The sequence below is a fragment of the Eretmochelys imbricata genome, chromosome 6 (genome assembly GCF_965152235.1).
Source record: "Eretmochelys imbricata isolate rEreImb1 chromosome 6, rEreImb1.hap1, whole genome shotgun sequence".
In the NCBI taxonomy this organism is placed as follows: domain Eukaryota; kingdom Metazoa; phylum Chordata; order Testudines; family Cheloniidae; genus Eretmochelys; species Eretmochelys imbricata.
The window spans coordinates 69,724,662-69,785,476 of record NC_135577.1 but is presented as its reverse complement, the minus strand read 5'-3'; the positions used below and the strand labels follow the sequence as shown (position 1 = coordinate 69,785,476).

Here is a 60,815-nt window from a genome sequence, read left to right as displayed (position 1 = left end):
TGGTACAACAGAGGCAACACGTAGGGGCGGTATGGCGGGTCAAGTGCCCTCCCAGATTGGCCTGCGGAGGCAGGGGGAGAGAGGGGCTCTGTACTTCTCTCCTTGCACCTCCCCGCTGACACGTTCACCCCCCTCCCTAGCAGCCAGGTGGGGAGAGAGACAGAGCTACTTCTGCCTGAGCGTGCCTGGCTGGGAGGCAGCAGTGGCCTGTTCCCTGCCTGGGTTTGGCTGCCAGGGACAAGGGCTGAGCAGCATGCTAAGGGGAGACAGGGCTCTCCAGATCGCTCTGCCCCTGTCCTCAGCAGCAGGGCCTGAGTGGGGGGCATCCCACTACCACCCCAGCTGCTGGAGACAGGGCCCAAGTGAACCAGAAACATGTCTGGAGGGTGGAGGGGAGAAGAGGCAGCTCCAGTCATCTGTGTGGTACAATAAGCTGCACTCACAGTTAAACCATCAATAAAATGAGAACAGTAATACCTATTTACTTCTTCGGGGTGTTTTGAGGAAAAGTTTGTTTATGACTTTAAAGGACTTTGAGATCATTGGACTGAAAATGCTAGAGAAGGGGCAGGACACTGTTTTTGTTCCCCATTGTTTTCCACTGCTCGAAGCAGACCTTGTGCACAACTTTTGATACTTTAAGAACTGATCTTTACACTAGGATTAAAACCACCTTATAGTAAATTCTGCAAGCAGGGCAGAATCATAAGGGAGAATACTGCATGGCACACCAGGGTTGACACACTTGTCCTACACATTTTATACCTGCTCATCATAAGTAAAAGGTTCATGTGGTTTCCATGTAGTGCCCATTTGTACATAGGATAAAACCATCACAGTTCAGCACATCAGACATTACTGGCACTCTGCTTCCATCTACACGAGCAAGTGTTGCAGGTTAGACGTGAAGAGGAGCATTTTTCTTTCATCGTAGCTTATCACCACCTCCCAAATTCAGAAGGACATGTTCCAAAGCAACACCCTTGCAACAAGTTGTAATTTGGTGTTATTTAAAGAAGGATGGTATATCTGTCAGTATAAATGTGATGTATTGATGGACTACAAGAGAAATTTTTCCACACAAATCTAGCAAAAGGAAGAAGGATAATGCTTGGGAAAATTAGTAGATGAGATTTACGAACTGAAAGGAGGAAAAAATGGACCCAAATGAGAATACCAGACAGGAATCCCCCAATTTTGGACCCACTTCCATAGCTGAATTTTGTGACTGAGGCTCACCTCTACCAACTACAGCAGCACAAGTTTTGTCAACAGAGATCATTTAAGCACAGACAAGTGTTTTAGCTCTCCTTCAACCAGGAATTCGGATATCAAAATGTATGCTAAATTGTTTCCTTTTGCTGGGAATAATGCAAAAGTTTACTTCACAGGGCATCAAGGGGCCTAGAAGAGAGACTGGAACTTGAAGTGGGGGTGGGAGATCGAGGTCAGATGAGGAATCCACAAGTGAGACCGGAACAAGGAGAGTGAGGATGGAAGATGGATTCGATGAGAAGCCTAGGGAGGGTGGAGGTGGCTGGCTGGACAAGAAATCCAGGGAGGGAATCTGGGATAAAGAGCCAGGGTGGAGAGAAGACTGGGACTCCAATAGAGAGCCCTGAATGGGATATTAGGACTGGCTGGTCAAGGGAGACCAGGATGAGGGGCTTGGGGTGAGAGACTGGAACCATCTACGTGAAGAGATTGGGATGAGCCAACATTGGGCACGGAAAGTGACAGACACAGGCTGGAATGAATGGGGCAGGAGGGTCTATGACCTTAGATACACTCCCCACAGAACTTGGACTATAACCCAAAATTCCTGACTTTCACCATTCGCCTGCTGTCAGCAAGTATCTGTGAAACCCACTGGCAAAGTGTGTGTCTCTTCCCCCTCTAATGCTGGTCTCCACACAGAGGATGACTATCTACTATTGCTATCAGTTACTTGGTTTGCCCAGTGGGAGAGAGCTGTGCAGTGGATGTGAAGGTTTCAGCCCTGTTGATGACCCATGCTGGAGGACAATCTGCACATTTTGCAGTTTGGTTTTAAAACCTATGAAATTACACACAAACATCTACATTGAAATAACATTCCAGTTGCAAAGCCAATCACTCAGAAGTTAGGAAATACCAGAATGTCCAGACTGTGCTATCTTAATTCACACCCCTTGCGCATATGCATTATGCACGTTCTTTAACTACATCATCACATACTATTTTTTCTACAGACGTCTGTCTCATTCAGTGTACAGGCTGGATAGTGCTCTGGGGATAAATCAAGGTTGTACAGTAAAGCAGTGGTTCTCAACCAGGGCTCCAGGGCCCACTGTGGGGGCCATGAGCAGGTTTCAGGGGGTCCACCAAGCAGGGCCAGCATTAGACTTGCTGGGGCCCAGGGCAGAAAGCCAAAACCCCACCTCCTGGAGCTGAAGCCTGTGCAACTTAGCTTCACAGGGCCACCTGTGGCGTGGGGCCTCAGGCAATTGCCCAGCTTGCTACCCCCTTATGCTGGCACTGGCTTCTACATGCAGTAAAACAGTTGTTGTGGCACAGATGAGCTGTGGAATTTTTATAGCATGTTGGAGGGGCCTCCAAAAGAAAAAGTTTGAGAACCCCTGCAATAAAGGATGCTATTTCCCCCAGGACCCCTGCCTCATTTGTTGCAGAAATAGGACCATGTGTACAATTTGCTGATCTGGGACAGGCAAGTCTAAGGCCATCCAAAACTAAAGGTTTGCCCCCTTAGCTAAGAGGGAGGAACCACTAAGCCCAGGCCACAAGTGAGAACATGGGACAACAAATGAAAAAACAGGAACAGGAGTGAGGTCAAAGGTTGAAAATCAGAGGACCCTGGACAGCATCCAGTGCCCTTCAAAGGTGTCTTAGGAGTCAGTGGACGCTGCCCAGAGGAACTCTGCCAGGAAACTTGATTGAACCAGGGAATGAAAACAGACCCAACACTCACAAAGCATCTCCACATCATGCTTCCTCCTCCTGGTGTGATGGACAGCCATCTTAGCAAGTGTAACCCTTCTGCCCGTCGGAGTTGGCAGCAACAAGGGCCGGGTTCAATATCTAGGGGATCCATTCCAATAACACAATGCAAACTGGCTCGAGCCCCCACCCAGTGATCTGGGACAAATATATACCACCCCCGCTGGGCGCCTCCAAGAGGCAATACTTCCCCTCTCGCAAGCACATAGTCTGAGTGTAGCAAAAAGCCTTTTAATAACAGAGAGAAACAATGTGGCATTATGTTGGGGAAACACCAACAGGATTCATAACACAATCCATGAGCAAAAAAATCCACCCCAAGCAAATTGGGGCATGCCCTTTCCCTTTGGTTCTTGAGTCCAGCAACCCCAAATCACCCAAAGTCCCAAAAGTCCAATGACCCAAAAGTCTCCGTCCCTGGTCAGGGCAGCCCCAGAGTTCGAAAGTTTATCTGCAGAGCTTTACCTCCCAACCTGGGTGGAGATGGGGGCAGGGATAAGAGGCACCTTACATGATCTGAAGCTGACTGCCCCACAGCTCCATAGGCCTTCGCTCCGCTCCGCCAGCCGCCCCACGAACTCCGTCACTCGGCCCCGCTCCACGGCCCACAAGCAGCTCCCGCCGTCCCACGAACTGCTCCACCAGCCGGTCCACAAGGCACTCCAGCCGTCCCGCAAACTGCTCCACAATATATCTTCAGGCTCCCCCACTACTTAACACAATGCTCAGTGATTTCAGCTCTTAGTCAGTTCAGCTCTTTGGTGAATTCAGCTTGTAGTAGGGGAGCCTCAGTGCTGGTGCACTATTAGCCCAAAGTGAGCTCAGCAGCCTGTAACTAGACTTCTAATGAAATCAAAATTAGCTCTGATATTCCACAGTGGAGAGAGGAGGAAGTGCAATTAGCATGTAAGGCCCTCACCAAGGGGCCCATACCACCAAGTATTAATACTTGTCCCCAGCCTCTCTCAATTCACAGAGTTTTGGAACCCATGACCCTTGCCTAGCAAGTGCTACTTAGTTGATGGTTAGTCCCTCCATCATAACAAAAGGCCAAGTACAGTTCCAAGCACAGTTCCCATAATCAGGGTAATAACAATTTATTCTTTCTGCCCCAATAACAGAGACACTGGGGATCCCACAGCAGCCAAAGTGACCATTTGGGCAGCTATGGCCTCATTCTAGGCGGGGTGGGTGTGCCTATGCAAATGAGATCGGCCCCTGAAGTTCTTTTCCACAACTTGCCACACCTCACCACCAGATGTCAGGGTGGAGCTCATCCTGACACTGCTTACACAAGTGCCAGGAGGAGGTCCCACAGCTTTGTGAGGCCATGGACTGAATGTGCCTAAATCAGGAGGTGCAGGGAAAAGTGCAGCTAGAATCTCAGTAAGAGGTTCTGGAGGAACCAGAAGACGAGCTTCAACCTGACACATCCTACATATACGTATGCTAGCATCTCCCTCTTGCCACAAAAGGGACAGGTGTCAGGGGAATTCATGAACCGCACCAAGTATATGCCTGTGCTCTTGGTCACATGGAGGAACTGCCAACTAATATCCCTGGTGGGCCCTGGGACGAGAGCAGCGTAGACTGGCGCACCAGAGTCCCTCACCTTCCTCAGGTGGCAGCAGGTCCCACCACATGGTGTCAGGATGGGATACAAGTTTTAGCATAAAGCCTGTTTGTTAGCCTGGGATAGAATTTTGGGTTTGACTTTTTGATACTCTTATATCTTATACTAATATGTGTGAACAAAGGGATTCTTACTAAAGACAAAGACACTGTAAATGTTGCTTTTGCCTAAACCAGATGGGTTTGTTAGCATAATGGAAATAGAGAAGAGCAGTTAAAGTGTTACTGGGCATGGTGGGAATGTAATATATGAGCACACATTTAAAGACTGCCTCAACTCCTTATCTCAAGGCAAGGTCAAGCAACCAGTTAGGAGGGGCAAGGGGAGTTGCTGGGGGGAGGAGAGGGAGGCATAAGAAACACTAAAAGCTGAAGAAAGGCCTGGCCTTGGCCACAGCACAACTTCATTCCTTATCCCTCCCATGGGGTACAAAATGGGTGGGACGAAGTCCCCAGCTCACGACCCTCCGAAATGGAAAAGGACCATAAATTGTAAGGGGTGTGACTAGGGGCGTGCACTGAAGGTATATTTGGGCCTGCTAAGGAGGAGGAGGGGGAAAACAGGGAATGGGGAATTGGGAATGGGAGGTGGGAAGGGGGACATGGAATAAAGGCTTTGTGGTGTCAGAGCTGGGAACAGAACACTGAGAAACAGCCTCTGCCGGTGTGTAGAGCTATGGATACATTTGCTTAGAACTAACGTCAAACATGGAATTGCCTACACTTCGGACCTCTGGTCTTCTGCTTTCTGTCTGTGTGACAAGAACCAGGGGAGAGGGTGAAGGAAAAGCCCCCTAACAACAACGGCAAGGAAGTGGATGGTATGAAGCAAGATCACAGTTCAAAGGCAGACCAGCTGGATGTTGGGCAGCTGGCTTAAGTGGCCTGTTGAGGGTGGCCAGAGAAGCTGGCAGGGCAGAGGCCCAATGGTGAGTTCTAGAATGGTGGGCAGGGAGCAGCCACTCACAGGACCTGCTCAAACAAAGCAAGAGGCAAGGCTGCCCTCACCTCCTGGAGCACACTACAGGGGACATGCAAGGTGGGCAGCCCTATGCACTGACCGAGAGCCGCAGGGCCCACCCTGTTGCTTAGTTCAATGCTGGCTTAGATCATTGGATTCTATCCCTGCTTCAGTCACAGAATTCTGATGCTGGGCAAGTCACTTCAACCAAACTATGCACAGGTGGTCACAAATTGTTTCTCTCCTCTCCTGGATGCCTGACTTGAAACCCCAGGGTCTGATTTGCAGAAGTGCTGAACACTCACAGCCGCAACTGTAGTCAATGGGGGCTGTCCTTTGAACATTAGATAGATAGATAGATATAGATAGGTATATATAGTGCTAAGTTCTCTAAAAAATCAGGTCCCTAGGCATCTCAAATGAGGCACCCAATTTAGTGGACACTTTTGATTTTAATCTCTGTGTCTCAGCTCCCCACCTGTAAAATGAGGATAACAGTAGCCTTCACCTGACAGAGGTGTTATGAAGATAAATCAAATAATGTTTTTGAAGCACTCTGATTCTTCAGTGACAACCACCATAAAAAAAGCCCATGAGGAAATTCATTCTGTCTTCACAACAGGGTTTGAATATTGTGCAGTAAATAAGATCGGATGTCACTCATTGAATAACGAGAAAAGAAAATATTGAATAGCAGCTCATTAAATGAGCACCATCCATCCAATGCACTGAATGAAGCAGGGGTCCTGTGAGAAAAAAATGGAATGAGATCATGTAATTAAAGACTATTATAATGCATACCTACAAGGGGGCCAAATTAAGATTTCACAGGCAACCTTAATTCAGTCATTTCTTAACTTTTGAGCGCTTGTCTTTACAACCTTAGTATTCCTTTAACTTATTCATAGATATTAAGGTCAGAAGGCACCATTATGATCATCTAGTCTGACCTCCTGCACAACGCAGGCCACAGAATCTCACCCACCCACTCCTGTGAAAAACCTCTCACCTATGTCTGACCTATTGAAGTCCTCAAATCGTGGTTTAAAGACTTCAAGGAGCAGAGAACCATCCAGCAAGTGACCCGTGCCCCATGCTACAGAGGAAGGCAAAAAACCTCCAGGGCCGCTTCCAATCTGCGCTGGAGGAAAATTCCTTCCCGACCCCAAATATGGCGATCAGCTAAACCCTGAGCATATGGGCAAGATTCACCAGCCAGATACTACAGAAAATTCTTTTCTGGGTAACTCAGATCCCGCCCCATCCAACATCCCATCACAGGCCATTGGGCCTATTTACCATGAATATTTAAAGATCAATTAATTGCCAAAATCATCTTATCCCATCATACCATCTCCTCCATAAACTTATCGAGTCTAATCTTAAAGCCAGATAGGTCTTTTGCCCTCACTGCTTCCCTTGGAAGGGTATTCCAAAACCTCACTCCTCTATTGTGTATGTGTGTATACATATACACAAATAGTCTGAAATAATCAAAAAAATCAATACAATATATTAAAACAGTTGTTGCTGTGAGTTTGATGAAACAAACACGCAACAAAGGATCCCATCCCAACAACTTTGTTCTAATTAGCAAGGACCAGTAGTGACAGATTAAGGGCCCATCAACAAATGAGTGCCCAAATAAAATGGCTTTCCATCCCCTGCTTCCTACAGTCTGATTTCCTACCTTGGTCCCTAGATCTACCAAAGCTGTTTATCTTCCACTGCTGTAAAGAAGGTAAAGTGCATACAGAAAGGGAAAGGGATAGTGTTGCTAGCTCAAAGCCATTCCCAGACAGTTAAAAAAAATGGGATTTTCCACATCTGTGTCACTTCCTATATGCATGTGAGAATATTAATATGGGGTGACAGTTCCCCTGCCTTATGAATGCCAACCAGTGCTGCTTTTTCTGAGGTCTTGTTTTCATCGAGGAATGGGCGATCATGCAATAAGCACAGTAGCTGAATTAGTCTCCAGAATGAATGAGGGGAGAGAGGTAACAATGCTGATATCCAAACTGTCACATGGAGATTCCACAGCAAGTTCTGCAGCTTTAGGATCATAGAGTAAACAGATCTCTGCCTATGGGATTTACCAGGATACAGATCTAGTACTGCAATTTCTACTTCCTAAGGCAGCCTGAGTGCTATCGGCATTTTGCCAGTATCTAACATTGAACAGCAGTGTTTTATAACATCCCTTCCTCAAATTCCTGGGAGCAATATAAGGAAAGGCAAATCAGGATGCCCAAACTAGCTGTTTGTAACATACAGACGCAGACATAAGGTAACTGCAGCGTATTGGCCTTTACAGAATCATAGAAATGCAGAGCAGGAAGGGACCCAGACCCAGACCATCCCTGACAGGTGTTTGTCCAACTTGTTTTTAAATATCACCAGTGATGTGGATTTCACAACCTCCATTGGAAGCCTGTTCCAGAGCTTAACTACCCTTCCAGTTAAAAAGTTTTGCTTAATATCTACCCGAAATCTCTCTTGCTGCAGATTAAGCCATTGCTTCTTGTCCTACCTTCAGTGGGCATGGAGAACAATTGATCCCTGTCCTCTTTATAACAGCCCGTCACATATTTAAGATTTATCAGGTCCCCCCCATCTTCTTTTCTCAAGACTAAACAGGCCCAGGTTTTTTAACCCTTTCATCATTTTTGGTGCTCTCCTCTTGAGTGTCTCTAATTTGTCCCCATCTTTCCTAAAGTGTGGAGCCCAGAATCAGACACTGTACTCCAGCTGAGGCCTCACCAGTTCTGAGTATAGCAGGACAATTATCTTCAATATCTTCTATACAATACTCCTGTTAACACACCCAAGAATGATATTAGCCTTTTTTGCAGCTGCATCACATTGTTGACTCACATTCAAATTTGTGATCCACTATAACACCCAGATCCTTTTCAGCAATGCTATTGCCTAGCCAGTTATTCCCCACTTTGTAGCTGTTCATTTGCTTTTTCCTTCCTAAGTATAGTAATTTGCACTTGGCTCCATTGAATTTCAGCATGTTGAATTCAGACCAATTCTCCAAATTGCCATGGTCCTGACAACTTCTAATGCTGTCCCCTCCAAAGTGCTTGCTACCTCTTCTGGCTTGGTGTCATCTGCAAATTTTATAAGCATACTCTCCACTCCATTATTCAAGTCATTAATGAAAATATTTATTAGTGATGGACCCAGGACTGACCCCGCGGGACCCTTCTAGATACATCCTCCCAGTTTGAGAGCAAACCATTGATAGCTACTCTTTAAGTATACTCTTTCAACCAGTTGTGCACCCACATTATAGTAATTTCATCTAAACCACATTTTCCTAGTTTTTCTTACAAGGATGTCATGGGGGACTACATCAAAAGCCTTACTAAAATAAAGTAATCTTTTAGGGATAGTGAGAACCATCAAGGACTGCAGGTTTGTTATGGTTATGGGGGGGGTGTCATCAGGTGACACTATTACAGTCTTTCAGGTTCTCTTACTTAGCATGTGAGCAAATATTTGGTATTGGCTGTACATTTAGTCTGGGTTATGCAAGGTTCTGGGTAGAGGGAGCCGTGTGAGCAGCAGCGTTTGCTCTCTTAGGACGGAAGAATCCAATGCACCGCTACAGACTAGGGACCGAATGGCTAGGCAGCAGTTCTGCGGAAAAGGACCTAGGGGTGACAGTGGACGAGAAGCTGGATATGAGTCAGCAGTGTGCCCTTGTTGCCAAGAAGGCCAATGGCATTTTGGGATGTATAAGTAGGGGCATAGCGAGCAGATCGAGGGACGTGATCGTCCCCCTCTATTCGACATTGGTGAGGCCTCATCTGGAGTACTGTGTCCAGTTTTGGGCCCCACACTACAAGAAGGATGTGGATAAATTGGAGAGAGTCCAGCGAAGGGCAACAAAAATGATTAGGGGTCTAGAACACATGACTTATGAGGAGAGGCTGAGGGAGCTGGGATTGTTTAGCCTGCAGAAGAGAAGAATGAGGGGGGATTTGATAGCTGCTTTCAACTACCTGAAAGGGGGTTCCAAAGAGGATGGCTCTAGACTGTTCTCAATGGTAGCAGATGACAGAACGAGGAGTAATGGCCTCAAGTTGCAGTGGGGGAGGTTTAGATTGGATATTAGGAAAAACTTTTTCACTAAGAGGGTGGTGAAACACTGCAATGCGTTGCCTAGGGAGGTGGTGGAATCTCCTTCCTTGGAAGTTTTTAAGGTCAGGCTTGACAAAGCCCTGGCTGGGATGATTTAACTGGGAATTGGTCCTGCTTCGAGCAGGGGGTTGGACTAGATGACCTTCAGGGGTCCCTTCCAACCCTGATATTCTATGATTCTATGATTCTTCCTTTCTGTATAGTCAATTCTTCTAGCATAATTGCTCTCTGGGAACTGAGCTGGGATTCCTGAGAGAAGAGATTGCTTGCATGCTCTTTGTGACTGACTTCACCTGCTGGAACTGAGATGCTGGTGTAAGTAAAAGTTACACTTAGAACATACCCAGACACTGCATCACTGATTTCTCGTCCCCCAGAGACAACCTACCAAGACCGAAAATTGTATACAGTACAGCTAGCCCTTTAAAATCTCTCCTGCCCTGCAGAGTGAATTCTACTGAATAACCAAGTTCCAGGGTCGCTCTTCCTGTAGAACAGAAAGCCTTTTAAAGAGACAAGACAGCATATCAGTGTATGTTGCATCGTGGGTCTGCAGAGAAGGATTTATCTTCCTACAAAAATATGATGAAGTGGAGTCCTCCATGAAGTGCTTATGTGCTAATTTACTGATCAACGGGAGCATAAAGGACCCTTACTTCAGACATGAAGCCCTGCTGCTCTGGGAGAGCTTAAGGAGCAGAAAGTGGGTGTGTGAAGTTTTAGGAAGCCTGGGGAGACCTAGCTTTGAGGAGAGTACTCGTTGCCTTCCCATTTACATCAGTCTAGGGTTATATATATCCCCCTCACCATGGTACCTGAGCACCTTCTGGGAGAAAGGGAAAACTGCAAGAAACAGACACTGGTTTATTAACATTCACAAAAGAAGAAAAGTCCAGTTTGGAGAGGGAAGTATCCTGCCTCCCCTGTGCCAAACATCACAAGGCCTAACCTGGATGTAAGGCTGTCTCAGAGCCCAGTCAAGAATATTTATAAACGTATGTAGAAAACAATAATAAAATTAATCTTCTGAAGTTATTGGTGATAGAAAAGGTGACAGACTTCCCAATCCTGCAAAGAAAACAGCCAGTCTGCATTGAAAATAATGAAAACAGGTAGCATTGAATTGGTGATTCTCATCATGCCTCAGCTGGAGAAAAGGACATAAGAGTTGAGGATGTAGCCTGGTAGGAAGGAAGTTTAACAGCTCAGAACTGCAATTATTTAGTACACTGAATTCTAAAAAGCAAGACCCCAGGAGTGAAGATTGATTATATTTTTATAATTATATTATATTTGAGCAGCATTCCCTAGTGGATAGAGCACTGGACTGAGACTCAGGAGACCCGGCTTCTAGTCTTCATTCTGTTACTGGCCTTCTGGATGATTTTGGGCAAGTCACTTCTCCTTTGTGCCTCCATTTCCCTATCTGTAGAATGGGGATAATGATACTGACCCTTCTTCGTAAAGGGCTTTGAGATCTACGGACGAAAAGAGCTAGGTCTTATTCTATTTACTGTTACTACTTACCTTTGACCAGAAGGCACTTAAACTGGAGGAGAAAGAACTATCCTTAAGGTGAACAAGCATCTATCAATAAAGGAAAAACCCTCCACTTTAGCCTTGTGGCCTAAAAAGCAGCATGTTAGCAAAATTCTTTTTGTTTAATTAAAAGGAAATATGGAAAATATCCTTTTCTTTATAGAAATGAAGTAGCAAACCATTCTTGAAAATTTACTACTACGCTAGGGTCTGCTTTGAACGGGGACATCAAACTTCTGTCATGACAGTTCAAATACACAATCAATACATTCAGTTCAAAGTAAACACCATACATGTGAATAGTTGTTATTCCCCAAAAACTTAGTTTTGATTAGATGTGCCCTGAAGATTAGTTTCCTATTCTTAAAAACCCTCTCTGTAAAGTGAGGTAATTCCACCCCACAATATAACAGCACCACTTCACATTCATTTTATTTGTTCACATTTAGTCGTTGCACCTATCTCAAGCACTAGCTGCATTACACTATTCCTCTAATGCACACACTAACAAAATAAAACCCTAAACAAGGCCTTGACCCAAATATCTTAAAACAAAATAGACCTCCCTAAATCTACCCACATTCATAGAAAAATAGCCTCCCTTCCTCCTTCCCAGAAAAAGTCTGAGGAAAACAAACAGATGAGTTCTTGCGGTATCTGAAGATCACCAATTCCAGCCTCTGGTGAGCCAAGTTGCAGCAGCAGAAGGAAGTAATTTCCATAGTCAAAGATCCTTTCCTGAGAACTCCCAGTGCCTTCCCAGTTACATTAGAAAGGAGTTTGAGCTCTTGGTCTGGTATCACACAAGGAGAGAGACCATCTTGAAGTTGCTAGGACTAAGCCATCTAGGGTTTTATTGGTCAAAATCAACACTTGAAGTATTACATTAGCAGATTTTAAAAGGAACTCCGGCAACCCTTCCCCCATTCCCAAGTGTCTCTGTACCCCCAAACTCAGCCACCTCCCTCCCCACTGTGGCCCTGCACCTGTACGCCCATTCACCCTCTGCCCCAGTCTGTCCTTCCCCACTAGCCCTTACAAGCCCCTGTCTGACCCCTAGCAGCCCCACGCTGTCTATCTCCCCATAGCCCCGTTTCCTGACCTGGCCCGACAGGTGCTGTGAAGAAGGTTCTGCAGGCGCTCTCTCTTTCCTAGGTGACCGGGAGCTGCTGCTGTGTCCTATCACCACAGCACTCTTGGTGAGCAAAAGGCAGAACTGCAGCAACTTTCTGGCAGAAGCTTTTTTCTGGGCAAAAAAATTAAAAATGTGTGGCTTATTAATTATGCATGCACAGTGGTACAGAATTCCCCCAGGAGTTCTACTTGAACCATATGCCTTTGGTGCATTGCAGTCCATCCATGTCCTATGCCAAGAAGGTTCTCATTGCCCATTGCCCTTCTTCAGCTTCCTCCTGCTCAGAGCCAAATTTAGGGCCTTTAGGAGTATGTCCTTGTTGTTCAGAACGTTGTAGCAGTTCACTTCCACCAGCCTGTCAAAGTCATAGGGCTCAAAGCTGAAATTTAGCGTGCGGTAAGGAGAGTCTTTTCCATCAATGACAAAGTCACCAAAGGATTTCTCGTCTTCTGACTCACGTTCTACTCCTACAACCAGAGAAAAATAAACTGTAAAAGTCTTACTAGAATCCTTTAATTGAATCATCAATGAAGGTCACAGATCAACTAAGCAGGTGTTGTTGACTTTTGGTCACTCTCCTGGTCAGAAATTGCATGAGAAGAGATTTCAGCACCGCAGAACAGGGTCACAATACTTTAGCTTTCAAACTTTGAGCCAAAATACCGTCTCCACTTCATACTTCCACCACCCTCCAAAAACACAGATTAAAGAGAAAAAAATTGTTTCGTTGCAATAGATCACAGCATGGCACACTACAGGATTAAGCTATAATTCTGAGGTGAGAAATACTAACCTGACTCCAAGGTAACAAAGTTAATTCTTCCTGGAAGGGGCCGCCCACATTAGGATAACAGGTGTGTTTTTAAAATGTGTTTTTAACATCCTAATGTAGACAGGGCCACTTGGGCTTTAACATGTTACCATAATATAGAAAAGGCCCCCACACCTATTGCAACTAAACTTGATTTTAAAATGGGGTTCTATGAGTAAAAAGGTGTTTCAGGTTCTGAGGTGGAAAAATGGCTAGGAATTCATAAATCATAATGCTTGAGGCAATGCTGACTGACTGATTTCAGACCTCTTTATAATACAAATACAGTGACCATCACATCCTCAGGATAAACCCTCAGAAATATTAGTTCACATCTACATCTAGCCATTATATGTGGCAGAACTACTTGGTAAGGAAGGGGTTCATAAAGGAGTAAATCAATTGTCGATTTAGATTCCCCTACACTTTAAATAGCTTTTGGGACAGCCCTGTTACTGCCCTCACCAAAATGAAACATTTCTGTTGCGCTTTCTGTACAAAAAAGTAATAGAGCTCAATAGCTTACAGGGAAACTAGGTGAGGGAAAGCTGTGATATTTTATGGTTAGAGAAACAAGGTGGGTGAGGTAGTATCTCTTATTGGTCATATTTTTTCATCTTTTATTCTTCAGGTCAGGTCCCAGACCTGAGGAAGAGCTCTGTGATAAACTCAAAAGCTTGCCTCTCACCAACAGAAATGGGTCCAATAAAAGATATTCCCTCACCCACTTTGTTTCTCTCATATCCTAGGATCAGCACAGCTATAACTGTATACATTTTATGGTTAGGAAAGTTCAGCCAGTCCCGCATTCTATCTGGCTAATCAGACCTGAATACCTTAATCATAGGATCTTAATGCACATTCCCTTACCTGGTGCTTTGTATTTTCGGAACGTATCATTCACCAGTGGGAAGTGAAGCACGATGGGAGCTTTTGGGTTCTCATCATCCACAAACATGTAACATTCTTTTGGCTTCTTCTCATCTTCCTCACTCAAGATGATTTGTGGAAAGGGGATTTCCTGTTCTTCACAGTATTTCTGAGTCAACTGTAAAACCTGTGGTCACAGAACAAAAGTCAAACGTTCAGTCCTGTTTTACCCAGTGAAAACAGAAAAATAGAGAATATTTTCCTTTTAACGATTACATTTATGGCACTACTATAAACTATTCAATGTTCATAATTAATGTATGTTATGTAGCAAATATTTTATAAAGTAAAGGCAGCATGTTCTAAATCACAACTTTTCCATTGGCTTCCTCTCTGACCTTGAGCACGTCATTTAACCTCTCTGCTTCGGTTTCCTCATCTGTAAAATGGGGATAAGTTACCCCACAGATTTCAGAGTAACAGCCGTGTTAGTCTGTATTCGCAAAAAGAAAAGGAGTACTTGTGGCACCTTAGAGACTAACCAATTTATTTGAGCATGAGCTTTCGTGAGCTACAGCTCACTTCATCGGATGCATACTGTGGAAACTGCAGAAGACATTATATACACAGAGACCATGAAACAATACCTCCTCCCACCCCACTCTCCTGCTGGTAATAGCTTATCTAAAGCGACCACTCTCCCCACAATGTGCACGATAATCAAGGTGGGCCATTTCCAGCACAAATCCAGGTCTTCTCACCCCCTCCCCCCCCACACACACACAAACTCACTCTCTTGCTGGTAATAGCTCATCCAAACTGACCACTCTCCTTACAATGTGTATGATAATCAAGGTGGGCCATTTCCTGGTTAAACTTGGATTTATGCTGAAAGTCTGGGGGGGGGGGGAGGGTAGGAAAAAACAAGGGGAAATAGGCTACCTTGCATAATGACTTAGCCACTCCCAGTCTCTATTTAAGCCTAAATTAATAGTATCCAATTTGCAAATGAATTCCAATTCAGCAGTTTCTCGCTGGAGTCTGGATTTGAAGTTTTTTTGTTGTAAGATAGCGACCTTCATGTCTGTAATTGCGTGACCAGAGAGACTGAAGTGTTCTCCGACTGGTTTATGAATGTTATAATTCTTGACATCTGATTTGTGTCCATTTATTCTTTTACGTAGAGACTGTCCAGTTTAACCAATGTACATGGCAGAGGGGCATTGCTGGCACATGATGGCATATATCACATTGGTGGATGTGCAGGTGAATGAGGCTCTGATAGTGTGGCTGATGTTATTAGGCCCTGTGATGGTGTCCCCTGAATAGATATGTGGGCACAGTTGGCAACGGGCTTTGTTGCAAGGATAGGTTCCTGGGTTAGTGGTTCTGTTGTGTGGTATGTGGTTGCTGGTGAGTATTTACTTCAGGTTGGGGGGCTGTCTGTAGGCAAGGACTGGCCTGTCTCCCAAGATTTGTGAGAGTGTTGGGTCATCCTTCAGGATAGGTTGTAGATCCTTAATAATGCGTTGGAGGGGTTTTAGTTGGGGGCTGAAGGTGACGGCTAGTGGCGTTCTGTTATTTTCTTTGTTAGGCCTGTCCTGTAGTAGGTGACTTCTGGGAACTCTTCTGGCTCTATCAATCTGTTTCTTCACTTCCGCAGGTGGGTATTGTAGTTGTAAGAATGCTTGATAGAGATCTTGTAGGTGTTTGTCTCTGTCTGAGGGGTTAGAGCAAATGCGGTTGTATCGCAGAGCTTGGCTGTAGACGATGGATCGTGTGGTGTGGTCAGGGTGAAAGCTGGAGGCATGTAGGTAGGAACAGCGGTCAGTAAGTTTCCGGTATAGGGTGGTGTTTATGTGACCATCGTTTATTAGCACTGTAGTGTCCAGGAAGTGGATCTCTTGTGTGGACTGGACCAGGCTGAGGTTGATGGTGGGATGGAAATTGTTGAAATCATGGTGGAATTCCTCAAGGGATTCTTTTCCATGGGTCCAGATGATGAAGATGTCATCAATACAGCGCAAGTAGAGTAGGGGCGTTAGGGGACGAGAGCTGAGGAAGCGTTGTTCTAAATCAGCCATAAAAATGTTGGCATACTGTGGGGCCATGCAGGTACCCATAGCAGTGCCACTGAAGGTATACATTGTCCCCAAATGTAAAATAGTTATGGGTAAGGACAAAGTCACAAAGTTCAGCCACCAGGTTAGCCGTGACATTATCGGGGATAGTGTTCTTGATGGCTTGTAGTCCATCTTTGTGTGGAATGTTGGTGTAGAGGGCTTCTACATCCATTGTGGCCAGGATGGTGTTATCAGGAAGATCACCGATGGATTGAAGTTTCCTCAGGAAGTCGGTGGTGTCTCGAAGGTAGCTGGGAGTGCTGGTAGCGTAGGGCCTGAGGAAGGAGTCTACATAGCCAGACAATCCTGCTGTCAGGGTGCCAATGCCTGAGATGATGGGGTGCCCAGGATTTCCAGGTTTATGGATCTTGGGTAGTAGATAGAATATCCCAGGTCGGGGTTCCAGGGGTGTGTCTGTGCGGATTTGATCTTGTGCTTTTTCAGGAAGTTTCTTGAGCAAATGCTGTAGTTGCTTTTGGTAACTCTCAGTGGGATCATAGGGTAATGGCTTGTAGAAAATGGTGTTGGAGAGCTGCCGAGCAGCCTCTTGTTCATATTCCGACCTATTCATGATGACAACAGCACCTCCTTTGTCAGCCTTTTTGATTATGATGTCAGAGTTGTTTGTGAGGCTGTGGATGGCATTGTGTTCCGCATGGCTGAGGTTATGGGGCAAGTGATGCTGCTTTTCCACAATTTCAGCCCGTGCACTTCGGCGGAAGCACTCTATGTAGAAGTCCAGTCTGCTGTTTCGACCTTCAGGAGGAGTCCACCTAGAATCCTTCTTTTTGTAATGTTGGTAGGGAGGCCTCTGTGGATTAATATGTTGTTCAGAGGTATTTTGGAAATATTCCTTGAGTCAGAGACGTCGAAAATAGGATTCTAGGTCACCACAGAACTGTATCATGTTCGTGGGGGTGGAGGGGCAGAAGGAAAGGCCCCAAGATAGGACAGCTGCTTCTGCTGGGCTGAGAGTATAGTTTGTGCGTGGGGAGGGGGAGGGGGGGGAGAAGACTTGGATTTGTGCTGGAAATGGCCCACCTTGATTATCATGCACATTGTAAGGAGAGTGGTCAGTTTGGATGAGCTATTACCAGCAGGAGAGTGAGTTTGGGGGGGGAGGGTGAAAAGACCTGGATTTGTGCTGGAAATGGCCCACCTTGATTATCGTGCACATTGTGGGGAGAGTGGTCGCTTTGGATGGGCTGTTACCAGCAGGAGAGTGAGTTTGTGTGTGTATGGGGGCGGGGGGTGAGAAGACCTGGATTTGTGCTGGAAATGGCCCATCTTGTTTATCATACAAATTGTTAAGAGAGTGGTCACTTTGGATGGGCTATTACCAGCAGGACAGTGAGTTTGTGTGTGGGGGGGGGCAGAGGGTGAGAAGACCTGGATTTGTGCTGGAAATGGCCCACCTTGTTTATCATACAAATTGTTAAGAGAGTGATCACTTTGGATGGGCTGTTACCAGCAGGAGAGTGAGTTTGTGTGTGTATGGGGGTGCGGGGGGGTGAGAAGACCTGGATTTGTGCTGGAAATGGCCCACCTTGATTATCATGCACATTGTAGGGAGAGTGATCACTTTAGATAAGCTATTACCAGCAGGAGAGTGGGGTGGGAGGAGGTATTGTTTCATGGTCTCTGTGTATATAATGTCTTCTGCAGTTTCCACAGTATGCATCCGATGAAGTGAGCTGTAGCTCACGAAAGCTTATGCTCAAATAAATTGGTTATTCTCTAAGGTGCCACAAGTGCTCCTTTTCTTTTTACCTCACAGGGGTATTGTGAAAAATCAGAAAATATTTTTAAACTGCTGTAAATGTGTAGACAACCTAAGTATTATTACGTTCAGCAAATTTTTAAAAAACTACTTTTGTAATATATTTCAATCAGAAAAATTAGTCAGTCACTATCATTTTACATAGCCAAACCTATAGTTAAGCTTGGAAAAATTGGACTCAGATTTCTCACTTTGCTAAAAACAAATAAAATGCTTTCATAATTAAAAATCAACAATTACAACGAAGAAACATTAACAGTATATCCTATGATGGTCTCATAGGCAAGTAATACACTGTGTTGCTGTCACCTTTTTCTGGCAATAAAATAAGGAGGTGTTGACTATATAATAAGGTTTGTCTAATATTAGGATTTTATTACTGAATCTGATGGATCTGTTTCTGTAGACATTTTGAACAGCAACTAGACTTGATGGTGCTACAGAAAATATTAAAATCAATAAAAATAAAAATACTTGGAAATAAATTATATCCCTTAAAATACACTACAAATTAAAATTGAATACTTTCAAGATTATACATATTGAATTTGACTATCTGTATGTAATATTTTGTGAACATACATTTGTATACAGCACAAATAGCACAAAAAAATCACTGCCACCTTCATCTTCCCACCTAACAATGCCTTCTGCTAGATGGAATAAGAATGTGCAATGGTGTGCCACACGTCTTAGACTGCTAACGGAGATTCACCTTTAGGTAAAGTGATAGGGGCCTATGCTTTTTAAACAGAAAGACTGGCATTTTACCACCACCGTCACATGAAGTTCCACGTATGAAGTTCATGTTGTGACATGAAGTTAACAGTGAATTGCATGGTCTGACAACTGAAGTCTTGAGTGGCCTTAGATTTATTACAATGTGTCCTACTTCAGGAGAGACTCTGTTCAAACATCTTGGACTGATCCATGTTATCATGAAAAATGTATGTTTCCATGCTTCTTTCCCAGTCTAATGCTGCTCACCTCAAATGGAGCATCCCAAGAGTAGTTAAATGACAAGATGACATCTACATCTCTCTCTGGCTGGAGCACCAAGGGAAAGGGAGAGTTGATAGAAAAACCACCATCCACCAAGTACAGGCTGTCTTCCATGGGAGTCAGCTGGTTGGGAAAGGCATCCAGGTGTGTACCTAACAGACACCCCCCACACACACAAAAATCACCTTAGTTGCCAAAAAGATGGGGAAAACTTTGGAAATGAGGAAATGAAGCAACCACTGAGACTTAAAGGAGAAACCTCTATTACATGTTCTATACTCCCACACCAAAATCAGACCTCCACTCTGGATATTCCAGAAGCAAAGTAGAAAACAGGTCTGTACCACCAGCTGGGTGATATTATTTCATAGCCAACAAGTTCTCCAATTGTATCAAATTCTCTGCTGCTGGTGTAAATTGGCAGCACTCCACTGATTTCAATTGAGCTGTTCCAAACTTACGCTAGCAAAGAATTTGGCCCAAAATGCTAACGTTATACATAATTTTAAAATATTAACAGAATATCCGAAACAGAGTGATTTCAAAATGGCTACCTTTCCAGGCTAAAAAATTCCTGTTGTTGACATAATCCCTGTGAAGGTACAAGCCTTGCATGAAGTTGAAGGTTTCCCCGGAGGTGACACGGGACTTGAAGAAATCCTGGCAAATTTGTAATAAGGGTCCCCCTGGTATAACCAGACGAGTCTTTAATCGAGTGGGGTCCCGAAAATGGAATCTTTGGCAATCATCTATAACAGAAGCCATGATAAAGATCAGAATATATTTAAAAGCATGCTCATTCAAGCCTAGCATTTCAAGATACTAATCTAGTCACAAATGAAAGTTCAATCTATTGTCATACGACTGTTTTTTTCCCCCCTACATATGTGGGCACTGTAAAAATGTATTAGATTGAGGTCCAAATTAACTGAGTCTATACTGAAGTTTCACCATTTAGGGTGTCTTTCAAATCTCACTCATGAGTCATGTAACCATTCCAAACTGTTGCCAATGAAAACTGTCACCATATGACATGATGTATATGCTCTCATACGGGGACAACAGTTACTAGAAATCCTCAACATTCACTACAGTATTTCTTATAGTTACAAATGGGAAATAGTGTAGTGAAACCTAACACTGTGGTATGACAAATGCCGACCGAGAGGAAGGATGGTCTTTCTACCTACCTATTGAAGGTACTTATAGACCTCTCTCCATCACCATAATACCTACACTCTTCAGAGTCTTTAATGTATTTATCCTCACAGCACCCCTTTGAGGTTGGGAAGAGCTATTATCTCCCTTACACAGATGTAGAACTGAAGCCCAGAGTGACTTGCCCAACATTACAGAGAAAATCTACGGCCAAGAAGGGAATTGAACTCAGGTCTCAAGTCCCCAGTTAACACACTAACCACTGGATCTTCCTTCTTTGTAGTTTGGACACAGGACTGGGACTCAAGAGACATGGGTTCAATTCCCAGATCTTCCATCAGCTTCCTATATGACCTTGGACAAGTCACTTAACCTCTCTGCACTTCTGTGCCACAGTTCCCTATCTGTAAAACAGGAGTAACAACACTTTCCTACCGCCCAGGGATGTTGCAAAATATCGTAGTCATGGGAACCAGGAATGGTGGAGGATGGGAGGTGAGAGGGACAAGTTAATGGTGACCATTATTATTTAATTTACTGTGTAAATATAGGCCATATTGTTGAGAGAAACTACATGACAGAGGGGAGTGGAATACAGCTTTAGAGAAACTGTTAACTATCCAGCCCAGCTGAGCCTTGTCTGTGCTTGGAAATTCCACAGGACTTCTTAAATTTTGGACTTCCATTAATGTGTTGTGTGATCGTTCTGAAAAGAAACCTCTAGAAAACCCAGTTTTTAAACAAAAACTGAGTATTTTACAGGGTACGGAACACCCTTACCTATGACTCTGATTACATCTTTCAGAGAATCTAGAAAGCCCAGTCCTGAACCAACCACCTTCAGACAGACATCATCCAGACTTGCGGCAAAGGCACTTCCCCACATTCCTATAGGCAGAGGAAAGGGTAGTGGAAACAGAAATAAAGAAGGATTTAACACCCTCGTAGGCTTCTTAAACCCAATGCAGTCAATAGAGGCTCTACCATCGGGTCACTGCCTGTTACCAAGTGGGCTGGCCCTGTAAGAGGAGTTGAGCCCTATGCCTAATAATCCCTTTCCCAAGTGATGGGTTTGGGCTTCAGGCAGTGGTTGGGTCATGTGAGCAGGCATCAGGTAATGGTAGCCCAGGGCCAGGGCATCCTGTACGAGGGAGCCTACTCTGTCAGAGAGGAAGACTAGGGAAGACCTAAAGGAGACATCTCTACAGACAGGCCCAGTCTGGGGTACTCCCAGAAGAGAGATCTGCGATATATTGTGTTAATTTTGATGGAATATATGGGCCCAAAGAGTCAAAGGTGTTAACATGTCCCTGAAACTGTCCAACAATAAAGAGTTTTAAACAAGGTTCAGAGTCTGGTATAGAGTGACCTCAGCCTGCTTAGCACCATGGAAAACACACCATGAAACAGCCTTTCAACCTTTTATTAAAGATATAGAAAAGAAGGAAAAACAGGTAAAGCATTTGAAATGTAAAGTATTAACTAAAGCTTTTATTTTAACCATCACTCTTATCCCCTTTTCCTTTAGGTATAGAGAGATTTTATAAGGAAACCCCTTTGTTTGACAGTCTTTTAAGATATTAAGATATTAAGATAGTAATAACTGTCCCTTTTGGGGAAAAGAGAAGATGTTAATTGAGATAGGCTTGAACTGTTACTGAAGTTCAGTCCTGTATGCTAAAAACAAAACAAGACAAACACACATAAAAGGGGAGAGAAAAGAATAGCAGAGATGCAAAATGCAAATTCTGTCTCTGATGTTGCATCCATTTGCAACCTTCAGCGCATACCCCCCTCCCACACCCCAACACCCTACCCCAGTCTGGTGGGAGTGAGAGAGAGAGTAGGGGGGAGCAAACAATGGAGGGAAGGGGATGGAGCAAGTGGGGGCAGGGCAGGGGTGTTGAGTTTTGTGCAATTAGAAAGTTTGCAACACTTATCACGAGCAATATCCCAACAAGAGTATTGGGAACCCCTTGGGGCATAATGGACTACTAAGCCTTGAGGAAAAGGCTGAGAGATTCTACTTTTGTGTTAAACTGTTATTTTATATAAATAAGTCAGATCCCAAGAAGGGGTGAGTACTTAAGAGCACCCGTTATGGTGGTTTGTTTAACTGAGCAAGGAGGAAACTGAGGCATGAGCAGGTTCTGACACTAGATGAAGCTTTCCTATTTCCCCTTCAAAACCAGCAGCATTAGCATATACCCTGCAGATAGCAGATCCTGGGCTCAGGATGTTTCCGGATCAGCCGCCCCATGAAGAACTCACTGTCAAAGTCTTCTGTTCGGACAAAGGCTCCATACTTGCGAAATCCAACCTCATAGGGAGTGAACTCACACCACTCTGAGACAAAGACAGCAGATCAACAGTTATCTCAGGAATACTCTGAAGTGTACAGTCTCATTAGCCTATTCTTATAGGAGTGGTTAAAGAAGAGTCTCTGCTTCTTCCAGCATCACCTATCAGCAATTCCTTCCCCCGTAAAACCCCATATATAGTAGAACTAGTGTGGCTGTCTTGGGGGAACAGATAGTTGGATCTTCCAGACAGGCTCTGTAGGAACTCCCTGTGCAGCAAGGTTTGGAGACTAATTAAACCACTAGCATACAGATCCACCAGCCACTGTCCCTTGCAGAGTAGGGGCACAAGAGCAGCAGGAACAATTGCTGTCTCAGGACTGCAGCAGCCACCAAAGAGCACCTCCACTTCCTCCAAGAATAGTCCCTGCACCAAGCTCAGCTATTCAGGTTTCGCACACATTTGGGTATGGAGGGGAAGAGAAAAAGGATTTAACATCTAGAACTGGGGAGGGGTAACCCTCTCGGATGAGAGCTCCTTAGCTATACCACAACTGAGAATTTCTCACTATCTCTCACAATTATGACAATGAGAGCAACTTGACTGTCTAGATGTTTGTCACAGAATGGGCTCCCTCACCCTGGATTTCTCTTTGCAAGCAGCCCTCACACACACTTACGTAAGTTCACCACAGTGTACTTTATTTACAACATCTTAGACAGCTTCATGTCCCATCACCATAAGGGACAGCTTCAAAGCACCCCTGTGGCACAGGAAATGAAAGTGAAGGGGGAAGAAGTCTCACCTCAGATCCTGAGCTTCTTTGCCCATCCTTCCAGCCTTCCCCTCCTGTCTCCCATTTAACAGTTCCCAGCTAACATTCTGAATCCCCTTGTTAACTGGTTAACCACCCAGTCCCAATCAATTATCTCCCAATTTGGTCCATGACAGAAACCTTACAACATGGTGAGCCAGCGATACGCTACTCCCACTGTGTTACATTGTTCAACGATGAAAACATTAGTTGAAGCTCACCAGCAATTCCATATTTTTGAGATTCATTTTTCTGAGCAGCAATTTTTAAATATTTCTTTTTGGTGTCATTAAGTTGTGAAATAATATATGGCCATTTAAAAACAATAGCACAGAGCGTTATTAAGCCATACCAGAACTTAACAGTGGTATCTGCCTAAAATATTATTGAAAATGACACCTATGACAGAGTTCAAACCATAAATACATATTTATATTTCCAAAGCTTACCCCTTCTGAGATCTATTTGGGCCAGTTATCCAACCCTCATTGCTATTTCATCACTAAAATCCTTCATTTAACCCATTATTAACATTAACAAATATACCTGGCTCTTCAACACCTTTCATCAGTAGAACTTGTTGTGCCTATTTTACATCTGAGGAAACCAAAGCATAAAGAGGTGAGGTACCTGCCCAAAGTCACCCAGCAATCTAGTGGTGGAGATGGGAAAAGAGCCCAGGTTTCCTGAGTCCCAGTCAAGAGATCCACTTGGCCACATTATTTCCCAAGTAAAACAAGTAAGTTTACAGGAGCAATCTTGTCAAGATAGTTCAGAACAGTGCAATGAGTATTGCTCATTGCAGAAATATTGCTCTCTAGATTCCCACATCTAGACTGTGTTTAACTCTTGCCAATTCTGTCTGCATAACATCTCTACAACACAGCCTTTCCTATCCACCATCAACTAAAACTCTCCTCCAGGTGCTCATCACCCTACATGTCAAATACCACATCATCCTTTCCTCTGGCCTTCACAAATCCCATCTTGCTCCATTCATGTCAATTCAGAATGCTGCTGCAAAGATCATTTCCCTAGCCCATTGCTTTGACCATGTCACTCCTCTCTTTGCATCTCTCAACCCCATTCACATAAACGACTCATCTTCGCACTCAAGGCCCTTCTCAACATACCTGCCTACTTCCTGTCAACTCTCATACAGTATCAAGATGATGCCTGCCTCCCCACTCAGCCAATACCAGCCTTCATAGCCCACGTGTTCAAGTTTCGAACAAGCACTTTTGTGCTTTATCCCATGCTGCCCCCCCAAACAGAGGCAAGGTATGCAGGGCCGGCTCTAGGTTTTTTTGCCACCCGAAGAAAAAAAAAATAAAAGGGTGGCTGGAATGCCACCCCTGGAATTGTGCCACCCCCAAGCACGTGCTTGCTTTGCTGGTGCCTAGAGCCGGTCCTAGAGGCATGGGGGGTGGGGGGAGGGAAGCACACAGGGTCGTGCCAGTGCCTCCCCCTCATTTCTGCAAATGCAAAGCTGCTCAGCTCGGAGGCTGCGCTCAGGCTCCACTGACTCCGCAGCCGTACGCAGCCTCCTGGGTCCTAGTACCAGTCATGCTCCCCTTCTGTGTGCTGGGAGCCTTCCTGTTTTCTGTGCAACAATGAGTGCTCGTGGTGGGGCTGGGTAAGGGGGTGGGGGAAATGAGAGAAGGGGCAGTGGGGAAGGAAGGGGGTGGAATAGGGCAGGCGGAAGGGAATGTGGGAGTGAGGGGAGGGGGGATGGAGAAGAAAAGGGGATAGGGGAATCATGGGGGGGAAGCTGTAGCCCGACATGCCGCATACCCTCGGCAGCAGCTGGGGCTCCCCCATTAAGCAGGCTGATCAAACCCTCACCCTGACAAGGCCTACCTCCTACACCTGGACCCCTCTGACAAGCCAGACCCCTACCCAACTGAGCCCCAAACAGCTGCACCTGGACACCCACCCCGTCAAGCCCCAGTCCCCCAGCACCCGAACCCCCCCACTGAGCCCCGACACCCAGACCCCTCTCCCCCTGCTGAGCCTAACCATCACCACGTGGATCCCCTGCCGAGTCCCATTGCCCCTGCACCCGGAACCCCCCAACGAGCCCCTGTGCATCCAGATCTCCCACTGAGTTGCCCACGCCCAGACTGCCCCATAGAGAAACCTCTCACCCCATACCTGGATCCCCCCACACTAAGCCCCTCCACACTTGGATCCTGCTGGGCTGAGCCTGCCTACCCAGACCTGGTGGGCACAGAGGGGCAGGGCCCCAGGATATTTCTGGGGCAGGCCCAGCTCTTGCACTGTGTCAGGGTCAGGTGCAGTCTCATTGCTGAGTCCCTGTACTGGGGAACTGGGGTCTTCAGGATGATCTCCCACCTCAATGCAGCCAGTGGCCTGAACTCCCCACTGCCATGCTGGAGCCACATTTATTTGACAAATAAAATTTGCAGAATTTTAAAATATTGTGCACATAATTTTTTTTTTTTTTGGTGCCGAATTTCCTCAGTAGATCTTCAGTGATATAGCTATGAGGAGAACATAGGTGAAGGTGAACTTTGCCAAGCAGTGTCCAATTTGACATATTAGCTTTGGGCTCCCAAATACTGGCTAATCAGCACCTCATGTCTCATACTCATTATCCAATGGGGAAAGGTGGAGATGCAAAGGGAATTAAGTCTCGGGGGGGAGGGGGGGGTATTTACAGATTTTAAAATAGAAAAATAAACCTGTCTCATTTATACCTGCAAAGTCATCATCGCTAATATTGGGCCTCACATTGATTGCTGCATAGATGGGATAGGGGTTCTGTGCCCTCTTCACTGCTTCCTGCTGGTCAGACAGCTTAGACAAGTCTTCCTGGTTATAACAGGGAAAGAAAAAAAAGCTTAACATTGTTTGTGCTATGCTAGATCCATCTAGCCCCACACTCCAGTATTCTGGAGCTCTCTCACTTTCCAATCTCAACTATAACCGTATCACAGGCTCTGAAGCTCCTCTCTCCCCAGTGTAGGGCTCATTATATTTTACTAGAATAGTTATATGGCCTAGATATTTTGAATTTTACAGGCATTCTTCACTAGTTAATTGCTGTTTTAATCAGATTCCAATTTGTGATTTCACCTAACTGTATCACTTTACATTCTGTTTTTGAAAAACCATATTGCTAGACATATGTCACCATATTTTCTGAGCCTTATCATTCCAAATGGCTGTCAAATGAATGGTTTTTAAAGTAATTTCAAATAAATAGATTAATAGATCCATAGATATTTAGGTCAGAAGGGACCATTATGATCATCTATTCTGACCTCCTGCACAACGCAGGCCACAGAATTTCACCCACCACTCCTGCAAAAAACCTCACACCTATATCTGTGCTATTGAAGTCCTCAAATCATAGTTTTAAGACTTCAAGGAGCAGAGAATCCTCCAGCAAGTGACCAGTGCCCCATGCAACAGAGGAAGGCAAAAAACCTCCAGGGCCTCTTCCAATCTGCCGTGGAGGAAAATTCCTTCCCAACCCCAAATATGGCAATCAGCTAAACCCTGAGCATATGGGCAAGATTCATCAGCCAGATACTACAGAAAATTCTTTCCTGGGTAACTTGGATCCCGCCCCATCTAATATCCCATCACAGGCCATTGGGCCTATTTACCATGAATATTTAAATTACCAAAACCATGTTATCCCATCATACCATCTCCTCCATAAACTTACCGAGTTTAATCTTAAAGCCAGATAGATCTTTTGCCCCCACTGCTTCCCTTGGAAGGGTATTCCAAAACTTCACTCCTCTGATGGTTAGAAACCTTCGTCTAATTTCTAGCCTAAATTTCCTGGTGGCCAGTTTATATCCATTTGTTCTTGTGTCCAAATTGGTACTGAGCTTAAATAATTCCTCTCCCTCTCCAGTATTTATCCCTCTGATATATTTATAAAGAGCAATCATATCTCCCCTCAACCTAGCTCTTACATAGCATTTTTCATCTATAGATCTCAAAGTGCTTTATACATTAGGTAAATATCATTATCCCCATTTTATAGATAGGAAAACTCAGGCAAAAAACTCCCATGTTTCTCCCAAGACTCCTCTAATCCCCAGAACAATTCTATACAATTTAAGCATACACAAAGAGAAATCATTTTCCAGAGCACAAAAAGGTGGATATGTTGAGCTCCTAATTTGAAGGCAAACAGCAATACACTTCAGAGTCTAGAATTCTTTACCTTCCGATGTAGAAAATACTCTATAATAAGGCCCCACAAATCTGTGAAAGAGACTTTCCGTCCATCATTCTCCATGGAGTTCAGCTGCTGGAAGTAATATTTCAGTCGTTCTGAGGAAAATGCCCCTGCTTTGCTACTAGATACATTATCCCTGGCATTGCTAATTGCACCTTGGAGGTCCTTACAGGACCAGTCTGTGTCTTGATACAGTTCAGACAAACACCTGAAAAACATTTAGATCAAGATCAGTGAATGATATTAAACATCAAATTCCAGCTAAGTATTGTTACTATTGCAGTGTTGAACTGAGAACTGTAGAACTCTGACAACCTAGAAGATTAAATACTAAAGATAACAAGCATTATGAGATGGAGTTTTAAGTTCTAAAATACGCTGGGGAACCTGAGACCAACCGCATTGTTATCACTCTCCCAGCTCACCTACCACTCAGGGTTGTTCTGAAGAGCAGATTAGCTAATGCTGATTAGTTTACAAACATGAGCTAACTCATCCTCACAACAGCCCTGAGAGCTAGGTATGGGGTTCCAAACAGAACCAGGGTAACTGGCTTCCTCCTCTGCACAGCAGAGAATCTGGCTTTGCAAACCCCACTACGCAAAGTATAAGCTAGAGTTTTAGATGAGGAGCAGTACATATTTATTTACATTAAGTTATTTTCCATAACTTTTCCACAAAGGGGGTGAATTTTAAAGCTACAGATGGGAGTTAAGCATCCAACCCTCACAAAACCTCAATGGGAGCATCTACTTCCTCTTTGTGCTTTTGAAAATCTCCCCCAAAGTGTTATCTTTCTGTAATGCAATTATATAGCTTCTACAAGACCCACTGCTGTAGGTATTAAAAATAGTAATGAAACTCTCTTTTTAACCACCCAGAACATAAGGACTGTCAACGTCCGATAGACGATAGCAATATACTGGACCTACTATTTTTTAAAGATTATGTGCATTAAATCTAGCATCTCCCTTGGAGCTACACAAACCCTATCCAGCTAGAAGTTTCAGGGACCGTCATTGCATATTACGCACCAAGTAGAACCTGAAATTCCACACAGATACGTTGTGCTGTCCAAAAGGCTGAGCTGCTGAAGCCCTGACAGGCTGCCATAGAATGACGTCAGTGCTCTAGTCCCACCACCAGATCCCAAAACTGCAACCACTGGGACCTGCAGAGAGGCGAGAAACCAGGGAAGGACACATTCCTAGTTAATTTTTGATCTGCTGTTTAATTTTATATTTACTCTCTACTATGTAAGGATGAGACCCCTAAAACACAGGAATAGTTATATTCCTGTTAATATGCTGATTAAATTCCAGTATAAAGTTAATCACGCCTGATATTTTAGTGATATAGATCATGTATTATAAAGATCGTAGTATTGTCTAGAGAGTCATCCATTTGCTGAAAAGAGGTGTGATGTATATTATGTTCCCCAAATGCTAGTCATTTAATCACACGCCTTGCGATAGCACATGAAACCGACACTGTTATAAGCAAAAAATACATCAATCATTTCTGTAGCACTAGTACCTAAGACCCCAAGCAGAGATCAGGACTATTGTACCAGGCACTGTACACACTGACATTCCTTCTGCCCTTTCCTACAGTCCGAAGTCCTTCAAAATGGGGGTCAGGTTACAACCATGAGCTTTGCTGGGTCCAAAGGCTGGCTTTCTTTTAACATCTCAGAACTATCCTGACAGCACATGATGCAGTAGCTCTAGAGGAGAGAATCCAAAGAAATTCTGGAACCTCAAACCCCAGAAATTTTCATCAACATTCTTGGAAAAATTGTTGGGTTTTTGTTAAAATTACTTTTTGTTCCATAAAAGGAACACCTACAAAAAACCAAAAAAGTCTGAAAAAGATACCAAAATCTAGCACTCAAAATTCTAGGTTTCTAAAGAGAAACTCACCATGGGCTATGCTGTGAATGTTCCGTGAATGGAGGAAAGTCCTGTTTACCTGCAAAGAGCCCTAAATGTTTAAATGATTACCAGTCATAGTAGCTCTACAGCCATCTCTAAACACTGTGCTTCATACCTCATCTTTCCCAGGGGCTTCTCTTAACTTAAGTGTCTTCACTAGTGCCTGAGAAACTATTTTCTTCCTCTTGTCCAAAAATTCTCTCTCTTCTTCACAGAGGTCAAAACCAAGGCGTACATCAAGATCCCAAGTACTGATTATAGAAACGGGTTAAGAAGAAATTAGGAGTTTTCATAAATCTAAAGGGTTGAAACCCCTTGAAAAAGGGTGCATGATAATCTTCTTTAAGCAAATATTCTAGGCTCACAGTCAAATCACTGTATCAAACACGAAACATGACAACCATTATTCAGTTAAAAAAACAGAAGAGCATTTTTTGGTTAAAAGTGAACTTCACTCATCCTTACTATTTTGGTTTGTAGTAAATTCAATCTTACAGTGTCCAAAGACCAGGATTTAATAGTTTCATACAAACAAAATTAAAGTTATGATTGGTTTAAAGAAACAGATAACTGGGCAGGGGTTGGGGATGTCGCCTTCCTCTGTAGCATGGGGCACGGGTCACTTGCTGGAGGATTCTCTGCTCCTTGAAGTCTTTAAACTACGATTTGAGGACTTCAATAGCACAGATATAGGTGTGAGGTTTTTTGCAGGAGTGGTGGGTGAAATTCTGTGGCCTGCGTTGTGCAGGAGGTCAGACTAGATGATCATAATGATCCCTTCTGACTTAAATATCTATGAATCTATGTCTTTAGCAGAGGGGTAGAGTCTCAGAGGGAGGATGCAGGTTGAAAGGCTGGGTTCACTGTGAGAAGTCCAGTGAAGGAAGGTGTCAGGATTAAGATGATAGTTTTAATAGGATTTTAGTTGGTTTAAGAGAAGAAAACATCTTACTGTGGGTTTGTAGATGAGGGCTGGATCAGAAACAAATAAGGTTATGTTAAGAGGCAATTAGGGATAACTTATAATTTAAAAAAATATAATAGAACTAACAAAACATGAATCTAACTAACCCTTATCCTGATCTGTTTTGATTCTATGCACTAATCCTTTCCTCAACTTTTTTTTTATTTTAAGATTGTAAAGCTCTTTGTGCCAGGGGCTGTCTCTTCCTCTTTGTCTATACAGCTCCCAGCACATTTTGGGTACATTAGCAGTAGTTAAAATACAAAACAGCCACTTTATGTTTGCACATTTAGCTGCTCATTTCTGAGGCCTAATCCCAAGGAATTTATGAAAAATTTATTCAGATTTCAGGCCTTATCCTGAGACCAGTGCAACAAAGAATAATTTCACAGTGAAAATCAAAATAGAATTTGGTTAGCAGAAGAAAAATATCCAACAAGATTTCATTTTTTCATTCAACCCAAGAAAGTCTCTAGTAAAATGAATGTACTTCAGGAGCAGTTAACACAGTCACCCAGATCATTTACCATGAGTGTAAAATATTTCCTCATCATAGGATCTGCAACGAACATACAAGGCTCTAACTCACCTCTTTTCAGCCTTTACACTCAGATCCAAACTTTGTCCCTGGAAAAATACAATAAATCCCTGAACCAAAAGGTAGTTTCACAGATGAGCCTACTAACAGGGCATGGAGAATGCCTTCACCATTATCATCAAATATTATGCAAGATAAGCACTTCCACCAACAAAAGCAAATACACAGCACACCTGATTTTTTCCCTGTGACTGTTTTAGTGCAAATAGACTTTTCTTAAAAGCTGTTACACTAGAGTAATATAAAGCTGGAGGACAGGGGAAGATTGCAAGCATTATTCCTCTTGTGAACTTTTGGCTTTTCCTTCCTCTCTTTCACAATCTATTTAATTTTTCCCTTCCTTCTGCAAGCTGATGGGCTTTGACGCTTATTTTGCAGGAATCAGCCCTGAAAATAGCACTTCTGAGAAAGACTGTTGAACAGTCTGCAGTGATCAACATAATTCCAAGACATGCTGTCTTCTTGAGATGTTAACTTTAAAAATGACAGCAAACCTTGGTAGCTGTCAAGAGTTCAATTAAGTCTTCAGTTATGGCAACACAGGCTTTTAGTCCCAAACTTCAAAAATGCCTACTTCTAAATGTTGGAACCTTTATCCCAAGAGTATTAAAATACACACAAAAATATTAGTGGATTACCTCTCCTAAAGGAATAGCCTTGTCTACTTTCTGTCCAACAGGAAGTGATTTAACTGGTATAGTCCCCTGTCCCAGAACTGTGGTGTGCTTTTCCAGATCAGAGCTTATTTCATCCTAGTAACAAACAAAAAAAAAAAAAAAAAAAAGGAGTAATTCTACAGTCATGGAAAAATAGTTTTCATTAAAATAGTAATTTCACCTGTGAAAATATAGAACCAGAACTGTCACAAAGTGGAGTTATTCACATACTGCAACTCACTACAACTCTTCAGAAGGTCTTATGATATCATGTACTTTTGACCACCTTACAGGCTCTCTGTCCACCAAGCCTTCTTTCTTGGGGCTATTTCCATCATTTCAAACCTCTAAATAACTTCAAAAATCTAACTGCTCTCTTTTCAAAATCAACCTGCCACAAAAATGTTTCTCTTGCCCCCAAATGGGGAGTTTTCCTCCAAAAGAGTTGCCCTGGTCTGAAGCCAGTAATGGGCAATATGCAGTGCTGTATTCCTAACAGGTTTAAAGTCCAGTATATTGTGACCTGTTTCAAACAGCACTTCATTCTAGCCCTGGAAGGTCCATTGATATCAGATTCTAGAGTCATGACATTTTGTCTAGAAAAGCTATTTTACTTCTTTTTGGGAGATTCATTTTTTACATAGCCAGTAAAGCAAAGCTCCTTCAATTCCTACAGAATTTGATTCATGCTAACTGAAGCACCTTGTACAAGGGAGGGATGCAAAAAACCAATCCCAATAGAAAAATATTTATGTTTAAAAATTGTAAAAATAGTTTTTCTGTAGCATGTATCACACACCCAATATATGCTAGCATAGCATAAAGGTTTGATCTTTATTTATTTGCACAACTAAATTCATGCTGATAAAGCTTTTTTTCTATACCACACTCGTGTGGGTGGGTGGGGTTGGGGGTGCGTACGCACAGCACAGTGTGACAAGAACTTTATTAAGGTTGGAAATTCAAGCACTTAAAAGTTAAGGACATCCATACAAGTTTAATTCAGCCCCCTTCTGCCTGTGACGCAGTCTTTAATAATTACACAGTCACATACTGGTTTTTTTTTTCTCATTCACACCCACTCTTTTCTTCACAATTCCAGGCCCAGTCTCACCAGACTCGTTGTTCCAGTCTAGTCCTTTCCCACCCCACTTCCACACTGCTCCAACTTTTATCCTCTCTGCATTCAGATCAGATGGCTTCCTCCTCCACATTGCCAGGGTGCCAGCAGGGAAGGAGTCACTGAGAGCATAAGGAAGAGAGGCTTCCTTGCTCTCAGTTTCAGTGCCCAGCCTCACTGAAGGCAGCCATTACACACCGGATAAGTCCATTTTTGCCCCTATAGTCCTGGGCTGTAGGGAGTATGCTCAGTCACACGGTAGGGATGATGCATGTGCAATCTGGTCAGCACTAGTAGCTGTGAGAGGCTCAACAACGCTCAGTGAGGATGGAATCTCTGGAGATTTTAGCAGTTTAATATCAAAAAAGTCTCCGAGCATGTGCAAACTGTGATTTCTATAACTTGGCCAAATTTAGGCGGATTTTCACAGCGATGGCAAAAGGCACATCCTGAGACAAAGACCATTCAGTGCCAAATTTAATGTCCCTTGTGAAAAGCACGGGAGCACTACAGCTGTTCAAAGAAAAGGTCTCCAGATTTTTTATTTATTTTTTTTAACGTGGTCAAAAACATGTTTTTCCCCTTACCTTGATCTCAGAAACAGCTGAACTGCTTAGTCTGAAATTTTCTAAAAGAATCCAGCCTAAGGCTGATACCCAACATGGAAAATTTCAGACTGAACAATTAAAGTCTGACAAAGTTATAGGCCACTGAAAAGAGGATCTTATAATGGGAAGTGTCAGGGAATCTTCATAATAGGTAGCACTACCATCACCATCTGTAACTGCCAGTACTCCATGAGAAAATTGCTTTCAACACCAGTATCTATTTGACTGCTATACAATAGAAGAAACCAATTTTTGGTTTGCCAAAGAAATTACTGGCATGATTATCATAACCATAAGTCAGTGCAAATTACTCCTCAGTCTATTTCATGGACCAGGACGCACCTTGTTTCGGAATGGATATGTTCCAAAAGCGGTTGGTAGGCTACGTAGATGTCAACACATATGCTCACCTGCAAGACAGTTATTGTTTGCTCCAGTTCCACTTCCAGGTCTGGACATATTTCTTTGTCTACATGGAAGACAAATGGGGTCCCAAAATCTTGATCATTGTCCAGCCTGCAGGGAATGCACAGCTGTTTCTCATAGGCCCCCAGCATTGATAGCTTGATCTGACAGCTCCCTGACAGTAGGAATGAGAGGTTTAGGTCAGAAGAGTCACTGAAACACACATCGAAAACTAGAGAATGCTATTAGAAGTAACAGCCAGACCACAGAGACAAAAACTGAAGTCCCCAAGTTCTCTTTCATATGGCACTTGATGGAAAAGATGCAATATCATTAAATTTTTATTTTTTTTAACAGATTTATTAAAAAGCCACTTCTTGAAAGAAAGTAGTAGACAACAGTATGTTACATGGACAGTGAAGCAAAGCTCCTTAGAATTGGATGGCAAGAGGCAAAATTCAGGTGAGGATCCAAACTTCCTCCAGGATAGAATGGATGTGCTAATGAGCAAGCAACAGAGAGTAGCTCTTCCTTGAAATACACAAGCAGACCTACCCTTTTCACTCTGCTTTGACTTCTCATCTTGGTTGATTACACCTTGGAGACACAGGCAGGGATGAGCCTACTTGGAAAAACACAGCTCTGGTTATGAGGTTTGCTTCATTTCCCCACTGAAGCATAATCCAGTGACAATAGGAAGTGGTTTAGAGTATTGATCCTGTAGCAAAACAAGAAGGATAGATTTGTTCCTTCAAATGGACAGGGTTTGTAGGGCAAGGATTGTTGTTTTTTAACTGAAAATCACTTCCCTACACCATAACTTCCTCACAACCTATTCTACACAGCTACAGACTGTCAGGATACACCTCCATTTTTCTATTTTTTTATTTAAACTTACTAAGAATGTGCTTTGTGTTCAGATCCATATATACATACACACACACGGATATGAACACAAATGGATACGTGTGTGTGTGTGTGTGTGTGTGTGTGTGTGTGTGTGTGTATTACACTTCAATCTCTTTCCTCCCCAAAATTTGGGGAAACTAAACGCTGGCTTGATTTGTATTTAGATCCAAATCAGAATGGAACTCAAATACAAGCTGAGCAAACAGCCAGCTTTGCACAGAAGGGAAAAATAGCTTGCCACCCATCCCACAATTCACAGAAACTGCACCATCTCTGCCTATGCAAACACCTCTTACACTGTAATCTCAAAACTCTGCCTTCTAGTGACCATTTGGAGAGAAAGGAAGTCAGTTTCCCACTCCATTCAGTCCTTGGCTTCTCTGATGAGACTGTAGACAAGGGACTACACTGAAGTTAACTGTGCTCATTAAATTTTATTAAATCATCTACATTCCTCCACAACTCTACTGGTCTCCACAGAGAGGATACATGTCTACCTTTGAGCTGAAAGGTGTGATTCCCAGCTCATGCAGAAGTATCCACTCTAGTTCTGCTCAAAACAACACTAGGAACAGCAGCATAGCCAGGGTAGCACAGGTGAATACATACCAGCCCAGACCACCTGGGTACAGACTGAAATGGCTAGGCCAAGCCACCACTCATGCTACCCAGGCTACACTGCCATTGTTAGCATGCTAGCTTGAGCACATCGAGTGCAGGTACGTCTATGTGAGTTGGGAATCACACTTCCTTAATACATTGAACCAAGCAGTTGCTTAAATGGAAGACTGACATGCTGGGAAGTGTAGGTCCATGCTCTTATGAATCGGCCTATAGAATGAAAAGATTTGAGAATGACTGCACTAGGAAATTAATTGATCCCCACCCATTCAGTTCACGTACAGGCTATTAGGCAGCCTCAAGTTATTTTCAGTCACGATTTACCTAGGCTGAATTACAGTCAGTGACCTAGAAGCAAAATGCTCCATATTAGAGTTGTGTAGAGAATGGAAATTCCATTGTGGGGAGGATTTTGAGATTTCGGAGATTGGCTTCATTCTAAATCAGAACAAAACCCAAAAATTTCACAATTCTCCATGAAAGAAAATTCTTAAAAATATTTCATTTCTGATTGATCAAAATATTTCTTCCCCCCCACACCTTGACACCCAATTTTTCTTCAAGATGAAATTTCAGTGAAACCAGCATGATTTCACACCGCATTCAATTTCAATGGCACTTCATTCTCCAATAGAAAATGCTTCAGCCTAAGCTTTTTGGATCAGCTCCACTCCATATCCTCCTATCCTGTTAATTTTCTTAGCTAGCCAGTCCTTCCCTCCATCCTTCATGTGTGATTGGGATTCTTCACTATATAAAGATACCATTTTCATACTACCATTTTCTCTGGAGACTTAGAGAGATTGCCTGAGATCAGGCCCTGTGGCTTCAAAGTTCAGATTCAGCAGCCAACGCTCCAGTGATTTATCCTATTTACTATTACTAATAAGAAATGACTGGACAAAAATGTATGCTGAACTTGCTTATTACAAAAGTTCAAAGGAGTACAGGAAAGGGGGGAGCAGGTAAGTGTCAAATACTGGAAGATAGAGGGGTCAGCAAAATATCACCAACGCTCCAAAGGCATGGTTTTAAAACAGCGTCCTTTCTTGGCTATAAAGCCATCTGCCCTACTGGAAAGAATAACCCCCCATCACAGGACAGTAGCCTAATTTCCAGAAATCCAGGTTAATATTTTTATAAAAGCAAATGCAAGAAGGGACACGTGAAATAGAGGAAACGAGGTGCATAGATTTTGAGAACCCTCTAATTTTGAAATGCTCATCCCCTGTTTAACCACTGAAAGCTGCATTAAGTAACAATTCTCTAATGCATAACCATTATCCCCACTCACTCACCACAAGGACACCATTGGTGAGGATCTCAGTAGGGACATCTGAGCTGTGAAGGTAAAGGGTAAATATGAATTAGTTTTGATTTTAATTTGCCATTGGTCCCTCATTTTGATGCCCCTCACACCTCCCTTTCTATACTGAGTGCTTGGAGGCACCCTGTGTGCTTATGATCTGTAATCGGACACTGAGAATGACAGCTCAGTAAACATTTCCTTCATAGGGCAATGGAAAAAATTTTACTATTAAAGGAGAAACTGCTTCCTGGCTTTGTGCAGCTGTCACGCGCACACACTGATTCCCGCCTCAGTTTCCAGAAGGGAGGCTGGTCTCAAATGGAAGGAGACCAAATTTTAAAAAGGTATTCTGGATAGGCAGGTGTACTGTTAATTGTATTACAGGAATTATTGCAGGTTTCAGAGTAACAGCCGTGTTAGTCTGTATTCGCAAAAAGAAAAGGAGTACTTGTGGCACCTTAGAGACTAACCAATTTATTTGAGCATGAGCTTTCGTGAGCTACAGCTCACTTCATCGGATGCATACCGTGGAAACTGCAGCAGACCTGGCCACTATGGATGTAGAAGCCCTCTACACCAACATTCCACACAAAGATGGACTACAAGCCGTCAGGAACACTATCCCCGATAAAGTCACGGCTAACCTGGTGGCTGAACTTTGTCCTTACCCGTAACTATTTCACATTTGGGGACAATGTATACCTTCAGATCAGCGGCACTGCTATGGGTACCCGCATGGCCCCACAGTATGCCAACATTTTTATGGCTGATTTAGAACAACGCTTCCTCAGCTCTAGTCCCCTAACGCCCCTACTCTACTTGCGCTGTATTGATGACATCTTCATCATCTGGACCCATGGAAAAGAAGCCCTTGAGGAATTCCACCATGATTTCAACAATTTCCATCCCACCACCAACCTCAGCCTGGTCCAGTCCACACAAGAGATCCACTTCCTGGACACTACAGTGCTAATAAACAATGGTCACATAAACACCACCCTATACCAGAAACCTACTGACTGCTATTCCTACCTGCATGCCTCCAGCTTCCACCCTGACCACACCACACGATCCATCGTCTACAGCCAAGCTCTGCGATACAACCGCATTTGCTCCAACCCCTCAGACAGAGACAAACACCTACAAGATCTCTGTCAAGCTTTCTTACAACTACAATACCCACCTGCAGAAGTAAAGAAACAGATTGATAGAGCCAGAAGAGTTCCCAGAAGTTACCTACTACAGGACAGGCCTAACAAAGAAAATAACAGAACGCCACTAGCCGTCACCTTCAGCCCCCAACTAAAACCCCTCCAACGCATTATTAAGGATCTACAACCTATCCTAAAGGATGACCCAACACTCTCACAAATCTTGGGAGACAGGCCAGTCCTTGCCTACAGACAGCCCCGCAACCTGAAGCAAATACTCACCAACAACCACATACCACACAACAGAACCACTAACCCAGGAACTTATCCTTGCAAAAAAGCCCGTTGCCAATTGTGCCCACATATCTATTCAGGGGACACCATCACAGGGCCTAATAACATCAGCCACACTATCAGAGCCTCGTTCACCTGCACATCCACCAATGTGATATATGCCATCATGTGCCAGCAATGCCCCTCTGCCATGTACATCGGTCAAACTGGACAGTCTCTACGTAAAAGAATAAATGGACACAAATCAGATGTCAAGAATTATCACATTCATAAACCAGTCGGAGAACACTTCAATCTCTCTGGTCACGCAATCACAGACATGAAGGTCGCTATCTTACAACAAAAAAACTTCAAATCCAGACTCCAGCGAGAAACTGCTGAATTGGAATTCATTTGCAAATTGGATACTATTAATTTAGGCTTAAATAGAGACTGGGAGTGGCTAAGTCATTATGCAAGTTAGCCTATTTCCTCTTGTTTTTTCCTACCCCCCACCCCCCCAGATGTTCTGGTTTAACTTGGTTTTAAACTTGGAGAGTGGTCAGTTTGGATGAGCTATTACCAGCAGGAGAGTGAGTTTGTGTGTGTATGGGGGTGGGTTTTTGGAGGGGGGTGAGGGAGTGAGAGAACCTGGATTTGTGCAGGAAATGGCCTAACTTGATTATCATGCACATTGTGTAAAGAGTTGTCACTTTGGATGGGCTATCACCAGCAGGAGAGTGAATTTGTGTGGGGGGGTGGAGGGTGAGAAAACCTGGATTTGTGCTGGAAATGGCCTAACCTGATGATCACTTTAGATAAGCTATTACCAGCAGGACAGTGGGGTGGGAGGAGGTATTGTTTCATATTCTCTGTGTATATATAAAGTCTGCTGCAGTTTCCACGGTATGCATCCGATGAAGTGAGCTGTAGCTCACGAAAGCTCATGCTCAAATAAATTGGTTAGTCTCTAAGGTGCCACAAGTACTCCTTTTCTTTTAGGAATTATTGCAGTAACCTTCCATTGCAAGCTAAGACTTCATCAACACGAGCTTCACCACAGCAATGGCAGATAGACTCCAATACTGTGATTTCCCTTATTGCGACGCCGCAGCAACAAGATTCCAGCAAAGTGATATTCCAGAGCACTGTGCCGGTGCCCTAAGGCTGAGGATGCCATAGCCTTGAAGGCATTTATACCTAAGCTCAGAAATAATGCAAAGAATTGTAAGAGGTGGGAGACCATCACTATATTCTAAAACAGTATATTAACAATGCACATTTACATTGAGCAGTGTATTTAGAAGATCAGACTCACCATTTTTCTAAGTAGAACTCTATATCCAGCTCCTCCTGAGCCTTTAAAAAAAATAAAAAATAAAAAAATCAGACACAGAACCAGATAATCTCTGACCATTAGAAAGAATATGAAGCAGGTCCAGGTTCACCCAGAAGCTTTGCCTATAAGGCAATATTCATATTAGGTTATATACTCGAGAGATTGTTTGCTTTTTTTAAAGTGTAATTATATTCAGAAATGTGAGCAAGAAAAAATGAAAGAGAAGGTAAGTGAGATAACTTTTATTGGACCAACTTCTGCAGGTGAAAGACAAGTTTTGGAGCTATACGGACCTCTTCTTCAGCTCAAAAGCTTGACTCTCACTGACAGAAGTTGATCCACTCAAAGATATTACCTCATCCACCGTCTCTCTCTAGTATCCTGGGATGGCTACAACAGCATTTCAAAACACCAATAAAAAATGGCATATGACTCAACTAATCTGCACCCTTTGGGCAGAGTCATGTCTGCTTACTTCTCTGGCAGGCAATTTTTATTTGTTGTACATAAGCATTTTCAGCTAACACAGCTATGAGAGAGTGTAACAGACTAGTGAGTGAGTGTGTTACAGTTCCCACTCTCTATTCAATCTGCAGAGGATGAGAGACTGTTAGGCCCCCAATTAGAAAGATTTAGGTCAAACTGTAGGAGTTTATGCTTTTAGCTCTGGAAGTTCCCAGTTCAATCCTCTGTGCATCAAGCCAAGATAACAGCCATCAAAAAAGCATGCACTATTCTATTATGGATCAACAGAATTACCAAGCAAGATCAAACTTAGAAGTTTTATTACTTTCTCACTACAAAGTAGCTGAAACCAAAACTCAGAGCCAAACACAGGTTCAGGTGCTCAAAAATTCTAAATACTTATTTTTGCAAACAAACCCCATCTTTATAATTGCGTGGCATGTGACCATCTCCGTGTATAATGGGTGATGATGCAAGAGGCAGAAAATGTATTGCGATTTTTAGATTGTAAAGGCAATTTGCAGCAATGACAATTAGAAAAGTCAGGTTTTGTTTTGTAAACTTAATAAATCTGGAAATAGTTCAAAGAATATACAGAGCCCCTCAGTGATTTTTTACAGCCACTTTTCCAAGTATAACCAAATTTGCATGCCAAAAAAAAATATTAATGCAATGTTGTTACTGAGATTTCTTGAAAAATAAAGGTCTCCACTTCTCTTCATTAGAGGCAGGAGGTTAGTATCAGAAAATAACTTTCTACAGCATTATTGGATTGAAACTGTTATGCTGTGCTATTTTCCACTATGAAAGAAGTAAAGTGAACTTTAATGCTATTCAAACAAATCTACTTAGGAGCTGGAAAGATTGAGTGCCAAAGCAAACTTACCCACCACACCATCCCCAAAAGCATGACTAGTCCCATTGAAGTCAATTTATACAAATAATGCTCCATAACTGCTTAAGCGTTACCAACATCAAGGCTTTAATTTTCAATATACTGATCTTTGACTATAGCAGTTCTGCAGACTTCAACTAGGACACTCTACCAAAAGTGGCATTTTAAAAAAAACAACATTTATAATTTAACTCATTATAAAAATTAATCTACAGTCATAACAGCACACATTTTCAAATAAGCTTACTAAGCCTCAACCTCATTTAAATCAGAGAGGGTGAGAGTGAAACTGTAGTCAAAGCAGTGGGACTGTTCAAGGATTTTGTTTTTTTTAAATGGTTTAGGAGAGGTGACATTGTCTCACCAACTGATCACAGGACTAGGAGTTGGGAACTCCTGAATCCTAATCTTGATTGTTGTGTCCATGGGTATGTCACTTAGATCAATATTTTCAAAAGTAGCTGCTAATTTTAGTTACCTCAATATCTAGGCACTCAGCTTGACATCCAGAGTCTGACTTTCAGAGGTGATGAGCACCCACACTCCCTCAACTGTGTCTGGGTGCTCAGCACTTCTGAAAATCAGGCCTTACATGTCTCAAGCTGGGCACCCCAGAATAGAAAAACCTAGAATCAGAAGCAATTTTTGAAAATGTTTGCCTTAGCCTTGCTGTGCTTATTTCCCGATATGGCAAATAGGGATATTACTTACTAACTCATCTCACAGGTGGGACATTAGGATTATTTAAGACTCGTATAGATGAACAGTTAGTGCGTGGCAAGCTGGGGTGTAAATCTACCTTGCACTAATTGTCTTTGTGGACCCTGCTATTACGTGCTAAAAGTCCCCCTGTGAATTTGGAGTAGGTGAAAGTGCACTAGGGAACTTATAGCGTACAGGTAGTAGGTAGTATGCACGTGGACAGTTGGTGCACCATAGGCTAGTCCAAGGTAGTTTTACACTACGGCTTGCTGCAAACTAATAGTTTGTCTACACAAGCACCTTGCTAATATTTAGTGCTGAATAGTGCTTTGAACTTGAACCTGCTAAGTACTATATACATACACAGGTTACAGGGGAACAAAGTGAACTTTGCTCTCAAATCTGTCCCTACTTTATTCAATGAAGCCCTTTTGAACCCCAATACCCATATTGCAGCATGACTGGTTATAGCTACATATCGGCTACCTATGTTTAGTTTCATTTCTTCAGCAATTTGCACTCAGAGCTCATTGCTGTCTTTAACAGCCTTCAGCAGACTTTGGCCCATCTCCCATTCACAGAGCCCAGCAAGCATTCAGTAACAGATTAAAAACAACATAACTAATCAGGAAATACATGTAGATCCTAACTCAACTGTATTGGACACTTCTCCCTAGGGCACTAATTTTCAGTTCCAGATCCACTAATCAGTTTTTCAGGATCACAATTAGAGGCCAAGACCACACTAATCAGGCTCTGGGAAAGGAGGGGTAGAGGTGTAACAAAAGGCTCTCCAGGATTGTGTGATCTGAGCTTTATGTAGACAGAGCATAGACTACTACACATCTAGGTTGCCTAGATGAGGGATCATTACTCCTCACCAATAGCGTACACAGGTAAGTTTGCTTCTGAACTCAGCCACTCCAGCTTCTAAGTAGGATCCATTTGAATAGCACTAAAGAAGTTAGCACACATTTCTTAAAGAAGGCTGAAATTGGTTTGTCTTCACCCAAGCCTATTGGGCATAATTTGGCTGAGGTAATGACCATGGATGGGATATCTTGTTGCAAAACAGTAAGATTGGAACTAAAGCAACTGGACCAATAGTAGTAGAAGAGTGCTTACATCTCCAGCACATGCAAAGTCTGCGAATTTGACTGAATGTAGTAGTTCAGGATTTTAACATGGGGATGGTGGTTATTCTTAAGTTTTGAACTTATTAAAATTGAGAGGTACCCTTTGCAGCAAAGAATATTTGATCCTTGCAAACTAATAATATCAGTTTAGATATGCTAGCCTACATTTTCATCAGTGACTAGTGATTTTGGGTGAATACATTTTTGGGAATCCAATTTGAGACACTTTAAAGGGACCTAGTTTTCAGAAGGTGGGTGCTCAGCACTCTTTGAAATACAGAGGCCCCTAGGGTCTCTAGTTGGGCACCCAAAAAAACTGAGAAACCCCAAAATCACTAATGACTTTTGAAAATGTAGGGTGGCTGTCTTTGCCTGTAAACTAGATTTTCTCCAATATTTTATAATTGCTTCAATACGCTGGGTCAATCAGAAGGCATCTTTGCCTAGGAAATTAAGAAAAAGATACTTTTTTATAAAATGGCAGTTCTGAGCCAAGATGATAGCAGCTCTTGTAACATAATAGATAGTGCCTACATGCTGTACTGCTTGTCTTGGCCCACAGAGGATACGGATCCTTCTACACACAAGAGAGTCTCCCCTTTTATCTTAAGTAGTATTGACTTGTGGTTTTGGACCAATAGGTCCCTATTTCTATCTATACAGAAGTCCACACAGATGTGGGATAACTCGTCCGCAACCTGCTCTAGAATCTGAACTCCTGGTTACACTGGATTCCACAGGACGCGTTTTAGTCAATTGGTGGAAGAGAGAAGAGTAAGTATTGTGGATGTGTACTACTGGTGCTTAGTGAATAAATATCAGACCTTCTCAAACATATGCGACTGTGTCCCCCTCTACAGTTGCTTGACCGGAGAGACTGTAAAGCCCAAAGAACGAAGTGTGCATGGCCAGTGATAAAACATTCAGGATACCAGCCAGAAAAGCAAGGGGAAGTGCGCAAAAGAGAAGTGGTCCCTTTGTTTAAAACGTACTGGGAAGCATCTAATATCAGTGTTCCAAATAATGTCAACTGTCACCAAAATGGCTGCCAAGAGAAACCAAAACCCCTATAACTGTAAGAGCATTATCAAAAGCACTCCACAACTTCTGCAATGCGGAGAGGTTTCTCTCAGTGTGAGCCTCTGTGTGGCTGTATTGAACAGATTTGTAAAGGTACTTGGGCACAGGGTGAATGGTACCAACCTCTGGGTTTAACTTGAAAGTGCGCTTTAAAGGCTGGCCTGGCTTTATACCCCCCACATCAAAGACAATGGAAGTAAGTTCATCATTTATCAGAACATCTTCGTCGAAGAGAGTCAACTCCAGAATGTTCTAAAACAAAACAGAACAAAACAGCACTCAAGGGATGGGTTGGAGGCGGGGGAAGATAGACACACTTGGTACCCTCTCTCTTTGTACATGGCTGATAAACAAAGAGCCATATTCATGTTAACAAAAGCAAGTTGATGGATGAACGTGATATAAATTACTTAGTATTGCTATTTGTTTTACTCTCTACTGTTTATAATACACCCTTTTAGAAGCCTGAAAAATTAAGAGTCCTTCTGCAACAATTTTATCTTTCCCCATTTGTAGCATTTGCCCTGTTCCAAAGATGGAGGATGTGGCCTGATTAGCTCATACTTTGGATAGTTTCTCTGGAAGAGATTTCCTAATGTTTTCCAGTTAAAAGGAATACACAGGACCCAACTTGTTCGGAATTTCCTCTTAACTCAGCCCTGGTTTGCCTGAAGAAAGGACAGCAGTTTCCTCTCTTTCAGGGTGATTCAGAAGCAAATAACTTCCTGATCATCACTGCTACTGGGCAGAGGCAAGCCCAGCTGGGATTAACAGAAAGGTGCACTAGTGGGTAATTGGAAGACACAAAGTACAGTTGCCTATAAATGGCCTGTGCAGTAGCATTATGCTTCAAGGAGACTGCTAAACTACAGAAATGCTCCAGGTTAGCCTTAGCAGTAGCAGCCAGAACTTAAGCGTCCTCATGAATTAGAGGGAATATAAAGATCTTTGTTATTTTATCGCTTTTATTTTAGTAATCTAACTCCTACCTGTTTGTAACTTTCTGCCAACTTGTCAGAGTCATTTATCAGCCCAACTCACGCTCCCAGCAGCCACAAACCACCATGACACAGGCCTGGTCCAGCTGGGAATCTTAACTAATTTCTGCAGAGAGGGTTTTGGGGGTTTTTTTTGTTTTTTTAAGAGATGCCATCATCTTTTAAAAAAGAATATCCTTATTTATCTATCACTAGTGTCAACGTAGAGCACTGACACAGACAGAATTTGAGACATTTTCATCATTCATGTTACACTACAGTCAAGCTTTAGCAATAGTTGACAAATTTACTCTCCCTCCGCTCATGACTTTTAATTCTGTATTTCTGTAATATTGGAATTATTGCAGCTAGTAAAACAAACTCACAGTCAACTTGTATATCACAAACTTATTTGAATTTAGTTGATCCCAGCAATCTTGCCCACACAGTGATATTACCCTAATGACAGACATTAGGGCAAATACAACCATGAGAAGACAATAGCCCCAGGCTGGGAGAATAAATAACCCAGGAAAGTTTACCTGCATTATCAAGGAATTTCCTGAAACTTTATGGGGCCAGTATCAGATTGCTTGATCACTGTCTATGGTGGTGACCAATATTGTCTCATGGTTTCCTTATACTCCCTGGTCTGTCTGTATCCATCTATTGCCCCTCACTTTATGTTTTGATTGTAAGCTCTTTGGGGAAGAAACTCTTTTTATTCTGTGGTTGTACAGTGCCTAGCACAATGGGGTTCTGGTCCATGACCGGGGCTCCTAGACACTGCAAAAATACAAATAGAATATTCATAATGCTCTCTTTCCCCCAGATGCATCAGACAGTACTAGAGAAAAAAAATCCTTCTCTCTCCTTAGCTGTGATTTTCAAGAGTGTGCAGTTATGAATCAGCTCTTTTGGTGGCTATGCAGGGACTTGGGGAACATGTTTGAGTGTTGCGAGCAAAGGGCACCTGCATCTAATGGCTCGTGTGAGACATCTTACGTGAAATGACTTTTTTTTTGTAATAAAGATCCTTTGGGTTTTTTAAATTCAAGATCCTGCCACCCAAGGAGCACCAGATAATCTGATCTGCTCCATATCAAAAGGCTCCCCCTCACCTTGACAGCATTGTGGATTCTGTACTGGAAGGTTTCATTCCACTCTGGATTACTGGAGTTGTCAACAACCTGAGTTCGATAAGTGATTGGAGATGCAGTTGGTAGACGCAATTGCACATAGCAGTCTGCCTTGGACACTGGAATGAAAAGGACAGAAGAATGGTATCAGAAATATTCTAATCAGGTATGTGTCATTGCTTTCTATATTCTATCACGTCACAGGATTGTGCAGAATTAATCAGAAAAAAACATCTGGACCGGCTGGGAGAGTACCCTCATTAAGACACAAATATTTTCAACAGCAGCAAATTGAAATTTCTTTTCACATAAATAGTTCATTTTTCAGGTAGGTCCCAGTGTTAAACACCACCTTCAAAGGGACACTGTTGGGAAAAGGGCTAGTGCTCCAAAGAGGTTTCTTCTTCTGAAATTATTTTACTGTTATTTGGACAGTGGAGGAAAAGATCTCACTGTGCCATTCTTTAAGTTATATTAGCTTATACCATGATCAGAACACCTTGCTTTCATGTGCAGCGGGATCCATGCCCTAGACACCTAATGCCAAAAATCAAACCATGTTTTTGAGTGCAACAGGAGTATCACAATACAGGCACTAGAATCAATCTAATTCTAGAGTACTAAGGTAAAGTGCAACACTCAGGCTGTGTAACATGCACTGGTTTTCTGTTCTCCCAAACACAGACCATAAAGATTGCATAAAGACAAACCAGTGCTGAGTTAAGAGGATATTCCAAACAAGTTAGGCCCTGTGTGTTTCTTTTAACTGGGAAACGTCAGGAAATCTCTTCCAGAGAAACCATCAAAACATTCGGAAATCTCTTCCATAAAGTACCTACATCACAGGAAATTCTGACACTTAGATCCAAGCATGTGATCTAGTCCTATTCCCATTCACAATCAGGATTTCATAGGTTTGTGAATTCTGGCAGAGACACACACTACTAAGAGCTGGAAAGCTCATGTGATAGAACTCAGTGGATCATAATCTAGATTAGATATCCTCACAACGGTTTTAAATGTCCTCTTAACATAGATGAAGCCATGAGGACCTATAGATTTTTCCAGGTATCCCTGAAAACAGGATGCAGAATGCAGCATAGAAAGAAACTTGTTCAGGCAATAAATTTTCTTTAAATTCCCACATGATTCAGTCTGCAGTAAAATTCTGTTTGGGCCTGTTTTACATGAGTCATATCTTGGCCTATTAAACCCTGCAGCTTGCCCAGGAAACATGGCTTTCATCTGAAATGCTTTTTGTTAATGTCCTTGGTTCACTGTAATGGTTTCACTTTCAGGTCTGTGCAACTAGGCAAGGTACAAAGTCGAACAATGGAGCTTCAATGAAATACAAATTATATTAAACTGCCTCACCAAATCTACACAACTGCCATCTGCCTTCATCCTGTGCTTTTTCCTCCACAGCAAGGCACTCCCAGATAGCTTCATGTTTCCATAGAGACTGGTTAGGGACGTGGGACTTCCCCTTTTCCCATCCCCAAAAGGGAACAGTTCTAGTCCTCCAGCCAGGCTCCATCCCTTCCCCAGTGAAGTTAAATCATTTTGGATGGCTGATTCAATCCATTTCAACAATCATAATAAGGACTTGTCAAAGACAAAAAGGGAATCATATAGAGATGGGCTGAACACTTCAGTAGTCTACTCAACAGACCATCCACAGTCGATTGACGTGTCCTTGACCATTTACCTGAGAAACCCATCAAAGAGGATCTCCATCTCCCTCCACCAGTTGAGGAAGTTATAAAAGCCATCAAACAACTGAACTCTGGCAAAGTATCTGGAAAGGATAGTATCCCAGCAGAATTGTATAAAGGAGCAGGCTCAAAGGCTATTGAGGAGCTTCATGACATCCTGAGTAGCATTTGGAAGGAAGAAGAAATGCCACAAGACTTCAAAGATGCTATTATCATATCACTGTTGAAAAACAAAGGCATCAAAGCTGACTGCGGAAATTACGGAGCCATTGCTCTCCTCTGTACAGCAGGCAAAATACTAGCTCGCATTCTAATGAACAGACTCATTGCAAATATATCTGAGGAGAATCTGCCAGAAGCACAGTGTGGTTTTAGACCAGGTTGTAGCACTATGGACATGATCTTTGTTGTAAGGCAGGTCCAGGAAAAATGTTTAGAGCAGAATATGGACCTTGCAGTTTGTAACTGTATGCAGTTTTCAATTGATGTGACCAAAGTTTTTGATACGGTCAACACAGAGGGTCTATGGGCTATTCTACATAAACTGGGCTGCCCAAGAAGGTTCATACAAATCATGTCTGTTCCATGACCACGTGACAGTGCAAGTACTCACCAGTGGTGACTTTCCCGAAGCATATGAAATCTCGAATGGGGTGAAGCAAGGCTGCGTATTTGCTCCAGAGCTGTTCAACTTGTTCTTTGCTTGTGTTCTCAACCATGCAACAAAGGACTTGGATTGGGGGATATTCATCCCTCTTTGATCTTACTGCTAAGACCAAGACACTGGAGATGCTTCTCGTCAAGGCACTTTTTGCAGAAGACTGCGCCTTGATGGCTCAGACATCAGGTCAACATTGATAGATTTTTCTGAAGCATCCCAGCTCTTTGGCCTCACCATCAGTCTCAGGAAGACAGAGATCTTGTTCCAATCAGCACCTCATTCCGATGCCCTTGTGCCAGCCATATTCATCCAAGGGACACAGTTGAAAAATGTGGATCAGTTCAAGTATCTGGGCAGTACTGAAGGGCTAAAATCCATATGCTGTTTATGTTACAACCTGATATATAGACCGTGTCAGCTCTTTTTAGAGGCCCAAAGTCCAGAGTTTGGTCAAGATGACAGAGGCCTAGCAAATAGTGAACAATATTAGCTAAGAAGCAGAACAAATAAAGGACAACCTTGCTTTTTGCTAAAATAAGCTTGGTCAGCAAGAAGCCAGGTGGAAATTATAATTGGGGGCTTTATCTCAAAGCTGCAAACAGATCTAAGGAATGAAAGGGGCCCTGTTCCTTCTGTAGAAAAGGTGCCTTCCTACATACCAGCCTTGAGTTTATGGAAGAGGTTCAAACATGTCAGTATGAGATATATCCTCCCTCTCACAGATGTACACCCGTCCTCCAAGCCATTGCCAGTGCCTGCCTTAGAAACACAAATGAACAACTAAAAAGCAATCTTTATTGCCCTGTACTTTTCATGTGTCTCTTTGCTTTAACCCCTAGTATGTACCTGTTGGACAATCAGAGGAGCTACTTCATTCCTATGGACCCCAAATCAGAATTCAACATATATTTTTTATACTAACACACTATACATTGTTTAAAGGAAAACACCTATGTACTAATTGTGTCATGTGTTAACCTGAAACCATGGGTGGAGACATTATATAATCTTTGACTATTGACTACTGTGCTTATCTTGTCTTGCTGCTAGACCTATCCAGGGATTTGGGACTGCCTACCCAGCCATTTCCCTCCACCCATGGAAAAATCCATATAATCCATTGTAATCAATTGTTTGGCAGCGTCTCTGAGCCTAATAAGCAAGGTGACACCCCGCCAGCGCTGTTCGTAATAAACCCAAGTGCTTGATTCTACACGGTGTCCATATTTTGTTCCTTCAGTACCATCTCAATTTCGTGCAAGATGGATGAGGTCATATAAATAGGAGCGCAGGGTTTTGTTTTCCTGGTACCTCCACTCATGTTATCACTGGGCCTGCACTGCAGTTATTACCCCAGATCTGGCCAGGATCTCTGCTTTCAGCTGGGGGTAGTCTGCCGCAGCCTTTTCAGGCAAATCATAGTAGGCCTTCTGGGCCTCCCCACACAGGAATGGTGCGAGGATGCCAAACCACTGTTCTCAGGGCCAAGCCTCCTGCAGGGCTGTCCTCTCAAAGGCCAGGCGGTATGCCTCTACATCATCCGCCCGCATCATTTTCTGCGGCCAATTGCTGGCCCGTATGATCTGCGTCCCATCATGGCCGCGGTTCAGCTCTGTAAGGACCTTTACCGGGTTTACCAGTTCCTGCAACATAGCCTGGTCCATCAGCAGGTGATTAGTCTCTTGATGCAGCCGCACTGCCTCCTGTTGGGCGGCTGCCTGGACAGAGGTAGCCTCCTGCTAGGCAGCTGTGGCTTGTATTAGTGCCCACACTACTTCCTCCATTGTGGAGAAAAAAAATAAATAAATAAACCCTCTCCCTTTTTTTTTTCCCCCTTCTTTCTCCAAACACCCTCCTTCTTCCGCCGCGCTGTGCACACCAGATCCCACTTCTAAAACCAGTTGTAACAAAGTTTCTCCTCTTGGTGGGTCTTGCGCTTATTGGAGGATTTGCTCACCTTGGAGCTTCACAGCAGCCCTTAGTTTGGCCGTCTTCATGAACCCACAGTCCAGGTCAACTCTTCTTGTGTCTGACCAGGAATTGGGAGGTTTGGGGGGAACCCGGGCCCGCCCTCTACTCCAGGTTCCAGCCCAGGGCCCTGTGGAATGCAGCTGTCTAGAGTGCCTCCTGGAACAGCTGTGCGACAGCTACAACTCCCTGGGCTACTTCCCCATGGCTCCTCCCAATACCTGCTTTATCCTCACCATAAGACCTTCCTCCTGGTGTCTGATAATGGTTTTATTCTTCCGTCCTCCAACATTATGCATTCTCACTCTCAGCTCCTAGCGCCTCTTGCTCCCAGCTCCTTACACGCACACCACAAACTGAAGTGAGCTCCTTTTTAAAACCCAGGTGCCCTGATTAGCCTGCCTTAATTGATTCTAGCAGCTTCTTGAGTGGGTGCAGGTGTTCTAATCAGCCTGTCTGTCTTAATTGTCTCCAGAAGGTTCCTGATTTTTCTGGAACCCTCCCTGTTACCTTACCCAGGGAAAAGGGACCTACTTAACTGGGGCTAATATATCTGCCTTCTATTACTCTCCTGTAGCCATCTGGCCCGACCCTGTCACAATATATACTGAAAATGACTGATTCATAGATTCCAAGGTCAGAAGGGACCATCATCATCTAGTCTGATCTCCTGTGTAACACAGGCCAGAGAACTTCCCCCAAGCAATTCCTAGAGCAGATATTTTAGAAAAAACAAGCAAGCTGTGGGGATGCAGTGTTACATCAACCAGAGGAAATCCTGGCTATGTTACAGTTGTGCATTGTGTAAAACATGAGTCTGCACAACATTGGTCAAGTACTTACATAGATCTGTACCCTTGATGTTTCTGGCTCTGAGGACTTTTACTGTGAGGTTGTAATAAGGATGCTTCTCACGCTGTAAAGACAAGCGGGTTCTCTGTTAATGTCAGCTTCAGCACACCTTCCAAAAACATGCAAATATCAAGATAAGGGAATGAAGTGGAACAACCCGCACAGAGTCCACTATAAGTAAATCTTAGTTTTGAAATATAAGAACTATCTGAAATTGAGAAAGTGAAGACATAGGGTGGTATCTCTGAAGAAGGTGGGCGAAGGACAGAGGCAGAGTACCACAGTGAAGGGAGGCTGAGAATTAAATGAATTCCCATCTCACCACAGGTAAAAGTGATCTTTTTTTAGATAGTCAAACTGACAGTCATAGAAGAAAAAAACTCTTTAGGGCTCACTGTTGTTACAGCTCAGTTTCAAATAGCTTAATTAACCCTATTACTGCTGAGCTATAAATTAGATATTAACTTAATTTTTAAATCCTTCCTCCTAGCTTAGTGTGTCCCATTCATTTGTACAGAACACTTGAGCTACATTGCTATATCGAGCACAAGTCAGTTGGCCTGGGTTCTGAGACTCACTGCCATGGGTCTTTTTTTCTTTTTTGTAGTCGAGACATATCCCCATTTTACAGATGGGTACTAAGGATAAGATTCCTCCCCCAGCTTACCTCACAACAGTGTTGTAAAAATAAGTTGTTTGTGAAGCACTCAGATACTATAGTGATGAGCACCACAGAAAAGCCTATCAGGAAATTAATAATTCTGTCTTCAAAGCAGGGTTTGAATGGGGCAAACACTGAACTATGAAGATAAAACAAAATATTCTGTGCACTGAATGAGGCAGGGGTCCAATATATTAAGTGATCATGTAATTAAAGACTATTGCAATGCATGCACACAAGGGGAGCAAACTAAGGTTCCATAGACAACCTTAGTAGTGGTTTCAGAGTAACAGCCGTGTTAGTCTGTATTCGCAAAAAGAAAAGGAGGACTTGTGGCACCTTAGAGACTAACCAATTTATTTGAGCATGAGCTTTCGTGAGCTACAGCTCACTTCATCGGATGCATACTGTGGAAACTGCAGAAGACATTATATACACAGGGACCATGAAACAATACCTCCTCCCACCCCACTCTCCTGCTGGTAATAGCTTATCTAAAGTGATCATCAAGTTGGGCCATTTCCAGGTTCTCTCACCCTCCGCCCCCCCCCCACACAAACTCACTCACCTGCTGGTAATAGCCCATCCAAAGTGACCACTCTCTTTCCCCCACACACACAAACTCACGCACCTGCTGGTAATAGCCCATCCAAAGTGACCACTCTCTTTAAAATTTAAAGAGAGTGGTCACTTTGGATGGGCTATTACCAGCAGGTGAGTGAGTTTGTGTGGGGGGGGGGCGGCGGAGGGTGAGAAAACCTGGATTTGTGCTGGAAATGGCCCAACTTGATGATCACTTTAGATAAGCTATTACCAGCAGGAGAGTGGGGTGGGAGGAGGTATTGTTTCATGGTCTCTGTGTATATAATGTCTTCTGCAGTTTCCACAGTATGCATCCGATGAAGTGAGCTGTAGCTCACGAAAGCTCATGCTCAAATAAATTGGTTAGTCTCTAAGGTGCCACAAGTACTCCTTTTCTTTTTGCGAACCTTAGTAGTGACATTTCCTAAGTTTTGAGCGTTTGTCTTTGTAACCTCAACATTCTTGTAATGTTTTTTGAGTGTAATATACATCAGAGCCATAATTAGATCTTCTCCTCCCCCCCCCCCCCCCGTTCCCTCCTCCCCAGGTTAAACACATTTTGTTTTTGACTCTTTTCTTAATAGGTTTTTCTTCTTTCAATATCCCTAAACTAACCTCTCTACCTAAGCCACCCGCCTCTCTACCTTCCCAATACTTGGTCTACAAGTTTCAGGAAGGAGATACAGGGCTGCATGTAAGGTTATTTTCCCTTACTCCCTGGTGGAAAATTGCTACTGCCCTGTAGGATGTTAAATACAGTAAGGATGTGGTTGCAAAAATGTCTGCCATCATGTGTGACTGAACTCTCCTGACATGACACACAAGGTTCTATAATATTGGCATCTGGGAGATCACACAACATCAGCACACATCCCACTCCCTCACTTCACTCTGAAGGATGTCAGTGTACACCCATGTGTTGCAATCCCAATGATAATGATCCTCTCCAAGAGCCTCTGAGAAAAGAGGTTTGTCAACAGCCACTCAGCTGAATCAACATTCCCCAAACAGAGGAACTTCCACAACATAAATTAAAGACTCAGGAGCATAGCAAAGATCTCTGCCAACTATGAGAGCTAGGTCTGTTCCAAGTCCCATGTTTTTAAGTAAACTGGCACCTTTCTTAGTCTAATGCAGTTTTATTTCATAAGAGGCACGGTGGCGTCATATTACATTACAAGATAAGCATGCACAGTAAACTCAGAAATTAAATGTGACATCACCAAGTTCGCACTACCTGAGTCCCAGGGGCAAGGCAGGCAGGGCCAGAAGAGTAGCTGATTCCTAGCAGAGCAGCTGTTCTATATGAGTAATCAATGTTTGTGAAACAGATTCAAGTGTGAGACAGCTCTTGGAGTTGAGTTTATGGCCCAGGTGCCCTTTCTCCAGAGGTAGCATATTGCACCCTAGGTGAAATTTACTTCCCTGAATAAGTGGACCTTTTGTGTAGGGGACCTCACATTGCCCAGGATGGAATTCTTCTGGGCTGAGTGAATTGATAAGCATAACAAGCACAGAAAATTGCCAGGTTTGCTATCTGAGTTTGGATGAGCCTGAAACCTCTAAGTGAAACTAAGTGGGTTTGAATCTGAATAAACCAAAGGGACAGCATCTGTGCACCTCTAATTCTCAACAGCAACATTTCACTTGTAAATAGTTAATGTGGCAGGTACTGGCTAAAATTTCAAACTAGCAAGTCTCCAAAAATGACAGCTTCACACTCCTGATGAATCCCTGGTTAGACTGCAAAGCACTGGTGTTCAGTAACAATTCTGCCCTCTTGCCTGACTTTGCTCTTCCAAACCCTGTATTAAATATAACAAATTAAAAAACAATTTAAAATGAACAAAGCCACAGTTTTACATAAATCAAACAAGAACCAACAATGACAGGCACACAGCAAACTTCTCATGATTTTTTTCTGTAACCTTTGCCTCCCCCATAAAGCCTCACCTACAATACAAATATAACCACATGAAGGAACCTGGTTAAAAGTGGGCTACCCCCTACCTTGGTTACAAAGCAAGTATGATTCGAATATGTAGTCCAGAGTCTATCTTAACAGCAGCTTTAGCCTGGCTGTAGAACAAGGTTAACAGCCACTCTGCACTACATATTGGAACTCTTGCAAGGTAAGGAATAACTAATTACCAAGTTACCAGACATAGTTGTATTGGTAGTTTAGACAGGGGCTTACTCTGGGCTAATCCTTGCCATACTTGGTAGGATTCAGAGTGTAAATTCCCGTTAGCCTGGGGAGCGACTAAAAGGAAAATGCACAGAATTGCTCTGCTTCTTTATAGTCAAAATAGACTATGGATGAAATCTGCAAAAACATTTCCTTAACTTTGCTCCCACTGAAGTCAATGGGAGTTTCACCACCCCTGATTTCAATGGGAGCTGACTTAAGGCCACAGAGAGCACTTTTTAAAATTTCACCATACATTGCCAAACAGACTCCGACCTATGAAGCCCAGAGTCTAGGAATGAGCAGCTAAGCCCAGTCGCTATCACCACCTTTGCTATCCAAACTCTGCTTTAGGTAGCTTCTCCTACACATGACAAAGGCTGTGTTCACCCTGTTTTAGGGCTGCTTTTATGCATGTGTCATAACTTTTAGTCGCTTCTCTCTCATGTGGGTGATGACACTTAGTACAAAGGAAGGGCAAAAGTTTACATTACCCGCCGGTGATAGAGCCCGGTATCCTTCCTCTCTTTCCTCTGGAATAGCACAGCAGCCAGAAGTGGGAACATTCGGGGTGACACCCTGCTAAGCAGCACAGCACGGAACATGGGAGACCTTCCCAAACCCTGAGGTAAAGAAACAGGAGTGAAAACACCAAGTCACTGGAATTTGACCGGCTGCTTCTCCTCACTCCTCTGAACTGCTGTAGCTTTGTCCTAAGTTACACACAGAGCTCTGCTCCAACAGGGAGAAGCAACCACTGGGGCGGAGGGGGGGGGTGTGTGGCTTGGAGTTGCATAACAATCCAGTTTACAGCCTCGCTGGCAGGTTTTTCCAAACACTAGCAGTAAAACATAAGGGTGATAAATAAATTAGATCAAGGGAGCGGAAAGAGGGTCTGACAAGAAGCACTATGTTTTCTTCCAGACTCTGACACAAACTTGTTCTGTGACTCTGGGCAAGTTGCAACTTCTCTGGGCTTGAATTTCCCGGTCTGTTGAAATACAGAGAAATCCCTGTGTCACAGTTCATTAGTGTCTGCAAAGTGCATTGAGATCCTCTGATGGCAGGCAAAAAAGAAAGACTAGATAACAATCAAAGTTAAGAATCCAAAGAATTAAGAGGATAAGGAAGATATTTACGTCTATTATGGGGGGGGAATAATGAGGGAGGAAGCAGAGGAAATTAGTTAAAAGTATCAGGGGGTAGCCGTGTTAGTCTGTATCCAAAAAAAACAACAAGGAGTCCGGTGGCACCTTAAAGACTAACAGATTTATTTCGTGGGTAAAAACCCCACTTCTTCAGATGCATCCAGGTGCCTAGAGCCCAGCTGCTCACCAGATCTGCCGCCAGCTTCTCCTCCTCCCAGCCCCCAAACCTCCAAGTACCTAGTACTGTCTAACTTAAACTAAGCCAATAGACACTACACATCTGTACCTCCTCCTCCATTGATGCTAACCTCTCCCACAAGTGCCCTTACCCTGCCCCACTGCTCCCCAGGTGACTGACTGTCCCCCGCTGCATCCCACCCAATGCCATCTGTCCCCGTTTCCAGCAGTTACACACCTGGAAATTAGGTGTTGGATGAAGAGTTAAGGAAATCTGAATATACTGGAAGCTTTTTGCCCTGCAGTAATCTAGAGCCTTTTATTAGTTCTTAATACAGTCAATTTTATATCTGAGTTACTCTGACTGTGGCCTCAGTCCTGAAGGCACCATTCCACTCAGAACTGCAGCGTAAGGAAGTAATCGTGCCTAGATAGCATAGCAGCATACACCTTATACAAGCATAACTTGATCAGATCAGAGCATGGGTCTGAGCAAAAAAATTGCCCTTTGCTCCTGCAGTTGCTGATGTCTGTGGCATGTTTTGATTCAACAAACAAAAACAAAACAGCAAGGAGGAAATTTGCACAATTCCCCTTTCTGTCGTTGGCCCCTATTTGTGAGCACCTTGCTAGTCAATGATCAGGTTGTTTCCACTCAAGCAATCACTCCTCCCCTTTGCCAGCGTGTCTTCTAACATGCTGCATGTTTAAAAGGTATTGTCAATTTCTGGCTACATGAGAGTGGGCTGCCCAACCAATGGGAAGTTGCTGGTGGCATCCTCTGCAATAAATGGAGTTAGGGGTATGGGAAGAGCTGTTAAATGAAGCACTTTATTTTCATATATGGGGAAAGGGAAATATAAATTAAAAAAACTGAGTTCCCTTTCACACTTTACCGTAGAAAAGATTGATCAGCTGGTCTAGTCACTGGGTTGATCTGGACAACAATACAAAACTAATCTGTAAATCTTAGTTCTTGAAGAAGTTCATTCACCAGCTTCACAGCCCTTTGGTTTTTTAATCCAAGTTGGTTAAATCTGTAGGCGAAGGCCAAAAACTTCATTGGTTGTATTGCTTGCCAGAATCACATGCGAAATAAACTCTGAAGAAGTGGGGTTTTTACCCACGAAAGCTTATGCTCAAATAAATCTGTTAGTCTTTAAGGTGCCACCGGACTCCTTGTTGTTTTAGTTTAAAATGACAGTTGTTAATAGCTGAGACACTGAAGTTTGGGATTTAAAAAAAAAAACAACCAAATGTACTGCAAATAAAACTCAAGAGAGGGGTTTGGACAATTAGAATGGGATTGAGACCTTGGGCCAAATCCTGCTCACTTTTCTCATGTAAGTAAAACTCTGACTTCATGAGATTACTTTGGTGGGCAATGCAAGCACAATTTGGTCCCTTCTTAGTATGGACCCAATCCAACACCCATTGCCATTGACTTCAATAAACACTGGATTTGACCCTGTAAAAAAATTTTTAAAAATAGGTACTAGAATACTTTGGAAAAAACAATCAATAGTTTCAGATTTTATCCCAGGGCTTTACGGGTATTTGTTAATGAATTTCCTGAATAACTGGCAATTAATTTAGAAAAGGTAGAGATAACTGGAGAATCTCAGACATTGTAATGCCAAACTTCAAGCCACCTGGCTATTTGTCCTGAATCTAACTTAATTCCCTAGTAAAATAATAGGGCAAACTGAGCCACACACATCTGAAAGTGCCTAAAAGATAATGGAAGCTTGAGCAATTAGCACCATGGCTTTGAATCATAGGACTGGAAGGGACCTTGAAAGGTCATCTAGTCCAGTCACCTGCACTCATGGCAGGACTAAGGGTATGTCTACACTATCCACATTACAGCACAGCCACAGCAGTGCTGTGACATGGGCAGTGTAGACATGCTTTATCGCTAAAACTTTGTCGCTCAGGGGGGTGTTTTTTCACACCCCTGAAAGACAAAAGTTTTAACGCTGAAAGTGGCAGTGTAGACACAGGCTATATATTATCTAGACCATCCCTGACAGGTGTTTGTCTAACCTGCTCTTAAAAATCTCTAATGATGGAGATTCCACAACCTCCCTAGGCAATTTATTCCAGTGCTTAACCACCTTCACAGTTAGGAAGTTTTTCCAAATGTCCAACATAAACCTCCCTTGCCGCAATTTAAGGCCATTGTGTCTTGCCTTATCCTCAGAGGTTAAGAACAACAATTCTTCTCCCTCCTCCTTGTAACAACCTTTTATGTACTTGAAAATGGTTATGTTCCCTCTCAGTCTTCTCTTTTCCAGATGAAACAAACCCAATTTTTTTCAATATTCCCTCATAGGTCATGTTTTCTAGACCTTTACTCATTTTTGTTGCTCTTCTCTGGACTTTCTCCAATTTGTCCACATCTTTCCTGCAACGTGGCGCCCAGAACTGGACACAATACTCCAACTGAGGTCTAATCAGCGCGGACTAGAGCAGAAGAATTACTTCTCATGTCTTGCTTACAACACTCCTGCTAATACATCCTAGAATGATGTTCGCTTTTTTAGCAAAAGTGTTACACTGTTGATTCATATTTAGCTTGTAGTCCACTATGACCCCCAGATCCCTTTCCGCAGTACTCCTTCCTAGGCAGTCATTTCCCATTTTGTATGTGTGCAACTGATTGTTCCTTCTTAATTGGAATACTTCGCATTTGTCCTCATTGTACTGCATCCTATTTACTTCAGACCATTTCTCCAGTTTGCCCAGATCATTTTGAATTTTAATCCTAACCTCCAAAGCACTTGCAACCCCTCCCAGCTTGGTATCGTCTGCAAACTTTATAAGTGCACTCTCTATGCCATTATCTAAATCATTGACTGAACCACTGATAACGACTTTCTGGGAACAGTTTTCCAACCAGTTTTGCACCCGCTTTATAGTAGCTTTACTAAAGTCAAGATATACCACGTCTACCACTTCCCCCCTATCCACAAGGCTTGTTATGCTGTCAAAGAAAGCTACAGGGTTGGTCTGACGCTACTTGTTCTTGATAAATCCATGCTGTTACTTATCACCTTATCTTCTAGATGTTTGTAAGGAACAAATGAAAGGAACAAATCCTGCCAAATCATAATTTATTTTGATCCAATTACGCAATTAGACATGAAAAGATTTGCGTAACATTGCAACAAGTTATCACTGGAGCGATTGTGTTTCAAGGAATGCTGGCATGCCTGGAACATTGGAATTCTTGGGTGGGTGGGACCAGATAAGATATTTGGTGGAGGTGAAATACTTGAGTGAGAGGAGGAGAAACTGGTGTGAAACTGCTTTGCTAGATAAACATTCAATCACCCCTCCCAACATAGTTGTCTAAAAAGGGCTCTACTCAATATATTACTATGCAACAGCCAAAATAAGTCCAAGAGTGGTGATTCCTATAAAAAGGCCAATCCTGCACAACCACTGCATCAGAGATTGTGCATGATCAGACCTAATACTGAAAACAAATATATAAATTAGAAAGACATAAGAATGTAAGAAGGGTAATTGTGTTGTATTATTGAAATGCCACACAACGCCCTATAGTAGGGGTAGTTAATTATTTTTGTCAAGGTCCAAATTTCTTGGTCAAGGTATAGTCAAGGTCCAGACTCCAGACCAAATAATAAAAACAATTATAATACAATAAAATAAATTATTAATCAATATGTAAATAAAAAGTTTTCATGATCCATTCAAAAGCATCTGCCTGTCCCGATTTGGCCCATGATCCACCTATCGACTCTCCCTGCCCTATAGAATCCTATAGCTGACACCTGCTTTCAGCAATAGGCTCCTGCAACAGCAGGCAAAGCCATTGAATCGGTCTGTGAGGTTTAAAATTTATGCAACTTCCACAGATAGTAGAGTTTCCCACTTTGTTTCAACTTATGACATTTTTACTCTTAGACATTGTTTCATCTTTAAATTAACAGAACCCTATCCTGTAACCCTTACTCATACTAAATATTCCCATAGAAGCGAATAAACTACAAAAAAGATGAATTATCTCTTGCTTCTCTCTTATTTTAGATAATATATATTTATGGCAAAATCTGTTCTGCCCTTTTATATCATAGTATAAGAATAGATATTACACAGGAAGTGTGGATATTGATTGTAATTCATCTATTGGCTTACCAATTTTTCCATCATCTTTGGTGGTGATCACATTTTACTCTAAGATTCAAAATATTCTATTGTGAACAGAAATTTGATACAATGGGGAAGGGGAATGAGTTTCCAAAAACGTTTTTCAGGCTACTCACAAGAACTTGGAGTTTAGACTAGCCCCACACACACTACTTATACTGAAATCCCTACACTGGGCTGAAAATTCACTATTCTGATTCCTCTATATCCTTAAATACCACAGTACTGGCAATGACCTACCAAATTCACGGTCCATTTTGGTCAATTTCACAGTCACAGGGCTTTAAAAAAAATCATATAATTCATGATTTCAGCTGTTAAAATCTGAAATTTCATGGTGTTGTGACCAAAAAAGGAGTTGTGGTGGGGGGGGGGAGGGGGGCACAAGATTATCCCAGGGGTTGTGGTACTGCTACCCTTACTTCTGTGCCGCTGCTGGTGACTATGCTACCATCAGAGCTGGGCTGCCGGAGATCAGCAGCTGCTGGCCAAAAGCCCAGCTCCGAAGGCAGAGCCAGCACAGAAGGATGGCATGGTCTGGTATTGCCACTCTTACTTCTGCACTGCTGCCTTCAGAGCCGAGCCCTTGATCAGCAGTCACCACTCTCTGGCCGCCCAGCTCTGAAGGCAGCAGTGCAGAAGTAAGGGTGGCAATACCAGACCATCCTACCCTTATTTCTGCGCTGCTGCTGTCGGGGCACTACCTTCAGCGCTGGGTGCCCAGCCACCCCTCTCTGGCCACCCAGCTCTGAAGACAGTACAAAAGTAAGGGTGGCAATGGCGCAATTCCCCCTGCAACTCCCATTTGAGTCAAACCCCCCAGTTTGAAAAATGCTGGTCTCCCCCATGAAATCTGTATAGTATAGGGTAAAAGCACACAGAAGACCAGATTTCACAGGGGGAAGA

At 43.1% G+C, this 60,815-nt stretch overlaps 1 protein-coding gene across 1 annotated transcript; it reads right to left on the bottom strand.

Annotated features, from left to right (window-relative positions):
- Positions 1–12,665: 12,665 nt before the first annotated feature.
- Positions 12,666–55,013, bottom strand: LOC144266762 (cytosolic phospholipase A2 zeta-like). The gene is made up of 20 exons (XM_077820262.1): positions 54,903–55,013; positions 50,969–51,041; positions 45,764–45,900; positions 43,789–43,917; positions 39,367–39,407; positions 36,614–36,656; positions 34,341–34,407; positions 33,791–33,960; positions 31,635–31,748; positions 30,988–31,025; positions 29,550–29,685; positions 28,535–28,671; positions 27,486–27,708; positions 25,999–26,113; positions 22,372–22,509; positions 20,944–21,051; positions 19,560–19,754; positions 18,991–19,157; positions 14,101–14,287; positions 12,666–12,886 (listed from the first exon to the last, which is right to left on the bottom strand). Exons 1-20 carry the CDS (start codon positions 55,011–55,013, stop codon positions 12,666–12,668), a joined length of 2,550 nt encoding a protein of 849 aa, XP_077676388.1.
- Positions 55,014–60,815: the final 5,802 nt, after the last annotated feature.

Bases quoted from the DNA above. Each gene is read 5' to 3' on its own strand.
- LOC144266762 (XM_077820262.1), bottom strand. From the start codon at position 55,013: ATGTTCCGTGCTGTGCTGCTTAGCAGGGTGTCACCCCGAATGTTCCCA. The intron at 45,901-50,968 runs GTAAGTACTTGA...TTTTCATTCCAG, and splicing joins CATCAAGGGTACAGATCTAT to TGTCCAAGGCAGACTGCTAT. The intron at 19,158-19,559 runs GTAGCCATTTTG...GGTGTCTGTTAG, and splicing joins GAATTTTTTAGCCTGGAAAG to GTACACACCTGGATGCCTTT.